The sequence below is a fragment of the Maylandia zebra genome, linkage group LG17 (genome assembly GCF_041146795.1).
Source record: "Maylandia zebra isolate NMK-2024a linkage group LG17, Mzebra_GT3a, whole genome shotgun sequence".
Taxonomy (NCBI): domain Eukaryota; kingdom Metazoa; phylum Chordata; class Actinopteri; order Cichliformes; family Cichlidae; genus Maylandia; species Maylandia zebra.
This window is the reverse complement of record NC_135183.1, coordinates 1011144-1083232: the sequence shown is the minus strand read 5'-3', so window position 1 is coordinate 1083232 and position 72089 is coordinate 1011144. Positions and strand designations below refer to the sequence as shown.

The 72089-nt window shown below is 44.0% G+C and overlaps 2 protein-coding genes and 1 long non-coding RNA gene across 6 annotated transcripts in view; 2 read left to right on the top strand and 1 right to left on the bottom strand.

The window, feature by feature from the left end:
* The first annotated feature begins 15812 nt into the window (after positions 1-15812).
* podxl (podocalyxin-like) lies at positions 15813-32564 on the top strand. The gene is made up of 8 exons (XM_012924570.3): positions 15813-16439; positions 27113-27679; positions 28340-28623; positions 28734-28757; positions 29401-29542; positions 29645-29688; positions 29772-29900; positions 30988-32564. The coding sequence occupies exons 1-8, from the start codon at positions 16397-16399 to the stop codon at positions 31180-31182; spliced, it is 1428 nt and encodes a 475-aa protein (XP_012780024.3). The 5' UTR covers positions 15813-16396; the 3' UTR covers positions 31183-32564.
* A 41-nt stretch (positions 32565-32605) lies between these two features.
* mkln1 (muskelin 1, intracellular mediator containing kelch motifs) lies at positions 32606-61729 on the bottom strand. Of its 2 annotated transcripts, none has more exons than XM_004570855.4 (19): positions 61709-61729; positions 61353-61432; positions 60260-60329; positions 55781-55923; positions 55163-55251; positions 54972-55081; positions 52126-52318; positions 51953-52030; positions 51614-51679; positions 46759-46871; positions 46441-46653; positions 44107-44328; positions 43891-44020; positions 41372-41519; positions 40528-40642; positions 39769-39908; positions 39037-39139; positions 37721-37775; positions 32606-36827 (listed from the first exon to the last, which is right to left on the bottom strand). In XM_004570855.4, exons 1-19 carry the CDS (start codon positions 61712-61714, stop codon positions 36706-36708), a joined length of 2196 nt encoding a protein of 731 aa, XP_004570912.2. In that variant the 5' UTR covers positions 61715-61729; the 3' UTR covers positions 32606-36705. The 2 variants fall into 2 exon arrangements, with proteins under 2 accessions (XP_004570912.2, XP_004570911.2); XM_004570854.4 differs by having other exon boundaries at positions 51914-52030; positions 61709-61727.
* A 5765-nt stretch (positions 61730-67494) lies between these two features.
* Positions 67495-72089, top strand: part of LOC101481724 (uncharacterized) — a 59574-nt gene continuing 54979 nt past the window's right edge. For 2 of the 3 annotated variants that reach the window (XR_013093988.1, XR_191746.5), the window contains exon 1: positions 67495-67851. This is a non-coding gene — a long non-coding RNA (uncharacterized LOC101481724). Of the gene's footprint in view, positions 68865-72089 lie in introns of all 3 variants that reach the window. The other variant, XR_013093989.1, reaches the window with a different exon arrangement.

The window sequence follows — 72089 nt, the reverse complement described above, 5'->3', positions numbered from 1 at the left end:
ACACTTGGTGGTGTCACTCAGAGATGTGCCCATTTAGCAGCATCTGCAGATAAGTTCTATCTCACACTGAAGCATCTGTCCACAAGCTGGACCCCTGCTGTCGCTCATTCCTCCGAGGCTCCGCAGACTGATAGCGTCCTCTCAGACCTTGCATCTGGAGAATGTTCATTCAGGACAAACACACACACACATTCTCCATCCTTCCACTCCTTTTTTAGCTTATCCTACGTCAGCTCCTTCCTCCCTTTAACCCTCGACCCCTTGTCCTGCCCATCTATTCTGCAAGCAAAGATGTTTGCACGGTTTGTAGCTTAAAAGATCATCAAAGCTTTTCACAAATCACAGGAAGGACACATTTACCCGGAGCAGAACCCCCTGACACTAAATCTTTTCCAAAAAATCTTTTTCACACACACGCGGTTAATGTTAGGCATGCAGCTCCACTTGGTACCACGCTTCTGATAACAAGGTGTGGGGTGTTCTGCCTTGCATCATTACTCTCATACCTCCTCCCACACGAGACATCCTGTGCAGAGCAAAGAAACAAATAATGGAGAACATCTTCCTGATGAAAGCTTTGCAGTGCACACATCATCCCTCACCCTAATGAAAAATCTCTGAAGATGAAACTTAAGCAGATTGTAAAATGCTTACTGAGAGTCAAAACCTGCAGGAAGGACAGATAAACAAAGTAATTATGTTTAAACTCATTTTCAAAGACTGCTGTGCTCCTGAGAGATTCACTAAGCATTACTTGAAAGAGACCAGTTTGTGACAGAGATACTGCAGTTAGGAAAGTGTTAATATCATCAGACTGAAACAGCTCATAGATTCGTCACCACCTCACCCACACCGATGCAGGTCTATCAGCATTTACAGTTTTTTCTGATTGCTTAAGCACATTTTTTGTAACTATTGGCTAATTTTGCAAAACTCTTCACACAAATAAGAAAACCTGTCACCCAATAATCAAAACATTGTAGTTCTCTTGCAAAAGCAAACACAGCTAGATTAACTCTTCACACCTTCGTAAAAATGGTGTTTCCGTATCAAACAGTACACACAAGCCATCATCTACTAAGCACACAATGCGCCAACTGCACACTGATGGTATGAATACAAAACACATCTGGCTTTTGCTTTCTCTGTGCACAAGGTAGGCTATGTCAGTTTGAGCTCATACTTCTGTCATAGATCCATAAGCATAGAGGGATCCAAACTTCAAGTACTGGTGTTTATTCAAACACAAGTGTTTATTTCCAAGTATAGGATTATTTGCAATCGCCATAATGACTCTATGGGTTACTTGGTCTGCAGTGAACATGCTTCCTCTGCCCCAGCATCTGGTCATCTAGCAATTCTGTAAAGTAACAATTTCAGTATTTTTACATCAATGGCATTGGTGTGTTTCTCATTGGCATATGGCAGTGCTACAGATCTTTGTGCGAAGTGACTGTACTCACCGATTCTCATTTCAAGATGTCCTTATGGTGCTTGCTACAGTGTAGCGGCTCGAGTTAGGCTGGACCCGTTGGCCAGCTACCCTCAGGGTCATTCCACGGTTGATTACATGGTCCACTATTGTAGCTCTGATGTCATCAGCAATTCTATTTCTTACTCTTCTTACCCTTCCTCTCCGCCCTCCTCATCTTCCTCTTCCTCCTCCTCGTCTTCCTCTTGCTCCTCCTTGTCCTTGTCGTCCTCTTCATCCTACTTCTTCACCTCCACATCCTCTTCCTCGGCCTCCTCTACTTCTCACTCTTCCTGCTCCCTCCATTGTACTCCGCACACACAGCTTACCTGTATTATAGTGCTTAGGCTGATTGCAAAGTGAACTAATTATCTAAAAAAGTTTTCACATGTGAAAGTGTGCCAGACAGTTGGCAGATTAGTGTTAATGATAGCCATACATGTGTATACTTTTGCTAGGAGTGTGTTGGAAATTTGGTAATTGAGTGTTGTGCAGTGAATTGTGCCTACAGTTTTGCAAAGTGTGTGTTACAAAATTGCAAACTGAGTGCAAAGCAGTTTTTGTGCTTTTAGTTTTGCAAACTCAGTGAGTGGTTTTGCTATAAGTCTGAATAGTTTTAGAGATTGTGCTACAGGAATCACAGTTAGGGTTTAAGCAATCAGAAAAAACTGTAATCATTGAAAGCATGAGGTACTGGCTGTGTACATTCCAGCCAGCGTATGTCTCATCTGTAAACACGAATGCACTGACTGGTTCTTAGATCCTGCTTTTCTGCTGTCTGCACTCAAAGTGCTCACACTCTAGGTGCTAAGGCCTGTTTTTAATCAAAGAAAACAACTGAGAACTTGAAAATAATTACAGAATTAATAATTAATGATTTAGTGAATTAAAAATAAATATGATTTTTGCCATTGCCAGTATGATTGCATGGGATGCAGACCCCATCTCAGTGGTGTCCAATGTCCTTTGCACTGTGCTGCTCTTCATAATCACATAGATTCCTCTTTGACCTGGCTTATGGAGAATGTTCCTTTAGGACACAGACAAAGACAGAAACCTGAAAATGATACGTCAGCTGACCTTTGGCTTGACGTGGGATGTAAACTTCCCTTTCCTGGTTTGGACTTATGTGTGACCCAGTCGTCCATCATAACCAGGCCAGTGTGCCAGCTTTGTCACGTTTGTGAGTCCTGAAGGCCAAACTCTCCACAGGCTGGTAGAAAGTCAGTGAGTCCTAGAAGACTCTACAGAGTCAAAGGCTGCAGAAATACCAGACACAACATTTTGGTTTCTTTTGAATTTCTGTTTGTTTGGGTTTTTCAATCAGTTTTGATCCAAACTGAAAAATAAATACATCAATAAATAAATAACCTGGAAATCTGTCCCCTGAGTTCTTGTAGTTCTTGTCCCTTCACTGTATTCACTTTATTACACAGAATATGTTCTTTTAAAACAGGAAGTTGCAGAAACTCGGAGTCCAGGGAGGCCACCATCTGCAGCACGCATTTCTTAAGGTTACACAGTATTTCTGTATGTTTCAGGCCAAAATATGTAAAAATAAAATATGTAACATCACCACAAGCCCAACACAGTTTTTAATGCTTTGTGATAGACCGGTGACCTGTCCTGTACCCACCTCTCACTCTATGACAGCAGAGATAAGCTCCAGAGACACACACACATTCACACACACAGCCAGTTTGGATGTGTGTGTTTAGACTGTGGTTTGAAGCAGACATCACTCACTTATAAAGAAGTCCAAAGATGTCTGTTACATGGATGGATCTCATCATGGCATACAGTATGGTCTCTTTATAATATCAACTATAAGATTATAAACTTACCATGAAAAAGAACAGCTGTTTGAATCCTGCTCTATTCATGTAAGAGTACCCGCAGTCCAAGGACACGCAGGTACACACAGTGTTGGGCAAGTTACTTGAAAAAAGTAATTAGTAACTAATTACTGTTTACATCGCCAAAAAAGTGATCCCATTACTTATTTTCAAAAGTAATTAGTTTCTTAGTTACACAGATTTGAAGTTTCATTTTTTGCTGTAGTAAGAAGTTTTCTTCCCACGCAGAGTGTGGATGCTAATGTTTTTGTCTAAAATTCAAAGTAATGTTAGTACTTCCAAGCTTTAAACGCTGCATGGTCATACTCTCTCCTGTGCTCCATATTATCCATTGTTGGTCTGCACGCGTCTGTTGCTGCCACGGACGTCGCACACTCGTGTCATGAGACACTCTCACAAACAAAATCACAACGGTTTAGTAACACAGTGTGCTTACAAGAAAGCAACAGTAATCTAATTACTTATTTGCAATAGTAATCCCTTAAATTACTCATTACCTGACAAAAGTAATCAGATTACAGTAATGCATTACTTCTCTCGCCCCAACCAATCACAGCAGATGGCCCCGCCCCTCCCTGAGCCTGGTTCTGCTGGAGGTTTCTTCCTGTTAAAAGGGAGTTTTTCCTTCCCACTGTCGCCAAAGTGCTTGTTCACAAGGGGTCATATGATTGTTGGTTTCTTCTCTGTATCTATTATTGTAGGATCTACTGTACATTATAAAGCGCCTTGAGGCGACTGTTGTTGTGATTTGGCGCTGTGTAAATAAATTGAATTGAAATTACTTGTAACGTGTTACTGCCCAGCTCTGGGTGCAGACATATTGCTTAAAGAAAGTTTTTTATTTCACTCCAAAAGTAAAAGAGAACTGTGACCTAAACAGAATGTGAAAGCCTGCGTAACAAAACAAGAACAAATCAGCAGCATGTATCAGAGGAGCTGGTCACTGGGACCATAAGCAAACCCATTTACCCTCTATTTCAACCAGCCTCAACCCCAGTGTCCACTCTTTCTGACACAGGAAGGAAACCGTGTCCTCATCACTTGATGATCATTGCCAGATCTTTTTGTCAGTGGCACGGCTGTGAATAGGACAATCCACCAAAGTGAAGGGGGCAGGGTGATTTGCTATCCTCTGTGGTTGGGAAAGAAACGTTTCATCATCACCAGAGCATCTGGATCGTCTCACTCTAGGAGTCCAGGAATGGTTTTTGCTTTGATTTTGTCATTGACTTTATTTATTTTAGGTAAAACTATGGATGGAAAATGTTACATAAAACAATTATCAGGAAAAATAAACTGGCTGTGAGGGGGTCGCTGCACTTTTCCAAGCCTGTGAAAGTGTTTCGTTTTGCCTACTTGCGTAATCAGGTGCTTCTGTGATTAATTTCCTTTTCCTCATATTTTTTACTGATTAAAATTTAGCTCACACACCTTATCTGCTCAAGAAAAAGCAATGAGAAACATGTCCAGAGAGCATTGGTAAACAATCAATCTGCTCAAAGGTGATGCAAAGAATGCCTTAAATCACGGGGAGGATTAGCATCTTATCTCCCTGTGAATGGTACCATGTCTCAAGAGAATGTCAGAAAGCTACATGATAGCCCTGGAGAGAAGCAGGGAGCAGCACCGAGGTGGGAGGTTTGAGCCTGGTGAGGGGGACACCAGGGGGGCAAAAGGGGATGTGTGAGAGGGATGCTATGCAAGATGCAGGGGAGTGTGTATGTGTGTGAGGGGAGTGGATGGTAGGGTGGGGGTATGAATCAGACTGTGAGTGTTTAAAGGAGACCCAGAAGGTGCTGAGGAGGTTACTGGTGGGGAGTTGTGGGGAGGAGAGCAAGGGGAGTGTAAGGAAAAATGTACGCTCACATTCCTGGAATGCCCACCTCATTGTAGCAGGCTAATGAGGCAAGGGAGGGAGCGAATGGTGCTGCTCCAAGCCCGGAGACAGGACAAAACGTGGAGAGTGGCGGACGGCACAGGGCGTCTGAGCTCACGGCGAAGGAATTCCAAACACCGGACATGAGAGCGCGGGCTCCATGCCAGCATCTCTCACCCTGGGATTTAGCAAAGCTGGGCTGCTCTGCAAAATCACACATCATCACAAGCAAACAAACACATTTGATTCACAAGTGTTTCTTTTTCTCTTAGCAGAGCAGCAGAACATCCAGAGGCTGTCTGCACACTGAAGGAGGCAGGGATGGTGGAGACAGAGGGCTTTCACTGACTCCCTGAGTGGAAATGCCACTGGAGAAAGTTAACACGGTGCACTAAAATGGGAATAACATCCCAGGAAAGTCTGATGTTTAATGGATTGTTAATAGGTAGCTCCTGTTCAACTCATACTGGGAGAGTTGATGCATCCTTAGGCGTGTTTCATCTTTTTAACCACATTGTTACATCAGCAAAGGGCTGACTCTGAATGAGACGCCACCGTGGACACCAGTCCATCACAACCCTCCAAGTCCATAAAACAGCTGAAATAGGATAACTGAGCTGTGACACATCAGTCACAAACAAGACAGGAACAGACATAGAGAGCTCAGAAACTGATCACATCATCCATTCATGATCAGGTTGTAATTAAAGCTTAAAATGGGAATATTTAGATCAAGACCACAGTTTATATAACTGGAGACTTTCTCTGCTCGTGTCCATCTGTTACGTAATAGCCTTAATTCAGCCCAGCAGATGAAAAGAGTCAGTTTTGTTCAAACTTTTATGGCAATATGTGTTAATATCTCAGTAAATATCACAGTTCCAGTGAAGTTTAATGTCTGTCGTAGCGTAACAGAAACAACATGGTACCCTCAATGCTTTATCTGGTTTTTGCAGTTCTCACACATCAGCAACAGTGTGGGCCTCCTCGGTTTTAAATGGGTTATGATCAGCAGTCTGCAGAGAACTGAAGTGAACATCAAAGTGGATAAAGAACATCCTTTCAACTTTTAGATCACAGCAGGGAGAGTAGTGACAAGAGAAAATATCTCCACCACAGTCAGGAAGCTGTGTGACACATCCTTCCCTTTCCCCCAACCACAATCACTCAGTTTACTGAAGCATGAATGAGCCTCTCTGAGGCCACACAGAGGTGATGCACAGCGATGTGGACCTATGTGGAATTCCACATGCTGTGCAGAGGCTAAAGCTAACATCAAGCATGACTGCCAGCTGTATGCTGGCCAGTGCTCATCTGATGGCAGACAGTGGAAATACAACTGTTTTCTATTCTATTCTATTTTAAGTCGACTGCAGCATGAAGGGATGCAGGGGGGTGAGGGAAAGTGTAGGTTTTACTATATTCTGGCTAAATTAGACAGACATACCCCTCACATACAAGCAGTTACCTTAAATTAGTAACTGAGTTACATTACTAGTTACTTCTATCAAAGGTAACTCAGTTACTTCAAGTTACCCATTACTTTCAAAGTAACTAGTTACTAGGGAAAGTAACTTTGGTTTTACTCAGAATTCGTCAATGCGTTGCTTCTGTAACTGGATACCCAGCCAGACTGCCAGTCTTCTAGCTTGCTTACTTGCCACAAGTGCACTGTGCCACCTACCAATAGAAAGGAAAAAATAATGTGCATATTTCCACGAGAGAAATCCCACGCCTGGACCGTCGTTGACCGCCGCCATGATTCTAGCCTACGTCACAGCGTCATGTGCGCCTTTTACATCCAACACAAAAACTGCAGTCGTGGTGCTTTCGATTGTACTCAGAACTCAGAAATTCTGCCTTCTGAATAGGAAGATGTAGGCAACACCAGACTGCAGATGAGCTGCATACAGGGCTGGACTGGGACAGAAAATCAGCCCGGGCATTTTTACTAGAGACCGGCCCACCATTATAGGAAAAATCATAAAGCCTTTGAATGAAAATAAACACTGTTGTGACAGTGATGTTCACTGTTCTGATGGTATATATGCATCAATCTATCAATCGTTTGTTGTAAGATTCAGATAATTATTTTTTAAAAGCGAGACATTTTAAATGAGAATAAGAAAGAATTTCTTTGTGCCCCCCTCTCCCTGTTAATGTCCTACCTGCCCCCCTGGCAACACTTTGCTAGACCCGCCCCTGCACAGTTACCAGCTGTCAGCTACATAAAAAAAGGATCCTGGTGTTATTTATCTCTCAGAAACAGTTCATAACTTCAACTCATTCGTGTCACCTAAAAGGTAAACCTGTTTCTCCATCACCTGTTCAGCTCTGATGATTCAGTAAGGACATCTCCTGGTTTCATCTTCATGTTTCCCTCTCACCACATATCCAAACCATCATGACCAGCAGCTTTACAGCTGTGGCTCCAGCAAACATCAGCTGATAGTAGAAATTAATATTAAATAAATTCTAACAACAGCTGATCAAACGCCCCGCTGTTGTTTAACGCGACAACGGCTGGTTTCTTCTTTCTGGCGCAAAGTGAGCGATAAACAAACAAGAGAGACGATCAGCTGATCATTGATCAGTTTCATGATTGAAGTAGAAACAGGAGAGGGAGGGGAGAGAATGAGAGAAGAAGAAGCAGCTGTGCAGCAAAGACACAGAATAACTCCAGCTTTGTGTCTTTTCCATTGTAGCTGTCAGCACAATGAAAATAAACTCCACCTAAACTTGGTTTATATCTGACCCAGATACCTGAAGTTCAGTTCACCTGACACTCAGACCGGCGGCCGCCTTGGATCTCTCCTCCTCCTCCTGCCTCCCCTTTCCCTCATCCACCTGCTGGCCATACCATATCACCCTATTAGAGCACTTCGCTCTCGCTCTGCAGGCCTACTTGTTGTTCCTAGAGTATTTAAAAGTAGAATGGGAGGCAGAGCCTTCAGTTTTCAGGCCCCTCTTCTGTGGAACCAGCTTCCAGTTTGGATTCAGGAGACAGACACTATCTCTACTTTCAAGATTAGGCTTCAAACTTTCCTTTTTGCTAAAGCATATAGTTAGGGCTGGACCAGGTGACCCTGAATCCTCCCTTAGTTATGCTGCAATAGGTGTAGGACGCCGGGGATTCCCATGATGCACTGGGTGTTTCTTCTTCACTCACTATGTATTAACAGACCTCTCTGCACTGACTCATACCTGTTATTAACCTCTGTCTCTCTTCCACAGCATGTCTTCATCCTGTCTTCCTTCTCTCACCCCAACCAATCACAGCAGATGGCCCCGCCCCTCCCTGAGCCTGGTTCTGCTGGAGGTTTCTTCCTGTTAAAAGGGAGTTTTTCCTCCCCACTGTCGCCAAAGTGCTGCTCATAGGGGGTCACTGTTGCATCCTTTCTACATGCTTGATATCCTGTCGTTGGTAGATATAAACTGGATGTACATGATGGCCTTTGTCCCATAGAAGAGGGTGGAGTTCATTTTCTAAACCACAGATGACAGACTCAAATCTAAAAAAAGAAAACTGTCATATGATCTACTCACACTAACTGAGATCTACTGGTTGATCACAGTCGGTGTACGGGGAACCTCTGCTGCAGTAATTCAATCCCCCATCATACTGTGTGAACACCCTGGAAGAAACTCTACCAGCATGGAAACGTTTCATCGTAGGAGATCAGTCAGAGCAACTTTGTATCAACTAACAGGGACTTTTCACCCTGAGGGCACAACTCAGCCCAGAGTGTAGCGGAGGCATCACACTGTCTTGTGTCATTGTAGCGTCTTCACCTGACATTATAAGGTGCCTGCTGTTGTGATTTAGTGCTATATACATACAGGGATCGGAGGGTCAGGGGTTGAGGTTTCCCTCATTGACAGCTCTCTGTGTCTTTGGGTAAATATTCATGAAGAAACAGGCTAACAGCAGGATACACCACAGCTCACAGGAGTGATAGCAACACACACGTACTCACACAGTTGCAATCCTGGCATCATTTAGTGTAATTTTCACTGTCTTGGAGTCCGAGCGTGACTCCTGATTGGTGACTATGTCTCTGATGCTCAGGCTTTTCATTAATGACTTCTAAATGTTCCATGGTAGGAAACACCCTTGAGAACCTCCACACCCCTGATCTTATCTCTCCTGTCTACGTTTCCTTTTACAGACGCTTCCCATCAACAGGCGGCAGAGCCTGAAGGTTTACTTTGACTTCATTTTTATGTGCAAATCATTTTTCAGTTACAAAATGATTAACAATAATGAATGCGACAAATATGAGAAGTTAAAAATAAAGACAAAGGACACGAAGAACTATTTAAAATGTGAACGAGTAAGAAAAGAGAAGAAAAACAGCAACATACTTATATTCGTGAGTGATAAAGGCACTAGCATTTATAGAAAGCCAAATAATAAAACGATGTGTCAGGAAGAGATTTTAAAAAACGGTTACAAGATTTGCATCTGAGGTCGTCAGCCAGGAGACTCCAGAGCTGCTGAGCTCAGACTGAAAAGGCAACAAGAACATGCCAATATCCCAGAACATAGGCAGCATGTCACAGGTAGAGGCGGGGCCAGACTGTGTAAGGACAGGTGTAATGGGGATTACTAGGTGACATTACTATAACTGATGCCTGAGCGAGCTGTAATAGTAATCAGCTGAATAATGGGGTGGCTGCTGCTCAGGAGGTAGAGAGGAGGTCATCTAAGAATCAGATGGTTGGTAGTTTGATTCTTGGCTCTCCAGTCTGTGTGCCCCAAATAACTCTGTTCATTTTAATGTTAGATAGGAAGATGAATGAATGTGCTCCCTGTGTACTATACTGCGCTCAAGTAGAGTAAAAAAGTGCTACATTAGAACCAAAGTGTTTGCCACGAGTGGCCAAAGGTTTGTCTAAAATGTTGGATAAAAATCAGTTTGGAGTTTGGAGCTTGCATGTTTAAAACAGAAGGGAAAACCAGGTGATGGGGAGTCATTTATGATAATCAGTAAATCAGAACCAACAAACTGAAAAAGAGCTTTAAAAACTTGGTGGGGAAACAGTCGGGTGGGCAGATGAAAGTATGAGAGCATGCCACAGTGTGCAGTGGAGCTGTGCATACGTCAATAATTTGATCATATTCAGGCTTGTCCACTCAAGATTGAACAGGATGCAGTTGTGGGGTATGTTGGATTATAATATTATTTTATGCCAGGTTAGACCCCTAATTAAAGATTGTGAATTATTATGTAGTTTTAGTTTGCATTATTCTCCTGAATTAGAAGGTGATAACTATTGCATTAGTTAAACTGATTTGCATTACATTAGACTGCTGATTTATTGTGAATGAATGATATTGTTTTATGATGCATTATACTGCTGAGTTATAAGAAATACTGTTCGCAGAAAGTCATCGCCTTATTTGTCTGATTAGAAGAGAACAGAGCATTCTGGAGTTTTCTGCCCCATCTCAGCAGGAGCAGATAAACAGGGAGCCAAGGTCGTAGCTCAGGCGCTGTGTGAGAGAAAGCATGTGAATATTTAGGCTTTTTATGATAAGGTGGGGGCCACTAGAGGCTATAAGAGGTTGATCAATGCTCCACCATTTTGAGATCTGATGCTGTCTGCGTACGGTGTCCATCTCCCACGCGTGTGATCATTAAAATCATCGTTTGACTCAACCCGGCCGGACCAGTGTTGTTATTGTGGTTTTTCTCTTGTCTCCATCCCCAATATTTGAATCCGTAACAGGTACCAATCACACTTTGTTAAAATAAAAAGTATTTTGAAATTGTGACAGGTTGTGAAAGAAAAGTGTTTCTTTCTTCCTCGAGTTTCAGGTCATGAGCAAACATCACAATCTTAAAAGCAGACAGGAAGCATTGACTTTGTTCTTTTTCCGTTTTGTCTCATTTTGTAAATGTCTTAATTCCTCATTTAACCAAAAGAGAGCATTGGATTTTAATATTCTGGAGCTGACTGGGGCTGCAGAGCACAGAACACATCGTGTTTACTGCTCAACACATTGTGGGAAATCAAAGATTAACATGCCGAGGTGCTTCACATGTGGAACCAGAGTGAAGGACTCGATCTGTGATCAGAACATTCTTACATTAAATGAAAGCCATCTTTTGGAAACTGCAGATTAAAGAACATAAAAGAGACAATTTACACTTCCACATAAAACCGACACATTCAGAATGGAATAAGTCATCATACACACCCGAGTGCACTGTCACAGCAGTTAGTCTCACTTAAAGAAGTGAAGTTTATACTGTAGTAGTTTCCTTTTGCATTCACAGAAGGTTCTGGATAAGATCCAGTGCCATTCAAGTCAGATTTGGACTCTTATGAATGGAGGCATAGTAAAAGTGTACTGCAAGCAATTCCTGGAACCTTTGTAAATATTCGTCATCGTGGCTACTTCGACTCCGGGGTTCCAGTAGGGCAAGAATCCAACAAGCTGCCAGAGTTGAATCCAAACGTCAAACACAGCACCAGCAGGACCAGTGTGACCCTTTCTAGAGTCGGTGCTATTGGAGGATAACACGGATAACACCAAGGGACCAAATAAATATTCTTTAAAAACTTCCGCTTGAACAAAAACAACTAAAACGTGTTTAAAGATCCACAGTGGGAGAGAATGGCAGTGATAATCAGGGTCTGGTGCTTTTGATTGAATGCTGAATAAGAATAAAGGCAAGCAGTTGGCTGATCAGTGTTTGCAGTTTTTAAAGTCTGTTTTCTATATCACAGTTAACTATATATATATATATATATATATATATGCAGTAATGCAGCGTCTGCATTACTGCAGCTGCAGCCCCAATCCGTCTGTCGATCTCCGGCTCCCTTCTCCCATCACTCGCGAACAAGACCCCGAGATACTTGAACTCCTCCACTTGGGACAGGGTCTCGTCCCTGACCCGGAGTGGGCACTCCACCCTTTTCCGGCTGAGAACCATGGCCTCAGATTTGGAGGTGCTGATCCTCATTCCCGCTGCTTCACACTCGGCTGCGAACCGCTCCAGTGCGAGCTGGAGGCCTTCACCCGATGAAGCCAACAGAACCACATCATCTGCAAAAAGCAGAGATGAGATTCTGAGGCCACCCAAGTGAACACTAGCATCCCCAGGCTTCTACCTTTCTACCTATAAAACCTGAGAGCAGTCAAATGGTGGAAGTGGAAGCTAAATTGGCTAGTCATTCATATGTATATTAGGTCGTTACCTGGGAATTCTGGAGGGAGGGGAGTGGGGGTGAGTGATTGAGGGCGTGGGGGAGCTGCTAAAAGCTGTGAACTTCCTTTTGTGTTTCATCTTGATGCATTCTCAATCATCCAGGGAAATAAATCTCCAAAAGTCACCAACTTGGAGTGTTTCAGTTTGCCATCTTAGGGAGAAATCAACACACATGGGTGTATGTCCTTTGTTGCTGAGATTTATTGATAAAAACAGTACAAAAAACCAACCATTTGTACACATATTTACAAATGGCCTGCTGAGTGGTGCACGGAGCATGTTCATTGGTTCATGGACCTCCCTGAACTAATGGCATTTATTGCAATTGTCATCTTGCGGGGGGTTAACAGGGTTCCATCTCTAAATGACTGCTGGTCAGCAAACCTGGGAAACCCACAGATAATTGGAACTATGGCACAAAACCGCTTCCAAGACATCATGCAACACCTACGCTTTGATGACAAGTCCACCCGCTGTGATCGAGCAAAGACTGACAAGTTCGCTGCAATTTCCAGTGTGTGGGGATCATTTGTCACCAACTGCATCACGTGCTACAACCCTGGTCTACATATCACCGTTGATGAACAGCTTTTCCCATCAAAGACTCGGTGCTGTTTCCTGCAGTATATTGCAAGTAAGCCGGACAAGTTTGGGATCAAGTTTTGGGTGGCTTGCGACCTAAAATCCAAGTACATTTGCAATGTCTTCCCATATCTTGGCAAGGACCCCAATCGTCCCAGTGAGGAGAGACTGTCTGAAAATGTAGTAATGAGGCTGATGGAACCATTCCTAGACAAGGGCAGAAATGTTACCACGGACAATTTTTTCACATCGCTTTCACTGGCACAAAAACTTCTTAGACGGAAAACCACCATCCTCGGCACAGTCAGCAGGATTCGCAGGGAAATTCCTCAATCCACTAGACAGACAGATCGCAATGTATTCACCACTCAGGTATGTTGCAGGTCTTTTGTGGTTCTATGTTTATGTGTTTCATTGTGTGTAAAAGTGCTATGGAAATAACAATTTATCTTATTTCTTAGGTGTTTTCAACCTCTGCTGCCACGCTGACGGCGTATGCGGCCAAACGGAAGAAGACAGTCTATATTCTTAGCAGCATGCACAGCGTGGTTCAGACTGATAACACCACCAAAAGGAAGCCAAACACTGTCACCCTTTACAACAAAACAAAGTGTGGCGTGGATGTGATGGACCAGATGGTTCGGGAGTACACTGTCCGCAAAGGAACACGGCGCTGGCCAGTCGCCGTGTTTTATAACATGATTGACATGGCAGCACTGAATGCACATGTGCTGTATCAAGCATGCACCGGGACGAAGGAAAGACGGGTGGACTTCCTGGTGGAGCTTGCAACAGAGTTGGCTCACTCTCATGTAGCTGCGAAGAAGGCAAGAAAAGATCAGTTGCTTCGGGCAGAACCCTCCACACCGAGCCCTGGAAAAAGGGCCACGTGTCAGGTCAAACACAAATGCAAGAAAAATCAGGCCACTGTGCGATGTGTTCACTGCTACAGGTACACATGTGGTAAATGCAGACGACAGATACCGTGGCAGTGCCAGGATTGTGATTGCTGAAAATGTTGAAATGTACTCACTCACTTTTTATCATTATTTGTAAATATGTGTACAAATGGTTGGTTTTTTGTACTGTTTTCATCAATAAATGTCAGCAACAAAGGACATACAAAGGACATGTGTTGATTTCTCCCTAAGATGGCAAACTGAAACACTCCACTCCCCCACCCCCTCAATCACTCACCCCCACTCCCCTCCCTCCAGAATTCCTAGGTAACGACCTAATATACATATGAATGACTCCAGCATTTGACTGACTGCTCTCCGGCTTTTAAAGGTAGAAACGCAAAATGATGACTCCGCGGGGGTCTAAGGTAGAAAACCAAAATGACTGCTCTCCGGGGGTCTAAGTGTGAAAGCCCTCCGCCACTTGGCTGCGCCTAGAAATCCTGTCCATAAAAATTATGAACAGAACCGGTGACAAAGGGACTACTGCGACATATTGCCGGCTATGCGAACCAAGTTCTTGCAACGGTTGTATAGGGATCGAATGGCCCGTAGCAATGGGCCAGACACCCCAAACTCCCGCAACACCTCCCACAGGACACCCCGAGCGACACGGTCGAATGCCTTCTCCAAGTCCACAAAACACATGTAGACTGGTTGGGCAAACTCCCATGCACCCTCAAGTATCCTGGAGAGGATAAAGAGCTGGTCCAGTGTTCCGCGACCAGGACGAAAACCGCTTTGTTCCTCCTGTATCCGAGGTTCGACTAACGGACGAACTCTCCTTTCCAGCACCCTGGCATAGACTTTCCCAGGGAGGCTGAGGAGTGTGATCCCCCTGTAGTTGGAACACACCCTCCGGTCCCCCTTCTTAAAAATGGGGACCACCACCAGGGGCTCTGCCACCAAGGAGTTGTTTAACTGCCTCAGTGACCTCGCCCCCGGAAATTGGCGGGTCATCCCCCTCATCCCCAGATTCTGCTTCCTCCTCGGAAGACGTGTCAGTGGGATTAAGGAGGTCCTCGAAGTATTCCTTCCACCCCCCGACAATTTTCTCAGTCGAAGTCAGCAGCGCTCCACTAGCACTATACACAGTGCAGGTAGAGCACCGCTTTCCCCTCCTGAGACGCCTGACGGTTTGACAGAATCTCTTCGAGGCAGTCCGAAAGTCTTTTTCCATGGCCTCAGCGAACTCCTCCCACACCCGAGTTTTTGTTTCAGCCACTGCCCGAGCCACATTCTGCTTGGCCTGTCGATACCTGTCAGCTGCCTCTGAAGTCCCACAGGCTAACCAAGCCCGATAGGACTCCTTCTTCAGCCTGGTGGCTCCCTTCACCTCTGGTGTCCACCATTTGGTGCAGCAGCTTCAGCAATGGAGATGCTGAACATGGTCCATTCGGACTCAGTGTCCCCAGCCTCCCTCAGAATGCTGTTGAAGCTCTGCCGGAGGTGTGCGTTGAAGATCTCACGGTCTTAAACTATTCGGATTCTGATATTTCTCTATTAGAATATTTACTTTTCAACAATGTTCAACTGTTGGTATTATTTGGTGTTCAAAACAACTATCAGTTAAGCAAGTTTACGTAGACCTTTAATAAACCAACAAAGACTTTGAGCAGATAAACTGCTCTCTCTCTTTTATTACAGCGAGCCTCAGTAGACACTCCAGTTCGTGGCACTTACACAGGTTTCATTTTTCAGTCCAAGAGGTGGCCAAACCTTGTCTGCTGGGCAATACACACACACACACACACACACACACACACACACACACACACACACACACACACACACACACACACACACAAGAATCCGGGTCCCCTCAGTGAAGCAGGCATTTCCTTTGATCCGGCTGCATGTGTGACTTCACCCCGCGTCCTCCAGTCAATTTTGATCATTTTAACTAATGAATCAAAGTCAGTGGAACACATTGTCTCACTGCTTCCTATGTTATCCAAAGTGTCAGGAGAAGCGGTGAGTTGTGGGACTGGATCTGCCCCTGCTTTCTCATGATAAGGGAGGCAGGGCAGTGCTTCTGGTCTGCAAACAGCTGAACACTTTGCAGAAGAGTGAGAACTGACGATACAGCAGTGGGAGAGAGAGCCTGAGGAACAACGGTGCAGCCAAGGAGACCACAGAAGCACTCTTCCCCCAAATCCCCGACTCTGTGGAGAGAGAGGGGAGAAAGACGCGGTGCACACACACAAAGACATTCTTGGCTTTCAGTTTAAAAGAAGAAGAAGAAAATTACAATACGTGGGGCGCGATCATTTGTTCTGAGATACAAATTCAAGAAGAAAGGCGTGACAGCCGGCTGCAGGACTCAGTTTTACCATTAGCGCAACATCTCCCAATACAAAGTGAGGGATTGTAGCGCAGCGCTGCATGAAGGATAAATCCATCCGGGAGAAGAGAGCATCAGAGACAGGATGAGAGCGACTCTGCGGATCAAGTGGCTGACAGTTTTACTCGGTGAGTAGCCCACGCGTTCACATCAGACAGCTCCACTGGTTTGTTTGTTCAGCCTTTCTGTCAGAATTCGGGCTTTTCTATCGTTTATGTCTCTTTATCTCTTCATTGTGCGTGAAAGAGTGCTGCAGCAACAGGTGCTGGATCCCGGTGGTCTGTGTGACACGTTTTTTAAACTTTTGCTGTCTGTTTGTTCAACCTCCTAAGACCCAAACTCTTTAACGGCATGCATTTTTAATTTCTCTTTGCTACCTGGGCTGATTGGGAACTGACGAATGTAAAAACAAAGAATGATCTTTTTACCTGATTTTGCTCTACAAAGGCCTGATATCAGCGTAGTAGGACATTCATTTGAAATTTCAATAGCACAGGGGCAGTATAACGTCCTCACAAGTGGATATCAGCCCTTGTACATATGTGGACGCCAGGTCCTAGGAGGTTAAGTGCAGTGATGAACCAGTGAGCTTTTAAAGCGTTTAAAACTCCTTTTACTTCTAACAGTCTGGTAAAATTAACAAAGCCATGCTTAAGTTATAGGAAACATAAATTGTAGATGATAACCAAACACAGAAGTCAACTGTAAAGTCGTCTGCATGTGCATATCGTGCTGGACTCTTTTACATACATCACGCCTTAACAGTGATGGAGCACACGAAGTACACAGTGCATTACAACTATGAGCTTAAGATGTGAAATCAGTGGAATAAACTTATTAGCATCAAAGCAGAAACACTAAAACCTAAAGGAATACTGGCTGTTTCATTAGCTTTCCACTCTGTAAGTTAAACCTGGCTGTTTTCTGGGGATTTGAGGTCAGGTCTTAATTACTGACTGCAATCGTCTGTAGGTGGAAGTGTGCAGCATCTCCTCACAAAAGTCTTGTGTAACCTTTAAAATAGAAAACAGCGTTGTCACTTGTAAAATCTAACATTTTATTTACTCATGTTGGCACTGCAGAGTTGTTTCTTTCCCCTCGTCGTGTAAATTCATCCCAAAAAACATGTTCGTGTGTGTGTGTGTGTGTGTGTGTGTGTGTGCGTGTGTGTGTGTGTGCGTGTGTGTGCGTGTGTGTGTGTGTGTGTGTGTGTGTGTGTGTGTGTGTGTGCGTACTGTAGCTACATAAATGCCAGTTCATTTCTAATCTTTCTTCTCATCCCCTCTGATATATTATGTGGTTGTAGAACAACAAACTGTAGCTCATATGTAGGATGCAGGTTATGGTTAGGTAGTAATGCTGCATCACACAAACACTGCAACACTCTAATGTAGAAACTAGAAAAGTGTAAATGGTACATGAGCTCAGGATCAATGAACCGAACAGTGACAGATGAAGGAGTGAGTTTGGACTGACGAACACTTTAAGCCTTTTTTATAGATGCTTTTATTTCAAACTCAGATTCTGTCTCAACATTAATAATAAGAGCTCTTTTCTTCTTTGCTCCGTTTTTCCACCGTTTTTGTCTGAAACTTGCAGTAAAACAGTCACAAACACAGACCAAGTGGCGCACTCGGGCTCAGACCTGAAACATCTGCCTCCACCCCCCACAGTCGAGGACTCACCACTGCTTCGCCCTCCCTCCAAAAACACACAAAGTCCACTCAGAGCTTTGCAGAGAGACAGAAGGAGCCTGAATAATGAAGTGCAACCCCTGACCCCCCTCCAGGGCTGAAAGACCACAAAAGTGTTTTTCTTTAATTACGCACCTGCTGCTTTCTCGCCACTGCAGTAGGTGATTTCAGACGGGAGGCTTTTATTCATTTATTTCTTGTAAGCGTGTGAAAAAGAGTAAGCGACACAGCCCCAAAATTCCACCCGAAGGCTGTCAGCACCTTTTTTTCTAAAGATAAACGCTGGCATGTTTTTGTGCTTGTGAACAGCCACCTGTGTCTATTTGTTTAACACTATGTGCATGTAAGTAAATGCTCCACACATGTGCAAGACCTACTGCTTTTGTCTCTGCTCTATGAGATCACTCTAAAGTGAGCGCTCCTGATGTCTTATTGTTTTTATACATATATGAGATTTCAGTGGTGCTGTGGTTTGCACAGTCCGCTGTAAAACTCAAGCTTGCAGAGCAGCCTGCTGTGGCCACACGTTGCAGGATGGGAGCGTCTCCATGAATATGAATCACTGGCCTTTAAGTGCAGGTCTGGATTCACAGACTGTATTACAGCACACAAACCTTTGCCACTGACAAACACCAAGCATATTATATTTAAAAAAGACCTGAATTAACAATGAAATGAATCAAAACTAAACAAACTCTTTGAACACTAAGTGAAACTAAACTCCAGAATATGAACCACAATGAAAACTCGGCCCAGTGATGTGAAAAAGAAACGTTTTCACAGGAGTCACTAAATGGAATCTAAGAACTGGGAAAAACCCTGAGATTCAGCAGCTTGTAGCAGAGATAACTTGAAGTAATCAGGGTTTTCTTTACAATATTCCTTCATTTCATGGAGCTTTGTGCGTAGTGATTAATGCACAGCTCTCTTGGGGTCCCGCTGCAGCAGGTGGAGGTCTGGACTTTGACTGGGGCGTTGCACCACCTTGATTCTTTTCTTTGTCAGTTGCAGATTTGAATTTAATGCTGGTGAATCATTGTCCTGTTTGTGCCGAGTGTTCGCTGTCCTACGGGACTGATAATAGACATAGTGGAGTCTGCAGGGTGCCCGGGTCCTGTGGCTGCAAAACAAACATCAGCTCTCCACCACCGAGCTTCACAGCGAGCGGGTTTGTTCAAACGCAGCTTTGCCTGTAAAGTAATGCTGCCATGGTCTTTGACCCTTTAACACCAACTGTATCCTGTTTGATGCGTGAGAAGATGTTGAAACCGTTACATCATCAGTGTGATTTCTCCCCTGAAAAATAACTTGCACAATACATTTTATTACTTGAAGATATCAGTGCTTACTCAATAAATAAGATGGAATTTAAGAAGAAGGTATCATTTCTTATCAGTTTGCTCCCGGACTTCCTAACTTCTTCTCACACCATCTGCTTTTCCTTTATCACTTCCTACAAGAGAACAGACAGTCAGGGTTCCAGGTTCAGTCAAACACCAGCGAAGAAGCTGCCTGCCTGGCACACTCGTCTGAGTCTGCAGCAGCCAGTCGATGGGAGAAAACCGAGTAACAATAGAAGGGGGGAAATACCTTATCAACATCCCAGTTCCCAAGGAGGGTGTGGTGACAGGAAATGACCTTGAGCACCGTGTTGCAATCAGGCCTTTTTCTACAGAACTGTTTTTAAGTCATTGTGGTTTCAGTTCAAATGAATGTTAACATAAAGATGAACTGAAACTGGAGTGAAGAAGGTCCTGGGTTTGAATCTGGTCTTTCTGTGTGAAGCACGTTCTCCTTGTATCTGTGTCGTGGGTTCTCTCAGGTCCTCGGGCTTCCTCCCACAGTGCAAAGACACGCACTGAGTGGGGTGCTGTCTCTCTGTGTTAGCCCCGGGACAGCGACCTGTCCTGAGTGGACCTCGCCTCCTGCCCTAAGGCTGCCGTCATAGCGTCCGGCCCATCCACACCCCTCGGTTGGATTATGTAGGGAAATACATGGGTGGGGCTCCACAATGTTGTGCACCCAGTTGCAAACCAGTGGAACCAGTGAATGCTAATTAAGTAGATACGGACAATTTGTTGGTTTGATTTAAACTGACTAACTAGTTAAGTTACGCTCTCTCGTGTTGCTGCATTCAAACGCAGTAATAACTCTGATGTCCATGCACTACAAGAAGAGCGCTTTGCCAACATGCGATCCGTGCTGTGGAAACATGTGAGCTCTCAGGTTTTTTCATTATTGTCATACGGAAGTTGTTCATTAGTGACAGACATATTATTTAGTTTTAAATGAATATATATTGTACATGCCTGTGTTTGCTGGTCCCTGCTCACAAAAAATGGATGCGATGTCATCCCAGTGTCCTCCTGTGTGCTCGGCCCTGTGGTGCAAAACCCACGAAGCCTGAAGCTAAAAGGCTGCTGCTGGTAAATATGTAAAGACAGAAAAAAATGAGATTTTTGTAGATATAAACTTTCATATGCCAAATGTCATAACATTTACACCTCACAAACGCAATAGCTGAGAAACAGCTAAGCAGAGTCTGAAAGCACCTTTACTCTGCAGACGAGCTGATTTTAAAGGCCAGACACTTCTGGCAGCCACGTGCAGGTTTTATCAGGGAGGAACTTTTACTCTCCGTAAAGCCAAGCCATTCATAGCTGTCCATCGCTGCAGCCTTCAGCTTCACCTCCAGAACACACTCCTTCCCTCCATGCTACGCTGGCACCCAGGTGTCCATTAATCATCGCTGTGGCTGGTACCATCAAGGACGTGAGCTTACCTCCTCCTCGTTCTTCGTCTTTCACTCCTTACTGTCTCAGCACGATTCTCGTCTGCCTCATCAGTTTGCGAGCACTCCCCTCACGTCTCAGCTTTCAGAGCAAACACAAAATTGCTGTTGCTCCATTAGCTGGGATCAAACTGTTTGTGATTTACCCTCCTAATAAAATATTTGTTCGTTCAATAAGAAACACCCTCACTTTCTGCTCAACAAGATCAAACGTTTGGTTTTAGCCTAATTTGCTTGCCTGGTTTAAATCATTAACAGTAAATGAAAAAGAAAGAAATAATAATAATGTGCATTATTTTCCAACACCAAGTGTATTTGATAATGGGGTTTTTTTAATTAGTACAACAGCAAAAAGGGATATTTTGGGTCATCAGTACAGGTCGGTGTCATTGATGACATTATAACTGTCACACCTGGACTAAAGGTTTGGCTCCAAACTGGTCTGAGGATAAATAAACATGTATGCATCCTTCAGTCACGTATGTTCTGACCTCAGAGGAGGTTAGGCTTCAGACATGGTTACAGGACAGAAGAAACTGAGTGTACTCGCATGTGACAGGAGGAGCGAGCTGACGCATGTCTAACACTCAACTTTTGCAATGAGAGCACCGACTTGTATAAACACACATACCAGTCTGCTTCCAAGGATAGGGAGTGTGTTGTTTGTGGATAATGTGTGTGTGGTCAGTCGTTACCATGTGGCTGGTGGAATTACTGCTCTTCATCTTATTCCTCTTTCTCACCGTTTCCCTCCCTCCTCCCTTTGGCTCGTCTCTGTCTTTTATTCTCACCGAGTGCTTTTAGATTCACAGCTTCTCGCCTCCTTTCAGTAAAGCAGAGGGACCCTTTGCTTCCTTACCCACGCACCACCAGCAGCCCACCCCAGACCCACAGAGAGCTGAAATACCTCTCTCAATAGGACACAGATGGGGGCCTAGCTGCAGCGGTCTGCAGCGAGGAGGTGGCTCATCCGTGCGCGACCGAACGAGGGGCCTTTGTGTGGACTGTCAACAAGCTAATGGGGTAGCACTGCCTTACCAGCGCTTTGGAGTGACAGCCACATTCATTTATTCCCTTGGCTCAGTTTGGCGTGTTCACATCAGGCTGAGCTTACAGTCAGACTGCTTGGCATGATGGAGCGATAGCTGACGCTCACACAAAAGGCCAGCCTGCTGGTTTCTCTAAGCCCACAGATCAACGTGTACTGAGTTCTGGCTCTCTTCCACTGTGTGGCTTTTGTCCCGCCTTCCTCCCTCACAGCTGGTTGCCCTCCCCGAGCCTGCTTCTGCCAGAGGTTTCTATGTATTTGAAGGGAGTTTGTCCTTCCCACTGTCGCCAAGTGCTGGCTTGAGTGTTTTTCTGTATTATTGTCTGTGCCCTACAACGTAAAGCGCCCTGAAGCGACTGTTGTTTTCATTTGGTGCTATACAAATAAATACAAAGTGAAATCAGTGTTTTCTGAGGAGAAATGTTTTCAGGAATACAAACGTGAACAGCTGCTCAGGAGACACGTTTTCATAAATCATGGGAGCTGTGCCAAAGACGACAGCACATTCAGTGAAAAATGAACACCTGATACAGTCCATAATAACTTCGAATGAAGCTTTTGGTTACTTTAAGAATAGAAAAATGTAATTCCTATCATTAGTACAATAAACACACATTCTGGACCATCCATCCATTTTCTTCAGCTTATCAAATGTGGGATGACAGGGGAGGGCTGGAGCCAATCCCAGCTGCCGTAGGGTGAGAGGCGGAGACGCGCTGGCCACGGTGCCAGGCTAACACGGAGACAACCACCCCCAGACGAGTTTAAACCCCCAGTTTCATCTCCAACAGCTTTCGTCATGAACCTTCTTTTTGCATCATCCTTTATATCACTGCTGGTTGTTTGTCGAGGCCAGAGGCCAAACCGCTGATCTTTAACAGGAGAATGATGGGAGGCCGTCATGGTGGACGAGCCGATGGTGGCTCTGCTGTCACGGCTCTGCTCGGTTACCACGTGTGCATCTGTGGAAACATCGAGATTTATGTCTGGAACCTCGGTGACAAGTTAGAGTGCAGTTTATTAAAAACTGTCTCGATGACATCAGCGAATGTTTGGGTCAGTAAAACAAGCAAATTGATGGAACTGATTTCTCTGATAAATCACTTGGTTAAATAAAGGCACAAAGTTTGCTGTCCTGTTTTGTTACAACACCTTAATCTTTCTCTTTATTTTTAATCCTTAAGATCAGGCTCTAATACTCTGAATCCACCTTTTAAAAACAGCGTGTAGACTGTGGTCCTTACAAGACAGCCAACAAACATGATCACATAGAATATTATACACTACTGGAGATTAAAGACAATAAATAGAATTTAGGGTTAAAAGTCTAGAGCAGTAATACTGATCCATGTAAGACTGCTTTGACCGTTAATGTTTTATCTACAATTTGCCAATAAAGCCATTTCCTGTGTGGTGAGGCGCTTTCATACTGTTTCACTGCTCCATTTCTAAAAGAATGGCTCTAAAAGATCCTCCACCACCCTTTAATGTTAGCTAATACTACTTATTTAATAAATAGTTATTTAACAATTAAATGTTCTCTCAGCCAGGAGTGAGTGGAGCGAGATGAAGCACAGGCGGTGTTTCAGTCATGTGCTCGGATAATGTTCTCAAATTAAAACACCATGAGTAGCAAACGCCGCAGCGAACGGCCGCTGCTGTAAGCGGTCAGCCAAGTCGTTTCCTTTCCTCACTTTACAAATCAAAATGACAGAAAAACCAAGATGATGACTCGGCTGTTGGTTTTTTCTCATGTTGTCAGTTTGAAGTTTTATTTAAACAGAAGTAAAGACGGGCGGAGGTTTCTCTGCAGCTGTCAGTCATGATGCTACACCCAAATTTCACATTAATTACTAAATAAAATATTATTGTGGTAAAAACGACGCTTTGAGCCCAAAGCAGCACAGATGACCTGCTGACGGTTGGAGGAGCTTTATTGCTTTAACCCAGCAAGGTGTCGGTAACATCCCAAACTAGCCGGTTCTCAGGCAACACCTCGGGGAATAATGTGCTTCAGACTTCCCATTTCCTGGAACAGACTGAGGAAGAAGGAGCTTTTCACCCCACTGCATGCGACCATTACATGTTTGTATCCGAGTACAGATGTTCTGGTGTTTCCTAAACTGATGCTAAATGAATATTGGCTTTAAAAACCAACACACGCTCAGCAGACAGAAACACGTCTGCAGCCGCCCTGATCGCGCTCTTCCTTTGCAGTAGCACTGGTGTGTCGGTTCAGGTACCTGGGTTTCCTGTAACCCAAATTTATTTATATACTGATGTTGATCCAATTCACAAAGTCCCAAATCACTGAGCTGTTTTGCCTCACTGAAGGGAGCCAGAAAGAAGAGCCAGGGAAAGGACAGCAGGTCATTTCCCACACAGGCTGCTGTCTGACGCCCAGTGATGTCTGACAGATCTCTGAAGCATAGAGTCAGCTGGCTGATGGAAGTCATGGCAAAATTCAGATCAGAAAGGTCAGACAGCTTCAGACGACGGAAGATGTTCAGAGGAAACAGCAACAGATCGAGATGATATTTTAAAATTCAGAGCTCGACAAGTGTCCAAGCACAGGAAAGGACGTCTGTTACTGAGAGCTGTTCAAATGAAAGATTGTGACAGCTTGTAACATTTTATTTATATAAATACAAAATTTGGCATTTAATACAAACAATGTATTTACAGCTTCACTGTATGCGCTGTAAAGTCTACAGTCCTGAGGATGGGCCGTCTATGTTCTCTCAAAAAGAAACGTCAGGCTTCACGACACAATAGCTTTCAGTCCATTTTAAACAAGCTTTGCTCCACAACAGACGGTGGCCTTTCTTATCAATATTAGCACATGGCTTCTTTTGTGGCTGGTCTGTCAAACTGTGCAACGATTTCCATGACAGTCGTGTTTTTATGTCTCCTGGAGATCACTGCTGTCCCACAATCATCTGTGGCCTTGTCTCGTGAATCTTTAGATGACATCATGTGCTGTAGATGACGAGATATTCACAGTTTTACATAGTTCCACAATTTGTAGATGCAGTTTCGTTTAGGTTGAGTGAGCATCTTTCCGTCTCCCTCTCCACGATGCCAGGAAACCCAATCAGGTCATCCTGCTTCTTTTTCAAGCTCTACATACTTTCTCTCATCTTGTTGCTCCGTCTCAACTTTTTAGAGGCGTGTGGCTGCCATCAAATTCAAAATGAGTTAGTATTTATCATGAAAGGACAGAAAATGTCCCACTTTAAATACCTGTTTATGTACTATATTTAATAAAATATGATGAATAAAATGAGCAGATCGTTTCACATAGTGAGCGAGCGTTTGGGATTCGTGGCGTGAGCTCTTTGTGTGGATGTTTAAATGTGATTAACAGGTAGTGTGTGTGGTGAGGAATGTGTGGCTGAGGTAAACAGAGGCTTGGTGCAGATAACAGCAGGACTAGCTGCTGCCGTCACATGTTAAGAAGCAGATACATCAGTGACAGGATCACCGGGGTCAAGACCAACAAGACAGCACATCTGGGGGAGGGGGCGCGTGGATTATGAAGACGCGAACAGTGCAGACAGGCCTCACCTCTGACTGCACTCGTGTAACAGTGGTTCAGCTGATTGATATTTTTGTATTTGTGGATCAATTTCTGCCACACAAAGTAAGAAAACATACGAGCATCTATTAGGAGAGCCTCTAAACTCTGAAATGCAGTGAAGAAAAAGCAGGTTATCTGCTGTCAGGAGACTTAGCTGCAGATAACGCTGACACTCTTAGTCTCTGAGTAGCAGTGTTAAGGCAGCGGGCTGACAGGAGACAGGCCAGGCTCGGCTCTGCCAGCCTCCGTCTGCCCGAGAGGATGCAGCAGATTCACGGGGTAAACTGACCGCTCACATCTGCTTGATGTTATAACACAAAATTATATGTTGAGCAATATTTCAGAATGAACCAAAGAAACTGATCATTAACGTGATGATGCGTTTGTCTGGGAAACAGGCCGTGCACTGTATGTAACGGCACTTTACTGGTTTGTCTGTTTATGCACCAGTTTGGATTCAATCATTAGGTATTATTCATCTCTGGCTCTTTTCCAGAGTCCGTCCTTTGTCCTGTCCCTCCTCTAACCCACAAGTTGAGCCTGGTTCTGCTTTCTTCCTGTTGAAAGGGAGTTTATCCTTCCCACCGTCGCCCGGCTCACTGGAGTCATCTGATTGATGGGTTTTCAGGATTGTCTTTATCTTACGATACAAAGCACCTGGTTGTTTTTACTAAACTGACATTGAAGCTGAATTGTAGGCCATAAGAAGCTTGAAGCACAGATGCAATATTGCAATATGAAAGAAATGTATTGCTCACTTTCTATACAGTGACGATGCTAAAGAGGAGTCAGCTGACTGAAAGCTGGATGTGAGCGTACAAACGCCACAACCTTTCTGCTCAAACATTAAATAATGAACACGATGTGCAAACTAAACTACAAGTTAGCCCCTCGTTTCATGTCTTATCTACTCAGGACAGTTTGGTCATTGTCTCTCATTTAGCATGTGTGTGTGTTTGCATGTATCAGCAGAGATCTATGGTGAAACTCCAGCGACTGAGCATGGAGCGAAGCTGCCATGAGGTCATACGAGGGTGTATAAGGCCATTGTTTTCTTGGTGCTGAGGAGCGTTCGCAGAGGGCACTCCAAACAGGCTGTGGTCAAGGGTGTGGTGCCTCCAAGTTTATTGTGCACAGCATCCTGTCCTCGTCCCTATAAATAGGCCAAGAGAAAAAGATAGCTTACAGTTGTCAGCACAGCAGGAAATCCAGGAGTAGCTGCTTCGAGCTGAGGAGAGCGGCTCCACTCACTGTGAACAACAACAGCACAGAGAAAGAAATGTTCGATTCGAGCTTTTTCATGATGCGTACTTTCCTTTTGCTTTACAGTTTCTCGTTTGTTGCCAGCAGCAGCAGATAATGTTCATTAAATTACAAGCAGACCACGTGGTCAGTAGCAAAGAGCAGGCAGACCGCGAGCTCAGGAAGTGGTCCAAACATTTGTCTTCAGAGTAGGCGGAGACTAAAATAGACATACAGGTAAACAGTGAGTGCTTATTTGATCTGCATTTTCTGGATACTCCAATATATTAGGCTGCAGTTCTCTACTGTATGCACTAATATGACTGTACTGCCCCCAAGTGACTATTACAAATGCAGGTCTATAAGATGCTGTCTTTGATGGGTTTGATGCAGAGCCTCATGCAGCTGTGCTGTGAAGGTAACCGCTCGTGTCTTTTCCTCCTCAGGCTTTCTGTGTCACAGCGTCTATGCAGATACTGCTGCAGAGACAGCCACTGGGACACCTGCTGATGTCACAAGTGTTGCTGCCACAGATGGGGATGAACCTACAAAGACTACAGCCACAACTGTGTCAGCAGCAACAGCAACAGCAACAGCGGGAGTCACTACCAGTCAGAATAACATCGACAAACAGAGCACAGCAGTGCAGACAACACAGACTATCCCAACTCAGAGCACACCAACTCTCAAAGCAGAAACAACAGGAACAAGCCCCACAGCAGCTCTCACTTCTCCCACCAAAGAGGCTACGACTGCGATCACCACTTCGACCTTGGCTGCTACACCCACGCCAGCCCCATCAGAAACAGTCACTAGCCCCAGCACCCAATCAGTGCTGAGCACTAAGCCTTCCACAGTAACGGCATCAACATATTCTCTGTCCAGTAAAATCACTGCACCATATGTGTCATCAGCAAACGAGGATCAACGCGAGAGCACAAACAGCCCCACAGTACCAACATCCAGCGCTCCAGCTTTGACCACTGTAGCCGCGGCACAGACGCTTCCCACAGGTAAGGACTTTTGTCCCCTGGATGTGAATCTGAAAATGAAATATTTAAAGTGAGAAGACACCACAACAAATACTTAAACCTGACCGAACTAGTATAAATAAGACTGTGAGAGCGTGGCGTTCAAACTGCGCTCCAATGACATGAAAACTTGGATGTGAACAGCTGTGAAAAAGGGTAAAAGGTCTCGTTTCCAGGTGGAAGCACGGCGTGCGCAGGTTTAGGTACCATGTGAATGATTTTAACGTCGTGTATTTTACAGGGAAGAAGACGCAGTTTGCACTTTACGTACTTTTAAGTACTTCATAATTCCTTAGTAATTTTGGGGAAAGCAGTATTTCTGTCTTTCATGGTATGCATTTTTGATTATTATTCGAGTGTTCCTACTTTAAGTATTTGTTGCCTCATGTGACGGAGACCACACACACTCCTGACCCTGTTAAACTTGGTATTGTACAAGCGTTGGTCCATCTGCTCAGTTCTTCAAGTAGCTGGAAAGTTAAAGGAGGTGGTGTTGACTGTGGTGTATTTTGTTCTTTTAATACTTCCTCCAAACCTTAAAATGTGACGTGGCTGTCACTGATTGGCTGGCTCAGAGGGATCTGCATCACTACGACGACGCTTCCTTATTCTTGTTGTTCTTGTTGTTATTTCTGGTCCAAGTTTCCACCGAAATCCCTGAATCTACAATAGTACCTGGAGAGGCCAGAGCGAACACTCAGCTTACAAACCCAGGGGACTCCAGCACCTCCTCCATCACCTCCTCCATCACCTCCTCCATCACCTCCTCCAGCACCTCCTCCAGCACCTCCTCCATCACCTCCTCCAGCACCTCCTCCAGCACCTCCTTCAGTGTGAAAAAAGGAGTTAATACAGCAACTACAGATTCAGCCATGCAAGCCACCACGGCCACTATCAAGACTCCAACATCCACCCAGAAGTTTGTTGTAAGCACTGAAGTGGCGCACATACAGCTTCTCTGTTGTTATCATTATTACTTGCATCTAATAGAAGTGTCGGTGCCTTTGAATGAGATGCTTGTTGTTTTTCTCTGCAGTATTTCCACAAAGGCAACGAGGAGGTAAGATTTTGTTTTGCTCTGATCTATTTGAAGCCTGCAGACTGAATGCCGTTACCTGTATCTATGCAGGGCAGAGTTTATTAGTAAAATCACGAATCACTGAGGGATCTGTGGATGCACAGTCACATGCTGCATTTCCTGTGCTTACACTCGTACTGTTCTAGGTGTTACTGAAACTTTTTACCTTTGAGCCTCGAAACTTTACAAGATTCAACAGCTGATGACCATTTGTGTTCAGACAGGCGCTGGGTGGATCTGTTAGGCGTGCGAGCTTTGTCTGAGTGGAGCAGTGAAGCCTGCTATTAAAACAAAACAACCATTTCAGTCACTGGGTGGAAAAAGTGTCTTAGTGGGAACCCTTCCTGCCTTTCTCTAGTTTCCTTTGTTCCCACAACTCTTTTTGAAGCAGCTTTGACCCTCTGAGTCCCTCAGTTGTGCCCTTTAATAGTACACCAGAAATAAGCAACACATCACAACACAGGAAAATACGGCCTTGGCTGTGGCCTCTGACCTTCCTGTCCTCCCACTGGCAGCACGGCAGCGTAGAAGAGCGCTTTCTGGTTCATGAAACAAAAAAGGACTTGTGCTGCGTGCATCAATGTTTTTGTTTAACAGCATTTACAGACGTGTCATTTTTACGCAGACCAAAGAAAAAGATGGCGAGAAAAATTTCAGAAAAGTGTGCAAGAGGCTGATGGAGAGCATGGACAACGGATCCTGCACCGTGAACTGGCTCGTCCAAAACGGATCAGTGAAAATCGAATCTGTGGAGATAAATGGCAAAGGTAAAAGAATATCCTAGTCCGTTCAGAAAGGGGACATTCACTGAGTTTATAATTCAGATTATTTTTCTCTGGAAATCAATCAATGTGATCCTGATCTTTCAGTGAACGAAAGCCTTGCGCAGCAGTATTATGACGAGCTCGCCCAGGTGAGGATTCGGCTCTTTAGATCAGCCTCGGGACCCTCGGCCTCTACAGCAACTACTTATTCCTCTGTTTGTTCCTCTCCTAGAAAGAACAGATAAAGACCGATAACAAAACCCTGATCGCTATCCTGGCCTCCTGCGGAGCCCTTCTTATCATGATCGTCATCCTCGGTGCCTGCGCCTCCCACCACCGTAAGCCTTACAATGAGAACCAGGTAAGAAGAGACATCCAATCCCACTATCCCCAGTATGCTTCCATTATAGTCTGAGTTTCCAGAACTAGTGAACGTATTAGCTGCTCGCTTTGCTTCTTCATTTATAATCTGACCTCTTTCAAAGAGGAATAGAGATGATGAAACAGGAAAAGAGATGTTCCAGATGCTTCACATTTCAAGGCTACATCAGCCAATCATATGTGCTTATTAGGTGCTTATAAAATCTTTGATGAGTGTTGGCCTGGGTTGTTCCAGACATGGTATTATTCGTTATATCTTCTAAGCTAACCGGTGATAGACAAACGATGACACATCGATTCATGTTTAACTTTTTATTCTGTGTCCCTGCAGGTTTGGTTCATGCTTTAATGCCACTAATTGGGATTTGATTCCCATCCTTTTCAGCTTATTTAGTACTTTTTAACACATGTTGGAGCTAAAGAGCAGAGAGGTTAGAATTCTGGGCTTTTTGTTTCCCCTGATTTTTCACCCCTCTCAAATCTTTTTTGTTTTTTTTTTCCTTTTTTAAAATTTTGCATCGATGTGGTGGGACTATCGTTTCAGCAGAAACCAATTTTACTTTTAGCCACTGAACTACCAAATACCTGACAGGAGCTCCAGCAGCGGTGACCTACGGGGGTGCCTGACACTTTCAGAACTGTGTCAGGATCAAAACTCGGTGTTTAATTGGTTTTCTGAATATTCTGTGGAGAAAACTTTTAGCAAACGTTCTAGGACATATGACCGTGTGGGGACGATGACTGGGCAGGAGCAAAGGCCTCCTTTTTATCTGTTTTGATTCTGGCCTCTTCTTCTAGCCAAAATTCCTTCTGTGCCGAAATACTTTTCCAAAAGGAAAGTGTCGTATCGTGCAGTGCTTTCATTTAAAGCTGTGGTAGCCTGAATCCCTGATTCATCCACGGATAGTTGTTGGATTTGTGGACTTTGGAGTATGTTTAGAAGTTAAACAACAGTCGTGTGAGAGCAGTTAGATTCCACTCAGATTTATGAATTTTTTTAAGACTGGGTCTGTGTAACAGGAAGTAACAGTGGGCATGTTTTTACTTTGCCCTCTCAATCTCCACAGCAACACCTAACAGAAGAGCTGCACACTGTGGAAAACGGTTACCATGACAACCCCACGCTGGAAGTGATGGAAGTGCAGCCCGAGATGCTGGAGAAGAAGATGGTGCTGAACGGAGAGTTCAACGACAGCTGGATGGTACCTTTGGACCACCTGTCGAAAGAGGACCACCCCGAAGAGGAGGACACCCACCTGTAAGGACGGGTGGGAGAGGGGCGGGTCACAGGGCGCGCAACGCCACAACAAATCGAGCTATACCCACGCATCTTAAACTCTTGTCTCTCATGCCCTTGTAGCCAGGCAACACTTCCTCCAGAGCAGGTGACGGCGTGGCGTGTAGAAGCTGCTCGGTTCGATGTAGCAAACTTCATGAAACATGTTTGAAAAATGCACCAAATCAATCACTGTTGTGTTTATGCTGCACTTTTCCATGCACGTGACTTCCTGTGGAGCACAACCTTTTCATATTGGTTTTTACACATATTTCTGTGCCTGTTCGCTATTGTACTAACAAAGAGGTTGCACACTGTGACCTGTTTTTGAGTGTTTTCTTGCATCTGACGAAGGAGCGGCAATATTACAAACCAATCACTTTGCATTCGCTCTTGAGGAACAGAGGTCATCTGCGTTGACCACTCTAGAGTTACTAACATAGAAATGTGATCAGGGGGCACTTTAAAGCCCCCAGTGATTTAAAGATAGAGGCTGTGCACTAACCCTACAGAAGGAAGGACACGGCCAGAGATGCTGCTTACACTGGGCGGACAAAGGACCGGTTTGAATCCAAAGTGCCTCATATTGACTCTGTTGTGTATGGAAAGCCAGAGACGACAAATTCTTGTCCTTTAAAGTCATTCTGATGCAAACAGGCGTCATTTCTGTTCATCTGAAATCCTGTATTCGGGTTTGCATAGGAGAGCCATGAAGTTGTTTCTAGGGCCAACAAGGCAAAGCCCACATCTTTTTATGTTAGTGTGTTTTAAGTTGTTACCCTGAAATCTAATTTCATGGTGACCTGCTCATGTTGGACTCTACCATGTCAATTGTGGCTGTTGTACAATAAACACAAGCTATAATCATGCCAAACTACTTTTTAACTACTTTGTTAGTTGCATTATTAGTAAGCAGACGTGCGCCCATTCTCAGTCAGCTGAGCCACGCTGTAAATAGTTGCACGCTCTTTGTTGGTGAGGCTGGACGGAGTCGGGCTAAACCCTCACAGCAGAACCCCAGCTTAACACTTTTATTTTGAAATTCTCATCAGTCCAATAATTTCAATTAATATACATTTACTTTCACTTCAACCTATATTATGTGCAAGTGACTCAATCACACTGGGCTCTCCAGTCCAGCCAGTATGTTTGCTTGACTGCTGTGAGTGTTTGCGTCTGCCACTGTTATCATAGTTGTGTATAGTTTCTCACGTACGTTACTGTACCAGGATTTTATGTATTTATGGTTTGTTTGCTGCAGAAGGCAAACAGCAGGGGTCTGACACACTGGAAGCTGTAAAGCACGGATGGTCTCGACTGTTATTCTGTTGTACCTGTTCAGGTTTGAAAATAAATCTTTTTCCCACTTTGGAGACTTTCCTTTAAAATGAACCACACAAAGATGGCAGTTAGGAAAACTTGAACAAAATACAATCTTTATTCATTATATACAGTACATACAATGCAATACTGCAAGGCTTTCTACACATTCACTGTAATCCAGAGTAGTGCTCACTGATCATAGAGTACCAGCTTTAAAACTCCTGAGTCCCACCCAAAGAAAGACAAAGAAAAGTCGTATTTGGCATTGTGTGTTCTTACAAAGGTGCTTTGAATTAGTCTTGAACACAAAACTAACGCTACAGCCAGTGTGGTGAGCCCTGCATGTTATCAAAATGTCATCATTTTCTTACTTCTTCACATTTCTCCTCGTCCGAAACAGATTAGCAGACAAAAAGAACATTTATTAGTGTAAACTGTTACACTTCCTCAGTATGTAAATTTAGGCCACTTCTGCTGATCCCTGCTACCTGTCTGAGATTAGTCACACATGAACATAGAACAGAGCATCTCCATCCTGGGAAGGCTCCATAGAAGGAATAAAGGGTGAACAGTGAGGAGTCTTGGCTGAAATAACTGGATACAAATTCCACATTGAGACCTGTAGGTGGTGTGTTGATGTCAGAAACTGAAAGGATCACCTCTGTGAGGTCATTAACGTGACCACACACACAGTAGGCCATTTGTTACAAACCACACATCGTTAAAGAACAGCTGACACAAAGTGTGGAGGGAAGCAGCTTGGCTGGTCTGTCCAAACGCTCAAAGACGAAATCTTTGTCTCTTTTGTTTAATCTGTAAAACCAAACATCAACTTTCAGCCTGAAGCACCAAGTCAATGAAGAACTGCCAATAAAATGTAGTCGTTTGGAGGCCGTCTCCACACACTCGCCATCGTTCATCTCTACAGCATTGAAAACCTCTGGTCTTTATGGACACTTCCTCCTCCATGACAGCATAGCTCGTCCCAGGTGTAGACTGGTGAGGCTGAGTTAGGGGCTTAGCTGTCCTGACACCACCCAAACATTTCCAAACTCATCTCTGTGTGGTGGTGCAGTGGCTACGCTCCTATGGACAAACACTTGCTATGTGCTCAGATTAAGATTATTCATTTACTGCGCCTTGTTGAAGTGTCCTACCATTATGGTTGCCAGGCAACCAGAAAACTATGCTGACTATGTTAACAGTTACAAAGCTGGTAACAGTGTTGCAAGTGAAGCTTCCTGTTAGAGTGTATCACTCTATCAACACATGTCAAATGTAGTGCACAGATATAGTGTGGTATCCTCTGAGGCAAAGATAGTAACATCGTCATAGCAGCAGGAAGTCAATGGAAGCAGTTACATGCAGCTCACGTTATCATCACGCTGTTTGGAGGTCGAGTGTGCTAGAATTTCACTCACTGCTCTCATTTTACGAATGAATTTGATTTGTTCATATTTTAAAACACATTTTGGAGCTACAAAAGAATCGAGCAGGCGATGACAAATCCAGGTCTTTGTACGTTTGAAGCACAAAGGAAGCAAGAACACTGCCGTGGATTTGTGATGCATCAGCGGACTAACAGCTCTCCAACACTAAGCCCCACAGCTCAGGAAATTCAATTATGGAAGTTTATTAAAAAAATAAAAACAAACAGAAACGTTCTTAAGGTTCTTTAATTTCAAAATAAGAGCATTATCTATAATTCATGTGTCCAATGAATGAGATTGAATCAGTTGGCATCTTTGATTCAAACTATGAGGGAAAGAGTGTGAAACGTAAATTTGGCCTGCGTTACACGACTGTAAAAGAATCCACTCTTTCGTTAAACTGTGCCGAACGTTCTTTGAATCTCCCAGGAAGAAGTCTGTTCAAGTACAGCATACGCTCGACGGACGGTGCTCAAGAGTCCCAGCAGCTGTGTGACTGCGTCTGTAGTGTTCTACTGCATCACAGCTATCAGAAACAAAGCACTGGAAGAAATATAAGCGAAAAGGTTTCCTGTGAAATGCAATTAGTGAGAGTCTGACTCAGTCAGGGAAGACGGCAAACAGGAAGCGAATGGAGAGTAAGCACCTGCATGAAACACGGATCCCTCAGAGGTGACAGAGAAACTGCAGCTGCCACAGCTTCAGTCCATTTCAACACTGCTACACATATCCAGCTACTCGGACCTTCGACATCCTCCAAAAGCATTTTATCCAAACTTCCCAGCTCAATGTTTTCCTTCCGTATGTGAGGTTACAATCAGGTCTGTGTGTTACACATGGTTGGCAAGAAAGTCTCAGGCATATAATAAAAATAAGCCGAAGCAGCTGAGGATCAAATTTTACAAACTGCAAATGTCTCCATGATCTGAAGATGCGCCTGTTCGTGGACCAAGGAGTCCTCAGCGAGGCTAATCGCACAATGAGAAGCTTCAGGATCTCCTTCTGTGTTTGTGTGATCAGGAGGTACAGCAGCCGATGAAGGAAGGTTGTGTGTGTTCACGACAACAAAGGTGGGAAAGGTGACCCCAGCACATTATTTTGCCACCTGACCAATCAGCATGCTTTTATGTCACAGACTCTGCTGAACCTAAAGAACAGGGTGGGATCGTTTCTAGCTGTAACTGCAGCACATCCAGGTCAACCACAGGAACTCAGTCAACAGAAGATTAATTAGCGATACCGGTTTGTGCTTCTTTTTTTAAGCTGCTCTCCATTTCCTTGGGCCGAGCCAGCAGCTCGTTGGTTACACGATGAGATTAGTCATGAAGATCATGACTGTAGCCCAGTTGAGTTATTATTAGTGCTGTGAGCGTTGATCCAGTTGAAATCACGTTAACGCCATAACCGCTTTGAAGCGGCAAATCTCCGTTAGCGAGTTAACGCGGCTCGCTCGTTGGGCTGCACGCCACCAACGGGTTAGTGCTGTCCAGCCCCACGCACGGGCGAGCCACGCTAACTCGGAGATTTGCCGCGTTAATTCAGGTATGACGTTAACGTCATTTTAATGAGATTAACGCTCACAGCACTAATTATTATCAGTACAGAAAAGTTGATAACCCAGACTTTAATATTCAACACAGATTATAAGCTGGAAGTTCCATGATCGTATATGTGACTGACTGATAATCAGACCAGAGCTTCATGCACTTCATCCTCCCATTGAAGGAACATGCTGCCAAACTGAAAACACCTTTAGCTGCTCTGCAAAGATCACGGTGGATACCTGCACCAGCACCTCACTCACGTCTCGTTTAAACTGTCCTTAGTAAGTAACTGCTAAATGTGGAGCCACAGAGTGACTGGACCCTGATGTTTTTTTGTTTTTGACATTTGTTGATAAGGATGGGGAGAAAGAGCATGACCTGACACAAGCCCAGGACACGTGGAGCAAATTCCTATATGTATATTTACATATTCTGTACATCCACTCAGAATTCAACGACAGGCCAATCATTTCACTGTTATCAGCCAGTTTTACAGGGATAGCAACCAAAACCTATATACCTATATATTTAATATATATATATTAAACTTTATCTCATAGAATCATTCCTCTATTGTTCCTACGATGCTTAAAACTGCTGACTTTTTCCAGCCTGTGCAGCCGTCACGCTCATAAATAGGGGCAGGTGCTGCAGGAAAGCCAGCTTACCAACTCATTAAAATGACGCTGACATGTGGTTTTATAGGAGAAACAACAAAAAACAACACAATCTTAATTTTTTAACAACTGGCCTCAGATGTAAACATGTGAATGGACATGTGTGGTTGATTCTGAAAGCACAGATCGAAGAAGAGTCAGCAAACAAATGTGCAAATTATTTTTGTTTAGCTTCAACAACAAAAAACAAACAAAAACAAAAGTGATGCGCTGGGCTTGGCTCCTGCAGTCTCCATCAGCAAGACAAAAGGAAAAAAAGCACACGTGTACACACACACGCACACACACACCCTCAGGCTGTTGTAGAAATTTCACGTATTCAACAAGGACAGCAGTGTGTGTGTGTTTGCTGCCCTCATCGTCATGGTAACGCAGCCCGTGATAGCAGCAGATCAGTGGGGTGGAGGTGGGTGAAGTGTGATCCCACCAGCAGGGGGCGTTCCAGAATAGAAAAATAACTGGTCTCTGTCTCCACACGGTGTGTGCGGCTGGGCGTTCAGTCAGAGCAGTGTGGCGAGCGGCAGGCTGGGAGGGGCTAGAGCGTGATAAGGTCTACCAAGTTGCCCTTAGGTGGAGTCATGCTGTCTGGGAAGAAGTTGACGAGCGTATCGAAGAGCTGTGTCCGCTGAGCGTACGTCTGGTCTATGTCTGAGAAACCTGAGGGGGAGAAAGAAAACGCAGGTGAGCAGAGACGCATGTACAGAGCAGAGCGCCATGCTTTCTGCTCCTCAGGCCGGGTCTAGAAGATGCTGACTGGAAACCATCTGTGTAGACTCAATGCACAGAATCAGGCCTCAGCACACAACCTCTCAAAGTAATCATGTAGACACATATATGGCTTTACATCAGCCCTCTTTTGTTTATGTGATGTAGTTTGTGAAACACAGACAGGAAGCAATAAAATATCATTTCAGCACCTTCTTGATGACGTTTGTCACAAGCTGGTTTTAGTCAGTGTGCAGTGAAGACAGGCTGTACAGATATCTGGTAATCCTGCACCTTCATCAACCTGAACAAAAGTGCTGCCTGAAGTGAAATACTGAGGTTTTGCAGACACATGACTGGTGACCATGTGACATTAACTTGTCCAGCATTTGGGACATGTGACAATCAATGAATCATTCTCCAGAGACACGGGAATAACGAGGGGAAAAGAAAGATTATTATCCAACAGACTGAGTGGCTGCTGGAGGTGGATGGCAGTCGCTGGTAAAGCTTCAGTCTCACTGTAAACCAGTCAGTGACCCATGGTCCCATCCCATGGTAACCACCCGTCTCTAGGGAAAAATGCCTAACCCCTACTGGTTGGCAGAGTCTTTTCTACAAACACTGGCACTCTGCGCAGGAGTGGAACTGTGAAACGAAGACCATTTGCCTTCAAAGTAAAAGTTGTGCCTCAGCGTTGCAACCAACTTGTTTCATTAAGTGCAACTTTTACTCTGAAAACCTCTCCACTTGCAGTTTCTGTCACACTTTTATAAAGACTATAAACCTGATGGTTCCCATGTGTGCAGAGCGTGAGCTTTTATGAACTCTGAACAGGTTCTTACCAAGAGGGATGAAGTCAGAGCTGGACTTGAAGAGCGCCGAGGGCAGCAGCTGGAACTGAAGCACACAGAACAAACGTCTGAGTCACTTTAACGTTCAACAGCAACGAACAAACAAACGCACTGATCAGAGTCCTGCTGCAGCAGGTGCTGCGCCGGTCTGAATGCAGATGAGGGCAGGATACACCTGAGCTCACGTCTGTCTACACAGACTCAACCTACCAACTGCAGCAGAGGCTTAACGCCTGCATTACTCACAAACCAGCAAGTGTTTAAAGCAGTGCTGTCAATAGATCGTGATTAATCGCGATTAATCGCAATTACTTGATCAATAGCCTGGCTGTAATTACATTTTTTCAACTTTATATTTAAGCTTGTAACTGACATTTATGCAGTTACAAGATACTAATAGGGAAGTATACACTAATATATATATTAGTGCTGTCAAACTATTAAAATGTTTATGCAGACTGATCACAGGGGAACTGTGGATTAATTTGGATTAATGATTAAACATCATTTATTTTTATTCTATATTAATCACGTTTCATTTTGCATGAGCAAACAGACTCGAGAAAAAAGGGCAAACATCGCACTTAACATGTTGAACATTCATGTAAAAACTCTGTAAACATGTATCCTCTCTCTGTCTGTCTTGGGGAGGCTTCACGTGCTTGAACGAGGAACCAAAGCTGTGTAAAGGTTCTCAGTGATGTTAACAGGTCTGCAGTTTGTTCCGCGTGGCGTCAGTCGATGTGTCCGAGGTCGACTTCCTGAGGCCCCGATGCTCCGCGAGTGTCCAAGCTGGGTGAGGCGTTAGCCAAAGTGCTAGCAGCATCCTGGCTAACGTGTGCTTCGAGTCAATGTGATATTTTAAGCTGGAAGCGCTTCGGTGAAAACAGAATTCCTTCTTGCACAACGTGCAAAATACCTTATGTGGGTCGACTGTTCCCTCTTATTTCTTAATGCTAAATTTCCCACGGAGAGGGCCGAAGCGCGTTTATCATCTTCCACATCGAGTTGATTGGTGCAGCTGGCCGTCACTACACACCAGCTGCCCCGTGCGCATGTGCGCAGCTGACTCTACTTGGACAAACTGCCCGAAATGCCTTTATAGAAACATTGCAGGGATTCTGAGTCGCTCTGCACTCCAGGTGTGTTAAAAATTGTAATCCTGTTGCCCGTGATGGCAGATTAATATTAACACGTTAATTTTGACAGCACTACTTAATATTCTCAGTTTTATTATATGCACATATATGAATGCATTAAAAGACTGGATTGTATACAAACGTAGACGTTTAAGGGAAATCTTGTACCTCTTTGGTCTCATCCGGGTCTGTGTGGTCTACAGTGAGAGACAGGTCGTTCTGGAGATACTTCAGTGCACTCAGTGGCTCTGACTGGGCCTTTTCTTCAAACCTGTGAAACCAACACACAGTGATGGCATGAATACCAACAGAGGAGGCTGCAGTTACAGCTACTGGCAACTTGATGGCAACAGAAGCAAAGCAACTAAGTGCATGCTAGATTCCCAAAGGTGCTAGACAGGAAGTACTCATCCCTTCTCACACAGATCTGCACCTCTGCATTGCTACTGCTACAGTTACACTTACTCTTTTTAACTTTATGTATGCAAATCATGTCACCACAGTCACAAAAGCTGCCCCAATTTATAACTTTATAACTATAAATGAAGCAATTTAAAAAAAAATCATATTTATTGTTAGTTTATCACAGCGGGAAGAAAAAACAACTCTTTAACAAGAAGAAGCCCCCAGGAGTGCTGGGCTCATGAAGAGGCAGCTCTCTGCTGCAGCCGGCTGGGAGTGAGAAACAGCTTATATGTGAAGTAAGAAATAATATGAAAGTAGAAGAATCTCAATAATAAAATCATTTAGATCGTGAGAGAAATCCAGAAGATTCCACGTTAAACTTGATAAACGGTTCACTTTAGAGGTGGAATACTTACTGAGCATTACTGCTCCAAGGTAAAGGGTTCAGGGTATAGACTACACTGCTGGCTGCTGGTAGCTTTTAAAGGCACAGACCTGTATTTTCTGATGAGGTATCTGCAGTGGCGGAGCAGGTATTCCTTGGAGGGCCGACACAGTTTGAGGGACCAAAAGTCATCCAGGCGCATCTTAGGAGAACAAGACTTCCCAGGGTTTCCCCCAAACAAGTAATGCACCTGCACACACACAAACAAGGATAAGATACATTTATCATTCACTCTTTAGTATGTTTTAGATATGTGCACAAGATAAATCTGCCTGTTGGTGTCTGCCGTATGAATAAAACACACCGCTCTCATCTGAATTTAGCTTCTAAAATACGTGTTGATCTGATCGAGCTGTAGGCCCGATGCAAACGAACCAGGCCTGTACTAGGCTTCGTTCCACTCCACTGTTAATCCACACTTCCTTCACATTTACCTGCTGTCTGTTTACACAGGAAGTCTCACTTTTACAATACAGTTTGAAGCACTTAAAATAAAAAAAGGTCAGACTTGTTGTTAGGTTAACATCGGTCAGAATGTCAAAGGGAAAAATGCTGGACTTCAGTCAAGCTGCGCAAATCTAAATTCTGCAAGTGACATAGTTGTTTGTTCATAGTGATTCTCCTTCTTTATTAAGGAAAAGGGGACGACCTACAAACAGTTTAAAGCATCATTAACTGAATTTTTGTTTTTTCACTGTAAACATTTCAACTTTGCAAGCACTGAAATTCTACGCAAGCGCTTCGTGTTGCCAGATGTGTGAACGGGCAGTGGGAGCTGGGCTGTGTTTGTGTAATACAGTGTACATTACTTTGTGCATCTCATCGTAGACCAGCTGGTGAGCAAAGCGTGGACATGGCTCCTCCTCCTGCAGAGCCTTGCTTGGGTTTTCTTTCACTGCCTGATCGTTCTTATACACACAAGACCTGAGCAGGAGCACACACACAACTTACATCAGCGGTAAAGATACACAACACTTCCTGAAGCCCTCGGGAACAACTGTTTGTTACAGCACAAACACACATTTGTGAGAAGCATTACTGACAATACTGCATTTCCAAGTCCTTCCAGTCACATTAACCCACAACTCCAACCTAAACCTGAATCATAAAGCCAAGTGTGAAACCTCAAACAACCATTTGATCGAGTTAAGAAAAATGTTTACGCCCCAACGTTTAAAAGTTGGCTGTCTCAAAGAAATGGGAGCCGCTCACACGATGCTGCAGGTGTCTCACTGAAGGATTTCACTGGACACAGAGTACAAGAACATTTACTGAACTCAATGTTCAGGAACACGGAGGCCTGCAGCCTGTTCTCACACACACACACACACACACACACGCGCACACACACACGCGCGCACACACACTCACACACACACACACACACACACACACACCCCCCCCTCTCAGGGATTACCAGCGCTGTGTGTGGAGAGGTCGTGAAATACTCTGCAGTGCTGACATTTGTATAGAAATGTTGAGTGCGAAGCGCATGCGAGTAGCGTTTGCATGCATGCTCTGCTGTGTGTTGTGGTGAACATCTTGGCTACAAAGAGCTGGTGTGTGAAAGTACTTCCTGTGAGTGTTGTTGTGGTTATGATCAGAGGAAGTTTTTAGTAGGACGAAGCGAGTGTTTATCTCTCCGTCTCCTACCAGTTGTTGCGGGCGATGTCGTAGATCCAGAAGGAGTTGCGCACATTTTCCTCGCGTTTGTCCTTGTCTTTACTGAGGCCGGACAGGACATGGATCTCGTTGAGTTCAGGGTCGATGGTGGCTCTCTGGGTGAAGCCCGTCATCGGCACTGCATACACAAGCGGAGCAAACAGACGGTCAAAGACAAACACATTTACCTGCAGGTCTGATTTAGCTAAATCAGGTCAGGGTTTCAAGCTGATAATAGCAAAACTTCTGTCTCCACAAAATGAAAGAAAGCGGCAGCGTTAGGGGCCATCAAAGAAAACTACTCGATAACATAGCAACGAGCACCATGGCAACAAGGACTGACACAGAAAGAAACAATGAACAGCATGCAAATGCAGCTCGGTGTGATCAGACATCCCAACACACACGGTTGATCTTCTACGATTACAGCGGGCTAAGGGATCGAGCCAGGTTAAAACAGCACGGGGGCGGGGTCTCTGCAGATCAATGATTAGAGCGAAGCACAGGAGGAACTGTGCACGGTTATGATATGAAATCCTAACGAGGAGCTCGAGTCTGCCTGCAGGCCTGAAGCACACATCGTTTACATCTTCATACTGCGCCATTTCATAAAATCAGGAATTCAATTAAAACCACAAATGCGGAGTTCTGGGTCAGCTATAACAAAACGTTCACACGTTATGACGCTGGCAGGTCAATCTAATGCAGCGCAAATGTCCAGTAGAAACAGTAGCCACAGCTCAGCTCACAGCAGCAACATGGAATCGTGACTCCACTGTCAGCACGACTGCTTTTCCCTCCCTGAATCGTCCACACGATGGGCAGAGCATGAAATAAGCTGCTGACAGCTCAGCACTCAGCTGACTCAGGATGAGATGCTGTGGTGCTGATTTCATTTCTGGAAAATTACCATTTAAATGTGTGAAATTCAACTGATCGACTCAACAAATGTGTGTTTAATGAATTATTAATGATATTTCCGACAGAGCAACAGACTGTAAAGCTTTGTGAGGGGAGCCAATACTGGGTCAATGAGTAGTAATAATATAAGTTATTTATACCTTTGTTCCTTAAATTTTTAAACACATATCTGTACTTTGTACTCCTTAAACAGGCTCGTATACTTTGGCTTTTGACTGGACTTCTTTCAGGTCACTGGGCCTTATGAAAGGCAGGTGTGTTCAGGTACGAATCAGCAGCAGATGTCACACAAACACAGATGAAGAGTCGCAGTCAGGGGTCGGCCGGTTTGGAGTTTTGGCACAACACTGGAAGAAGTGCAGATGTGCAGATGTTGTGACTGCAGTTCAGCATCTAGTTGGCGATACCGAAGAGGAGCGTGCATGAAGGGAGTGACGTTTTCTGTTTGTCAGGTCATCGTAAATGCAAAGTTTCTATCAGCTCAACAAACATCAGCAAACACACAAACCAACACGACCTGCCTGCACCGCCCTCAAAAAAACCCCCAACCAAACAAACAAAAAACCTCCAACAACTTCAAGAACCGAATGTGTTAGCTTCACCCTGCAAACTACATCTGTTATAGTCGACAGTTACCAGTCAGCACAACAGGACAAGCTGGCGTTTCAGTGCTGAGCTCACATCAACATGAGACGTGTTTGGCTTCATAATCAAATCCTTTCGGTTCTTTCCTGCTCACATTTTTCATCAAATCATACAGATTTGATGATAGCTCCAGCAGGGTAAGACAGAGGTAAGTGGTGGGTAGACAAGGTCTATTTATACTGGCTTTGAGGTGAAGCTGAGACTGTAGCAGACATTTTAGTCGATCTGGCAGGAAGTGTCTGAAGAGTGGAGGAGCTCCTTAACCAGACAATCGTCATCTCTGTTCTGATAGCTCACAGAATCTATTAGCCTCGATCATTTTATCATATTGTTAATGTAGCTGAGTCAAACAGAGCCCAGAAGACTACGAGGCAGCTACCACAAACGTGCAAATGAATATCTACCACGAGAGGAGTGCTCTCAAACAAAGCTGTAGGTTTTTAGTATGAATTTAACAATACGTTTCAGAACTGAAGCTAGCGAGCTAGTTTAATAAAAGGGTGATATTTGTTTCCAGGGATGTGTTCAGTAGCGCCTCGTTTTCAGGGTCGGGACAAACCTTTAATATACGCTTAAAGTAGAGCACTGCCCTGAATACAGGATCTGTGATTCCTCTAATAGAAAACAGCGAATTCTCCTTTTCCAACGGTTCCTCGGCTCAACTTGGTTTTCAGGGTTTCTCAGTATAATACCTGGTACCAGCTACGCTGTTCAAGTGAACCGAGTCGAGCTGACACTCGGTGACTGATGAGGGACACCACTAAAATCTAAATCACCACTTTTGAAACCCGGCAGTGTAAAAAACTGATGAGGTCTGAAAATACGCTACGATGATTACAGGCCACCTGTATTTGTTGTTACTGATAGCTTAATCTGTGTCGTCTCTCCCTGTGTGCAGCTCTATAAACCAGTGGACCTCATCATCCAATATGAGATGTTCTTACCCATCCCAGAGTCTTTCTTGGTGCCATCAGATATGATTTCTACGTGATCTCCATCCACATCGTAACTGAAGAAATCATTGAGGTACGTCTTTGACCTCTGACCACCAAACACGTAGAGGCAGCGGTTCCTCTGGCGAAGAAACAGAAATAATGGCCGACATTAAAGTCAGTCGCTGACGGGATTGTCCTCAGAAATAGATCCAATGACGCACTCACAGTGTGGAAGAGCATGCAGTGCCCGATACGGGACTGAACATCCTCTGGGCCAGCGTTGCACGAGTCCTCCCGCAGGAGGCTCCACGTCCCCAGTTGGCAGTGGTAGGCGTACAGGCCGCTGAACTGCGGCTCCGACGTCCGGCTGTCATCCACGCTTCCATTACACGTCAGGATCCGACCGCCAAACGTGTAGATCATGTGCTTCTCAGAGTCCATGCACATCTGCAGGAAGAGCAGTTTGTCACTGTTAATAAAAATGCATCTCTGAGCTGAAACTAATTTACTTTGATTTAAATGCTTCAGATTAAATCAAAGCTTCCTTCATTACATTTTCTCCATTTGTTTTTTTCAGTTGAAGCTTTTTAACTGCCTTGTGTTTTCTTGGACACGACTCAGCTTTAAAATCATTCTGCCTAACAAATGTCCAAAGTGGGGATGTGTGCGACTACACGACTACTCGATTGCTCGTTGCTGTTCTTACGAGTCGTTTAACTAACTGTTGAAATTTAAATTTGATGCCCAATGCTGGTCAATTATTGTCCTAAATGTTATGCAGACATCTGCCACCAGATGGCGCATCGTTGTTTAAAAAAACTAATCCGTTAATAGGCTGATATTTTTGTTAACACCATCAGAATGAGATGGGCTCTCTATTAGTGCTACTCCTCCACATCAGGAGGAGACAGCTAAGGCTGTCAACTCCTGGGTAAGGCGTTCAGGCCCAGCACATCCTACTGGGAGGAGACGCTGGAGAGATTACACCTATCGACTGGCCTAGGCGATGTTTCCCAGGAGGAGGAGGGCCCAGAGGGAAGTCTGGGCTTCCTGCTGCACCCAAGATCCAACTTCAAAATAAGTGGGAGCAAATTGATGGATTCAGATCTATATTTGGTATATTTTAATAATAAGTTAAGCTCTTCTGTAGTAACACACTTTCATATCATATTTTAGTAGAACATGTGCTGTTGATAATGCAGGATGTGAGGTGCTGCGCTGTGAAGCAGCAAGAATGTGGAAAATGGTTTAAAATGCTCTTGGTTTTCAAGTTTAACTTGATGCCTGAACGTTTCTTGGTCGCCAGCAACAGCCCTGGTCCAAAGTGACAAACATCTGCCTTAGTTTCACCCCAACCCTAAGGTGACATCTTAGAGCTGCTTTTGGATGTTGTTAAAAATAGTTAAGCTGCAGCATCTAAACGCTGCCTCTCAAAGAGTGAGGAGAGCACAGCACAGACAAGTCTCCACTGTTGCTGTGAGGTCACGTGTGCGTCACAGCTTTGTCGATCAAACAAACATGAACGCCAGCAGCAGCTACAGAGTATGACCACAAAGAGCTGCTCGTGTTTTTCAGCTTGGGCTTAGCCAGGACTCAAGTTGACTTCTGCTGGAGCTAAAAGTGGCAGCAAGACTAAGCCCTTTCAAACCAACGCAGCAGTGAAATGAAACCAATGTATATTTAACATTAGCTGTGCCACTTTCCTTTATCTGACATACACAAGGAAACTACACAAGGTGCACCTACCCTTTCCCCCTGTGGTCTTTATTTATGTGCAGGTTTGATGAAAACATTTTTGAATCCTTTTGTCTCATACGCAAGGAAACGATGCACCGAATACAAGAGTTGTATTTATTTATACGTCACGGGGTGAACACCTAGTGCAAACATACTTTTACTCCACGTACATGAAGGTTGGAAATGTTTAAAAATGTGTGAACAAAAATTAAAGACATTTAGAGCTAAAACTAAAGATTTGCAATTACTAATCAGCTAAGGTAAGGCTTCTCCTTGAGCTGTTAAACTTAAGCCAGGTTCAGACTACACACAGCCCCTCCATCTCACCTCCTGTTGGTTCAGGAGTGGAGGCCCCTGTTGTGTCCGACAGTGTTCGGACACAATGGACAAACACGAGGAAGATGCAGTGAGTACACGTATTTAAAGAACTGGAGTCAACTAAGCAACTGACGGGGGTGAGTGGAGCTGAGTGTCAGGTCTGATGTGTGACAGAAGGTTAGCAGCAAGAGTCAAAGGGAAGGTGCCCAAGATGATGGTGAGACCTGTTATGATGTTTGCTTTGGAGATGGAGGCACTAACAAAAAGCAGCTGGAGGTGACACAGTTGAAGATTTTTGTTTTTGGAAGTGACAGGAAGGAACAGGACTGATAATGATTAACTCAGAGGGACAGGTCAGGTCGAGTTATCTGCAGACAGAGGAGGAGGAGGACGGCTTAAAGGTTTAGGACATCTACAGAGGAAGAACGGTGAATGGACGGGACAAAGGATGTTGAATATGGAGGGAAAGTGGAGTGTAAGAGATCGTTTTGCCTTTGCAGCTACCTGGTGGTCAAACACCAACTTTGGCCCTCCGTCGGCCGACGTATCCTCGCTTAGTAGCGTCCAGGTGTTGGCGTCTATGTCATAGCGGTAAAAATCGCTCTTCAGCGACTTGCTGTTCCTGACACTGGAGTCCAGGTAGCGGCCCAGCGTGTAGATCTGTCGCCGCTGTGAGTCGATGCACATCTTGTGGCATGAGCGAGCACTCGGACCACTCTGTTACACAGGAGACATGCTTACACGTATGTCTAACATGCACAGACAGTGATTTTTCTTTTCTAGTCAAAAACAATCAGAAGACACTGGTGAGTGTTTGATCACCTCTTTCTCTGTGTCTCTGGAGATGCAGGCCCACTGGTTCTCCTGCACACTGTAGGCCCAGAAGTCTGCCAAATCCTGCGTCCCATCCCAGCCTCCAAACAGGTACACCGTCTCTGTGGGTTAGAAATGACCAGCACTGAGCCTTTTGTAACCATGCTCCTGCAAACAAGGTTGTTGTTTTTCCCTTAACCTCCTACGACCTGAACTCTTTCAGCATTTTGAACGTGTCTTTGCTATTTGGGCTGATTGGGACATAAAGAATGTAAAAACAAAGCATCACCAGATTTTTACCTAATTTTTGTTTCTGAGAAAAATGAGATCCACATATGAGGACATTTGTTTCAAATTTTGATAGAACAGTGGCAGCATGATGTCCTTGTAAGTGGATATCAGGCCCTTGTAGAGAGAAATTAAGTATTTTGGTCTAGACGTCCCAAAATGTGACGTCCACATATGTGGATGGTCCTAGGAGGTTAAATAAGCATCTGTTTTCTTATTGTACATGAAATCAGAAAAGATTATGTTGCAGTTCACAGCACCCACCATCACAAGTCTCTGTTCAGAACTACGTTTTATCAATAACACATGGTGGTGGGGGTTCAAACGGTGGTCTACTCTGCACAGCGGACTCTTCGGTCAGACGGGGTCAGCATGCAAACATGCAAAATTGAGATGATTTATGCTTTCGCTTACAGGGGAAAGCTAAAGCTACATTTTCCATGATTTGACAAGCAAGCCAAGAGATGGCGCGTTGCAATGTAGCATGACTCTTTAAAGCGCTCTCTCTGTTGTGAAACTTTGTTTGGGTCAAATTCAGGCCAGTGTAGCTCAGGCAGATGGGAGATGTAGGAAGCTGCGAGAATGAGTTGTAAAGACACAAAGTATTATGAGTCACTGGAAACGACCAACAATCGGTTGATTTGTGTAAAGGATTAGCAGGAATTTGGGATTTAAAGTGCTTTCAGATCACATTCCCCCTTTGAAGTGACACACTGTGTGGAGGTAAATATGACGCTCGTGAAGCAACAGCTTTGTTAAAAAGCCCGTTTTGTGCCAGAAGGGCGATTAAGCAAAAACATAACAAAAGGTGACGGGAAAGAAAAGGAATATATGAGCAGGGTGTTTATAAAACACTGGTTTCACCATGAGATCATGATGTGCTTGCTTCATACAAAGTGGAAATCCCCTATTCAAGTTCTTTTTAAGCATATCAGCATCTGTGGCAGTATATGATGTATATGACCGAGTGTACATAAGCCTGGAAACGGCTGCAAATGAGCACTTGGAATGAGGCAAATATATGTAATTATATCCAATAATTAATAATTCTGCCATAAAGCAACATTTGAAAGTCCATAACAAAAATGTTATTTTGTATCATCATCTAGAGGCCGAGCTAAAACTACAGAGCAAATCAACATTTCTGCAAAAACAGCCTCCGTGCCTTCCTGTCAGTCCATCTTTTTGCTGACTGCAGGTCTTGTCAGATGAAGGCAGCTAGCATGACATGAGTATGATTGGTTTAGTTTGGTTGGCACCATGGCACCGTCATTCACCCCCTACATCGTTCCCTCGCTCACCTGGAGACCGCTGGAAGCACTGTGAGAATCATGTTCTTTGATTTCTCCAGTGCCTTCAACACTATTCTTCCCTCGGTTCTAAAGGACAAGCTGGTGAACTCTGGAGTGGACCATCACCTCACTACCTGGATCCTGGACTACCTCACCGACCGACCACAGTATGTGAGGACTCAGGGCTGTGTGTCGGACAGGGTCGTCTGCAGTACGGGGGGCCCACAGGGAACGGTTCTGGCTCCGTTCCTCTTCACCATCTACACTGCAGACTTCTCCCACAACTCCACCCAGTGCTTCCTGCAGAAGTTCTCTGATGACTCTGCAATAGTCGGCCTCATCACTGATGGGGACGACAAGGAGTACAGAGGACTGACTCAAGACTTTGTGGACTGGTGCCAGCTGAACTACCTCCAGATCAACGCCAGTAAACCCAAGGAACTGGTGGTAGACTTCCGCAGGCACAAGCATTCTCCACTGCAACCACTGAACATCCAAGGTATGGACATTGAGGCTGTGGACAGCTACAGGTACCTTGGTGTTCATCTGAACAATAGACTGGACTGGACTCATAACTCAGACGCCCTCTACAGGAAAGGGCAGAGCAGGCTGTACCTGCTGCGGAGACTCAGGTCGTTTGGAGTGGAGGGCCCACTCCTGAAGACCTTCTATGACTCTGTGGTGGCTTCTGCTATCTTTTATGGTGTGGTCTGCTGGGGCGGCAGCATCTCTGCTGGGGACAGGAAGAGACTGAACAGGGTGATCCGAAGGGCCAGCTCTGTTCTAGGATGCCCTCTGGACCCAGTGGAGGTGGTGAGTGACAGGAGAACGGTGGCTAAGCTGTCATCCCTGTTGGACAACATCTCCCACCCCATGCAGCAGACTGTGACAGCACTGAGCAGCTCCTTCAGTGGGAGACTGCGGCACCCACGGTGTGGGACGGAGAGATTTCGCAGGTCTTTCCTCCCCACTGCTGTCAGACTCCATAATAAAGACTTTAACTGATCAAGCACACACATCCATACATGTGCAATAATACTAAGTGCAATAATCCTTTCTGTCATCGTTGTATTTTTACTCAGTTGTATATAGTATTTGTATTTGTATTCTATTTTTATCTTATTGTATATTTATTTTATTCTACTGTATATAGTATATTATTTTATTCTATTCTGTACAGTTGTGTACTGTATTTATTCTTATTGTATTCTAATTTTTGCCTCATAACTTTTGCACTGTCCACTTCCTGCTGTGACAAAACAAATTTCCCACGTGTGGGACTAATAAAGGTTATCTTATCTTATCTCTTATCTTATCTTATGTTTGCAATGCAAACTTCGACCAGCTGGCGTGGGAGCTGAGAGCTGCTGACATCCTCAGCTCAACATAAGACAAACTGGTTTCCGCTGACATGTTTCAGGTGTTAGTTTGTATTTTGTTAATCACATTATTAACTAGGGCTGTTCGATATAACGATATATATCGGATGACGATATAAAAACATCTATCGTTTCATTTCACGCTATCGTTTGTTTCGTGGTGTTGCAAAATAAACTGTTTACAGTAATATTTGTTCATGGTTCTGATGTCCCTGTAGTGGTTATATTCATTTCTTAAAGTTCTCCCTTTCTCTTATATTTTATATAACCACACTACGGATGGACAAGCGCCTGTTTTTATGCGTTGTCGTTAGCAACAACGACGGTAAAACCATCACGTGTCCGCTTGTTTACGTTCCACATAAACCTTTCACAATAAAGCTCAAGATTCTGTTGAGACTTTTCAAAATAAACGGAATCACGTGAAAGAGCAGATTATTTACGGATGAGAAGTAAAAAAGAGCCGCCAGGTGCTAAAAAATAAACCTTAGACTCAAACGTTAGAACAGGCTTCTCCCCGCAGCACGCCGTGTAATAAATACTCACAAAGAAAACGGCGCCGTTACAACTTATGTCTAAAAATGTATCGTTTCATGCATCGGTTAAAACACTCGACTCAGCTACATGACGCCCAGCAGGAAACACTTCACCTACCTGAGATTCACAGAATTTACAGAAAATGTTACATGTTTGTGATTTATATCGTTATCGGACGACAGATGTCTGATATCGGGAGATGAGATTTTGGTCATATCGCACAGCCCTACTATTAACTGCAGCTTTCCACGTGTCACGCTATAATAACTCCCACCATGTGGCAACTGTCTGAAAGGACTCGAGGTTCATGTGATAGAAATATAATTTTATATGGTATAAGTTTATTGTTAAATTACTGAGTAAAATATATTCATCAACTTTGTAAGTGTACTGTTAAATGTTAAATCTACTGCATTCTTTGTATTTTGCCTCCAAGCAGCCAGACTGTCATTTTTTAAACTGTTGTCTTGTGCAAGCTTTCTAAAAGGTCTTCCAGAGTTTTTCTTTGTGTTTGTATTGTTTCATGTAAATTGTTGTAATGACAACAAAATGTCCAAACCAACAGGCTTTACTGAAACACAATCAGTGCAGCCTCCCACACAACCACAACAAATGCTGCATATCATCCAGAAACCTCAGGAAAACCCTGGATAACCAAGTGTTCTGTTCCTTTGTCCCTCTCATGCCGTAAACATTTACCAGATAAGCTGTGTGTTCAAATAGAGAGCGGTTCATCATAACCAGAATGTACAGTACAAATCCCAACAGCCAGTAAAGGGACTCAGATCAGGGGCTGTGACGCCATAGCTTAACTGGTCCTTCCTTGTGTTTAAATAAATAAAACAAACTGACAAGAAATTCTAAATAAAATAAAATAACACTAATTACGAGAATGTAAACGATATCAGGCACCGGACAGAGAAATCACTGGGAAGTCCTGCACCACGACTCCTGTGGTGGGACACAGAGGTCAGTGTGTGCTGCCTGATGCAGAGCAGAGATGCTGCCTTCTCCCAGCTCATACACGAGCTGCAGACACTGCATCACTCAGTCTCACATACACACACTAACAATGCAGGCTTCTGTTTTTCCTGGCAGCCAGCAGGGAAGTACACTGCCAACAATGTTGTCAGATCCAAGGGTTAAAATAAATTAATTCATTAAAAAGCAGCGGTGCGTCTGTCGAAACAAAAGCCGAGATTAATGTGTTTTTACAAATAGAACGGTTTGGTTGGAAGGAGAACGTTCGAGGTGGGGGAACTGTGGAGGGTTCATTTGATTAAACGGCAGTAGAGCTTTGCGAGCTCAGTGTGCATAGGTGGACGTGAGTCATAGCCAAGTCATAACAGTGCGCTGTGTGAGTCTCACCAGTTTGGACGTCAATGACCATTTGATGTCCTCCCCTCATCCCCGGCCTGTTGTCGTCACCGTCACCTGCAAAGAGAAAAGAGGATGGAAAAGACAAAGATGGAGTGTGAGCGTGGGGGGGACAGACGACGAAGCAGAGAGGTGAGGCGTGGATCAGGCAAAATGGGGTGGAGCGAAGGGATGGGCGGGGCAGCAAACAGACAAGAAAGACAGCGCTGCTTTAGACAGGTGGCAAAGTTGTCAGCATGTATTGAAATGTGTGATAAGCGGGAACATTTCCCACTGGAAAGATGGGCTCACTGTTCATTTCGTCGTGGTTGATTTCTTGGGCGCTTGTACCTTTGTTGCATTTGGGGATGATCTGACTCCACCTGGGCTTGTACTCCTGCTGGCTGATGTACTGGTTAAACAAGCCGTCTAGCAAGAGGACACATGAATCAAATATGAGAAAGAAAACAAGCGTAATCCCATGAGCATTTCTCTCAGTCAGAACAAACACTATGGCTGCATACCTCTCACAGCTTTGTCTATCAGCTCCTCACAGGCATCAAAGTCTCCTTGCAGCACCAGTCGGTCGTGCAGGTGGGTTAGCATGGGGTGCTCCAGAGCTATTCGAGTCTTCTTCTGCAGAGACTCGAAGGCCTCTGTGTAGTTATGCTGTCGGAAGTGCTTCAGGCAAAGGCGGATGGCTTCCTGTTCTCGGTACTATAAGGACATGATGGAGAGCAAACTGATGAGTTCAACTCACTGCACGAATGCTTGGACCACACCCGACTCAGCATCAGGTCTATCAAACACGTGTGAAACCAAATGACACTGAAGGTTGAGTATTACGCCTCAAAGCTTTTTTAAAAAACAAAAACACAACGCAGCGCATGATGCCACCAGTCTAGTATTTTACATTATGCTGCCTTCACACTCAAGCGACGTTCGATTCTTAATCCATACGGTGGTTATGAGCATCGTGTTCCAGAAGCGCATTCGTGAACTCAGACACAGTGATGCTGGACGAGGCCTGGCTCCCAGTCTCCACTCCAATTCATCCTAACGGTGCTTTTTTGGGGTCGAGGTCAGGATCTGTGTAGGCCAGTCAGGTTCTTCCACACCAAACTCCCTTATCCATGTTCCAACAGGACGGCGACATCCCCAACTGTTCCCACAAAGTTGAGAGCATGAAATTGTCTAGAGTGTCTTGATTTGCTGAAGCATTAAGAGTTCCTTTCACTAACGGGCTGAGCCAACAGTCCCACCCCACAGTCCCCCTCCACCAAGCTTCACACTTGGCAAAACGCAGTCAGACAAGTAGCATTCTCCTGGCAACCACCAACCCAGACTCATCCATCAGATTGTCAGATGGAGAAACCTGAATCATCACTCCAGAGAACACGTGTCCGCTGCTCCATAGCGTCTAGGGGTGGGTGCTTTGCACCACCGCACTGGATGCTTTACAGTTGGAGGACTAGATACAGCCGCTCAGCCATGCAAACACCCAACAGGTGTAGCCTGCCAAAACCTGCAGGATACTGTTGTTCAGAGCAGCGGCTACTGTCGTCCTGTGCACGACTAGTTCATATAGTTAGTTAAATGTTTCTGCCATTGTTAAGGGACCGGTGTATCTGTGCATTGGTCCTACACAAAGCGTGTGCACTGAACCATGTTGTGGCCGTGTACTGTCACAAGGAGGCAGCATCAAAAATATATGGAACATCGAGTCTCTGGGAAATTCTTTTTGTGTGTGAAGTCGTTAGTCCTTCAGCCGACTCTGAACAAGACAGAACATCTAAGTTACAGCTTCTTTTAGTGACATGAAACTGAACAAGATATACGTGTGTGCGTGTGTGTGTGTGTGTGTGTGCGTGTGTGTGTGTGTGTGTGTGTGTGTGTGTGTGAGAGAGAGAGAGAGAGAGAGAGAGAATGAACAAACTTTGAACAAACTGCCTGAAATGTGTTAACAGAGACATTTTGGGGATTTTGACTCAGTCTGTGCTCCAGATGGGTTAATTATTAATCGTGTTAGTCGTGATGATGGCACATTAACACTGACAGCATTAAAAAATATATATATAAGTCGCCAATTTTGGATGAAAGGGGTAAACCTAAGGATGTACTCAAAGCGGTGTGCTGCTTGTGCAGATGTAAAGTGCGAGCAAAGTACTCAAACACGACTAACTTGCATGAGCATGTACACGTCCACCATCCGGCAGAGTATGCTAGGCTATCACCAGCGTCTGCAGCTCCATCAAGCATTTGGGCGCACTCTGAGATGTTTAAATAAACAGCTGTATATCGGCTATAATTTGTAAACTAAAGTAAACTGGAAACAGCTGAACTAGTGAAGCAGCAACAAACCACATGCACAGATATTGTTGATGGTTACGGGTCAGGGAAGGAATGGCTTGTGTTAGCACTGTTAATGTTAGTCACTAATCCAAAAGCACCACACATTTCAGCAGTTTGTTAGTTCTCTGTTTGTAGGAACCTCCCTGATCAGAACACGGCTGCTGCTGGTTAACTCGAACAGTAGCAGGTACAGTTATTTTATATTCTTCATGTTGTAGTAAAATATACAAGAAACGATGTGGTCGTAAGAAGCACGGGTATAATGTCCCGGCTCCTTCATATGCAAGTTAATGATTAAGCTAGCAACACATGTACAGCAGAGACCACACGATACCACTTTACAGCAACATTAACTCATGTGAGCAGGTAGGCAGACGATGAGAATTGTCAGCAGTCTGGAGATATTTTAAGACAACAAAAGTAAAGGAGCCTGCCAGCTCGGCTCTGCTACATCGTCAGAGGAGGAGGAGGACTGAGAAAAAGTTCATTTGTCTCATGTAAAATATCTAAAGTCCTAACCAAACGCAAACTGCAACGAGTCTGCTAATGTGTGTGGAAGCAAATGGCGACAACCGACACTGGAGACATCACGGGAAATGTCCAGAGGCAGACAACCAGCAGGAGAAACCAAAAGAAACTGCAGCTCTTTGCCTTTACAGGATTAGAGCATAAATTTAAGCCTAAACTCGAATCAGAAGATAAAAGCAGGTTTTTCTTTGCTTACATTTGAAAGGCATGGCCTAAAATCCACAGAGGCCAAACTATCTTTTGTAATTAAGTAATAAACTACGATATTCATAAATTACATGGAATCCAACACATGAATTTAAGACAGAAGTGAAACTATGTGAATGCAATTAAAGAAACTGTCCCAGAGACAAACTGAGTTTGTGGGTTTCCAAATGTAATCAGCACCTCTGACATCCCAGAAGTTTTCATTCAAGCTGATATTACGCAGGAAGGCAAATCCACTCTTCCACCTCTGCCCCACCCCTCTAACATCCAGGCTGAGGCCTACCTTGCTATACCAGTTAAGGCAGGGCTGCACCACATCTGGGTCTTCAATTCCATGCAGCTCAATGTACCAGATGCTGAAGTTGAAACTCGGACCCCAAGACATCAGAGGCACTGAAGTTAAACAAACAAGTGGTAAGAAGTGTTAACAGCAACAAACACATGACAACACAAAGCGTGCCAAACTGCTCTCACCTATTTTGACAAATCTGCAGGGGAACATCTGCTCGTCGATCTTGTGCTTTAAGGTGAACGTTTCCTTGTTGTAGTCATTCTTAAGGCCACTGGCAGATGGAGAAAGACAATCAACATGACACAGCTGTTTCACTAATCCTACTGGTGAGTTGAGATACCGACTGAATCCATTTGCTGGACAGCCCTCCACCTCTGGCAGCTAACTAGACTTCATGTGTGGCCTTGCAGCTGCAGTTCAGGCTGTTAACAAACATGCAGCCTGCTAATGCAGCTCTTCAGCTGGATGGACTCATTTGCCAGTTGCAGGTTCTCCAGAAACAATTTGCAACAATTGAAGTTGCACATTTACAACTACTACAATCCTCTGTTCTTTGAATTTGTATTTATTGAAGTTCAAATTCAACATAACACCTGAGGCAATTTATTACTTAAGACAATTTTTTAAAAAAATCTGTTCAACCAGTGAATTTCTGTCAACTAGAAGTCGTCTCGACAGCCACAATTGAGAGCACTTCTGATGGCACTGTCATTCTCCTGGTATTGTGTCTACCAATAAAGACACTACAGGACCAGACAAACACAGAAACATGTCTCCCTGAAGCTACAGGGGCATCTCACCTGGACAAAAGCTCGGTCATGTTTTCTTCGCTCATCCCACCAAACACTTTGAACTTCTTCAAGTTGCACACATGAGTCTTCTCATATTTCCCAAAGGTGATGCTCTGAACAATTGCTGGCCTTTCCAATTTTAAGATTAAAAACTGTGGAAAGAGATCAAGACAGGTGAAACAGACTGAAAGCACAGAACAGAGTTATGACGTATTTAGTGCTTGTAGAGAGCTCCAGGAAATTTGCCTGAAATTATGCCTGCCCCGTCGCTGTGAAGGGATTCTCTCCTTATCTAAACGACTACAGCATCAGGTAAGTGGCAGCACAACACACTATGAACTGCATCCACATGTCACTGGTGCTCTAACAAGCCAAGACATCAAATGACAATCCACCCATGGCCACAGCACCGATTAAACAGGAAATGTGAAAACATTTAAATCCACAGAGACCAACATGTTCACATCCGCTGTGAAAGCATCAATATCAATCTGAAATGAAGCATTAATGAATCACACAAACTCCCCACCTTTACGGTAAATAAAAAAGTAGCAACACTGAGTTGACTTTCCATTTTGTGTTTGTAATGAGACAACGTGTGATGAAACAATGGGCTCCTCCCATCACCCTCCCGTGACGACTCACATCCAAGGTTATAATTTACTCACCAGTAATTTGGCACACAGTTTTTTAATTAGTCGATGGAGGTGGGGGTACGCTACTGATTTGAACGTCATGTTTTGGACAATCACACCAGTTTGAATTTAACCCTTTAAGACCTGCCATAGAACCAAGTCCACCAGAGCTTATAGTATATTTTTAAATGCTGTGGGGCCATTTTTGGGAGCATTTCAAGTTGCAACCATTACAGCCCAAATTTTAATAATATGTCTGCATTAAGTGCATAGTAATTACATAAATTGCGAAAAACTACAAAAACTTATCCCTCAAAACTGTAAATACAAAAAAGTTAAGTTACACAAACTAGTTTCCCACCACAGGAAATTTATTTTAAGAGTCTTCATAGTTTTATTTTTGAAATACACCAATTTTTATATACTGCAGGAAAAACGAAAATAAATATTATAATGCAAATTTGCAAAAAAAATAAAATAAAATAAATTCCACAAAATGACGTCACTTCCGGTTTCGGGCAGGTCATGGCGGACATGCGATAGTTCACGCTGATGGACGTAGGAAGTGTTACAAACAGCTGATCGGATCGGCAAAACCTGTTTCTGGAATATTATGTTTTTGTTGCTGCAAGTGCTTTTTATGCAGTTTTTGCAAAGCTATATGTGGAAGGAAACTGTGACCGAGGACAAGCTGATGGCATAAGATGTAAGTACAACTCCTCCGGTTTAATATGCAAAAAAAATTATTGCGCTAGCTTACACGGTTGCAGAGCTACCGGGATTTAAAAATAGTTACGCAAAACGGAGCGTGCTGCTCTGACCGGCTTTAAAGGGTTAAAAACGTATCCCAACGCTGAAGGTTTCCCTGTGGACGGTGAGCTACATGACCTGCTGCTGTCAGTGTGGATTCGTGTGAAAATGCTTCCACTCTGGGATTCGATCATGTGGTTTTCAGAAGCAGCACAAATGAACAATCTTAGTGTTGTTTTCTTTATGAACAGATCCCATCGGCAAGGATGCAATCTCCCAGGGGGAGGACAGAATGCCCCCCAAGCCCCAAAACTGTTTAGTTTATGCTCCACGTTTTATAAAAAATGGAAAGAAATGTTCTGCATCATTTCTCATGGGGAACTGTTACTTTAGATTGACAAATCAATTGTTTAACCAGCAGTTTTCTACCATCCAAACACCGCCTACTCCTACTCTAAATTACAGGCAGATTCCTGCAGTTTTCCTTCATTTAAAGCATAAAGGACATACCTGAGCTGCAGAATTATTAGAATTTGTGAAGCCTGCGTAACACCCAGCTGCTCTACTAGAAACAGAGTATTTTGAGTCTGGGGTGCTCAGTCCTCCAAGTGAGTGGTTAACCATTGTTTTGCAATGTTTCACTTCCTATTGTCAGTCAATGCAAACTTTCAGATTTAACCTCAAAGTCGTGCAACACTATCTATGACGGTGTTGTCAAAGGGAGTCAATGAGTTCAAGAGAGAGGAAGGCAAACTTTTTCTTTCAGAAGTGTGAACGTAAACAGTTGCTGTTGCTGCTCACTGCTAGGTGGAACCTCCTCATACAGCTGCAAGATAAAGTTAGTGAACTCTTTGGAATTGAAGCCTTAAAAACGAAGCCTCCTGCAGTCGTGCTGCTGTTCGAGGACCCGTCACAAACCTGGATAAATGGGAAGGTTGTATTTGGTGTGAAATGGGGATCCGTGCACTGTGGTAACCCCCTGGGAAATAAGAGAGTAGCTAATCTACATCGCCTGTGTAGGCTCTCAGTCATCCAGGCCATAGTTAAAATTAGGGCTGTTCGATTTAAGGAACGACATATATCTAAAGACGATATGAAAACGCCTGTCGTTTCATATTAAGCTATCATTTGTTTTTTTTCATGGTTTTGATGGTCACCGTAGTGGCTACATTGATTCCTTAAAGTTCTCTAACCTTACTCCTAAACGAGGGGCTCCCTCTGTAACATATGGTTTGTTTATGTCTGACACGGACCAGAAAACTGTAAAATTATGCAGGAAAACGAACCCCAACTCAGACTAGGGCTGTGCGATATGACCAAAATCTCATATCCCGATATATATATCGTTATATCAAACAGCCCTACCTCAGACTCAAACACGACAAACCTTTTCATACACCTACGCAAGAATCATGTGAGGGAGTTTACGGATGAGAAGCAACAAAGAGCCGTCAGGTGCTCAAAATAAACCTCAGACTCAAAGGTAGTAAATACAAAGAAAATGGCGGCCGTTACAGTCAAAACACTCGACTCCAGCTACACGACGCCCAGCTGAAAACACTTTACACAAGTCGAGCTGCCTGAGATCCACAGAATTTACAGAAAATGTGAAATTTTGTGATACATATACTGTTGTCGGGGCGATAAATGTCTTTTATCGGGATATGAGATCTTGGTCATAGTGCACAGCCCTAGTTAAAATAGACCCAGACCATGATGCTTCACATGCGAAATTTAGATACTGGCATTCATTCTGCCCAAACAGAATCGTTTTTGCCAAAAATGTCATATTTGTCTCATCTGGTATTAAAACTTTACTATTTGGGGTTTTTTTTTTTGGTTTTTCTTATATCAAGACAATTCCTATTCACTTTTTTATTATCATCTTATTTGTAATCGACAAAATAAACGTCCTTTTTGTTAACATTGATACATTTGTTGGACCTAAAGTAAAAACTGATGACAGAGCTGCATCTCATCTCCTTACTATGAATTACAAACATTCACTTAATGTTTCTTATCTTTGTCCAACCCTTTGAATTATTATTTCAGTTAGTTTGTGTATAACTGACTTTTTTTAAATATCACATTTAGGCACATTCACACTTGCTGAGAAGCTTTTAATCCACTCACTACTCTTACATCAACTTGAGTAACTGAGACCTGACTTAAAACCATGTTACATTCAGGCAGATCAAGGTCAGCCTTGAGATATTCCATGTACTGAGCACTCAAATATAAACAAGCCCAGCAAGACACTGTAAGCGAGGCCAACCCCCCCAAACAACTGAAAGCATAGGTATGCTTTTCACATGACTTTACCATTCAGTTAGAAAACAACACTGTAAATAAACATTAATAGTTCTACTGAATAACATTGGATTCATTTTTATTAAACTGTAAAACACAAACGGCATAAACTGTTGAGAATTCACACCTGCAAGAAAAATAAGTCTAACAGAGTGAATGTATAATGGAATTGTAAAGCGCTTTGGGTGCCTTGAAAAGCGCTATATAAATCCAATCCATCATCATTATTATTATTATTATTATTATTATAACAATAAAGAGGAAAAGCACCAGACATGATGAATGATGGTCTACCAGCAACAGCTGGAGCAAGGTCGAGCCAAAGAATGTAAGTGTTCAAGTGGAGTTACAGAAGTTGATGAAAACCCATCAAGTTAAATGCAAAGGAAGAATTCCCACAAGTGTTACCTGTTTAAAACAAACAAACTTACTTTTTTGGTGAGAAGGTTACAGAAAATGGAGTACTGGTTATTGTATCAGTAATAACACAGACGTGACGCAGAAGTGTGATTGACATGTTTTCAAATGCCCCATCTTAAAATGTCAAAATTTCCCAAAGAGCATTCCCAGTAAAGCAAAGGGTTTCTCAATCCCATTGGCCTCTCTGTGCAGACTGCAGTTTCCTGTTTATGCACCTTCACAAGATGCACCCTCTCTAAAATATTAATGTTAATTAATTAGCCAAGCCAATTACCTATGAACTGTGACGCTATGAACCTACACAAATCACGACTTTCATAGACAACTGCTGTTCCAGGTCAACAAAATTAAAGCTCATCAGAAATGAACCTACCTGTGGAGGATAGTTGCTCTCAGAAGACCACCTGGAGGACTGATCGTTAGGTTTATCCACCAAGATATTCCTAAACAAAATAAAGAGACAAGTATTTACCCACTGTGGAATACCATCCCACCAAGTGAGCAGAAAACGCGGAAAGACAGCAGTGCAAGGTTGAGCCGAATACAGGTCTGTGTGTCCTGGAAGCTTATGACAGTAGATTTATCACATAACAAAACTACTTTCTTGTAGTCACGCTACATTCTGTTAGAAAGCTCATTTAGGTAACTGTTGTTGTTAGCTAACTAGCATTAAGTCAGCTACTGCTGAACTGTTTGCTGAGTGCTGAACCAGCAACAGGCGAAAGCCGCGGAACTATGGGTGACTTCGTTTATATTAGATTAAAACATGGGTGCTGGCGTGAGCGACAAGTAAGTTTTCCTTTCGTTGCAACAGTTTCAGGTAGCCTATAACCAAGCTCATTAGCATAGCTGCTAAAGCAAAGCTCTATGGTTAGATAACAACAGCTAGTTGCCTACTTCAGCTCTGGAGTCCAGTTAGCTAACGTGGACGTTCGTTTTTCACGTATTAAGATACCGAAGTGTACACTACGTAATCAAAGCGTAAAATATTATACAGCTGTGACAACGGAAGTAACAAAGAATAATCTGGGCGTGTTCCAATGCCAAGTTTTCGGGGTTGTCACTCTAGAATAATATAACTATAAGAGAAGAATACACCATTCAGTTGCTTTGTTTACGTTTTGAGATAACGCTCCAATTGATATCCTACACTGAAGTAGGAAACTGTCCCTTAGTTGCCCACACATTTCACAGAAATTACTGAGCGTCATTTCATCACACAGAAAGTACATCGTAAGCTATTGCTTCCAACAAACGTTTAGCGGAAAAACAACATTATCATTATCGGGCGGCTAAATATCCGAAACCAAACGCCCCACACGGTAGCTAGCGCTAGCTTGCTCGCAGACAAGCTAGGCCAGTCGCGCAGGGTGGAAGAAACACAAGTGCGCCGAGATGACAAAAGACCACCTTCCACCGCAAAACCTAATGCATACGCTGGGCCAGAGGATGGGAAAGATACTCACTCAGGTAAATATGTAGACGAGTAAGAGCTCCATTTAAAAACGCTGAAAGTGAGGACTCTGCTCTCGGGAGCGACAGCCATCTTGTTGCAGAAAATAACAGACAGCGAGAGGTTAGCAAGGAGCGAATATTGACAGCTCTTAAAGAGACAGTACACATATTTGTGTTGTTTACGAAGCCTCCTCGGTAGCATGAACACACTGCACGATACAGTTATCACGTCAGCTCTTCATATTCATCGTAACAAAACTCGTATTTTTTTAAATTATCATTTTTTCCGAATATCATTCCAGCTGAAACATGTTAATTTCAATCGATAAAACATAAAAAGCGAATGATAATAAAATAATAACAATACCTCCATCACATTAATGTGGCCACAGGCCAAAGATGATCTTCTACAGCCCCGTTCCTAAATATGTACATCATCCCTAATTACTACACAGCTACACACACACAGCTACTGGAAGTCGAGTTAACCAAAACTCTTTAAACCTGATCCATAAGTAGGGGTTTCGAAATTAATGCATACATATAAATAGAATAAAGACTCCCACAGAAATAATCAGCCGATCATATAGTATCATACAGTTGACTGCAGTGTTTCCTTTTTGAGACAAAGACAGCAGTGTCCCTTTTCAAACAGCGTAGTGTTTTACTATATGTGAAGTCATTCTAGCTTAGAGTGGGTGAGTCATCTGGTGACTAATGCGCTTTATTCCGGTTAGACAAAGCTACTCAGCCTCCTAATTTGCAGCATACACTTTGAAAGAAGATGACTCGACATTTTTTCATCTTGACATTAAGCCAGTATGTAGTTGGTTGTGCGTCTTGCTTTGAGCTAAACGCTATAAATTACCTCCACGAATTAACATACAACTGGTCACAGCTGCCATAACGTCAAACACTGGTTTTCTTGACTGGTTATGTTGGATCACCACAAGCTGCTCTGCTGCAACTGGACATTTTACTGTCAGTTGACTGAAGACACTCAAAAAGGTCACATGGCAGCCAAGTTCTGTAACCGGATGCTTGTTTTTAACAGATATCTGTGCCGACCTGAGAGCAACACTTTGTAAAAATGTAGAAAATAGTCTCTGAGATCAAAGTGATACCATCATAATACTCGCTCTGTACCAACTAATAGATCTATGAATAGTTTGGGCTGGAAAGCGCTGGTCACCTGATAAAGCCGTTTTCTCTTGCTTTAACAGTAGCACCCCCAGGCTTCTACCTTTCTACCTTTAAAACCCGGAGAGCAGCCAAATGGCTGGTAGGCTTTTAGCTAAGCTTTAGCTTCAGCCAAGTGGAAGCTAAATTGGCTAGTCATTCATATGTATATTAGGTTGTTACCTGGGAATTCTGGAGGGAGGGTAGTGGGGGTTTGAGTGGATTGAGGAATTTCCCTGCGAATCTTGCTGACTGTGCCGAGGATGGTGGTTTTCCGTCTAAGAGGTTTTTGCGCAAGTGAAAGTGATGTGAAAAAATTGTCCGTGGTAACATTTCTGCCCTTGTCTAGGAATGGTTCCATCAGCCTCATTACTACATTTTCAGACAGTCTCTCCTCACTGGGACGATTGGGGTCCTTGCCAAGATATGGGAAGACATTGCAAATGTACTTGGATTTTAGGTCGCAAGCCACCCAAAACTTGATCCCAAACTTGTCAGGTTTACTTGCAATATACTGCAGGAAACAGCACCGAGTCTTTGATGGGAAAAGCTGTTCATCAACGGTGATATGTAGACCAGGGTTGTAGCACGTGATGCAGTTGGTGACAAATGATCCCCACACACTGGAAATTGCAGCGAACTTATCAGTCTTTGCTCGATCACAGCGGGTGAACTTGTCATCAAAGCGTAGGTGTTGCATGATGTCTTGGAAGCGGTTTTGTGCCATAGTTCCAATGATCTGTGGGTTTCCCAGGTTTGCTGACCAGCAGTCATTTAGAGATGGAACCCTGTTAACCCCCCGCAAGATGACAATTGCAATAAATGCCATTAGTTCAGGGAGGTCCATGAACCAATGAACATGCTCCGTGCACCACTCAGCAGGCCATTTGTAAATATGTGTACAAATGGTTGGTTTTTTGTACTGTTTTTATCAATGTGTGTTGATTTCTCCCTAAGATTAAGTATCCTGGAGCCTTCACGTCATCCGATGTTTGTCTCCATGCACCTTGGAAGTAGGTGAAGTTGTGCCAGAATAATTTGTTGCTATCGAAGATTTTTTTAAAGCAAAGTCTCAGGCCTGACAGTGACTGTCAGGGGATAACGCGGTGCATGGGACTGTACATATGGAGTGCTTTTCTGCTCTCGCTGAACATCGAACAGCACTTTGCACTACGAGCCACATTCATCCATGGACACAGAAGCTTTTCTAACAGTTACACAAACACTGGAACACTCCACCGGGGATAATGTCAGCATCTTGCCAAGGGCACTTTCAAGACATGGGCTGGAGAATGTCGGGGATTGAACCAGTGACCTTCAAACCAGTTGCTGACCTGTTCCAGTTCCTGCCTATTTAGAAGGAAAGCTGTAGCATTCATATGGGCCTCATTCGGCACATGGTTTTGTAGCAAACAGTTGGTGCAGTGAGTGCTCTCGCCTCTGGCAGCCTAGCTAACCCTTTTGTGGATTAACCAACCCTGCATATATCAGTCAGCTGTATCCTCGTCCCCCTTTGTTCCCCATTCACTTCACACGTTGTTTTATTGTCCATATTAGTTTGAGTTGATATTCAGTTGTTGCAGCATGCACTTCCTATCATGCAATTCAAATTTTTTCAATCTATTTTGTTCTTAAAAAGAAATCGAAGCTCATTTCCAGAGCAACAGTTAAATGGTGACTAAAACAATCAATACAAATTGTTGCGATGATATTATTGTCTTGATACGGCTGTGTGACAGGCAGGATGCAAAACACTCAGAGGAATAAACTAAAAGAGGCTGCTTCATCGCAGTAGCATCATTTTACAAAACCAAAACTAGAAACTAATAACAAAGACAACGGGAAACCTGGAAACTACGGACAGCAATCTCAGGGACGCATGGAAGGAGAAGCACACAGCGTGGAGCGAGGACGAAACACAGGGCTAAAATACTCTGAGGGATAAGCAGGGAATGGGACACCGGAGCAGAGCACAGCTGGGAGGAATCACACATAAGACAAGGGAAAGCAAAACTATACACACCGACATGAGACAGGAAGAATAACAGAGAGACGCAGACTTGATCTGAACAAAGGGAACACAGAGGGACACGACCGGGGAGCAAGATCAATATTAATAATGATAATAATGATGATGATGATGAAAATAAAAAACAAAACACTGAGTCACTGACCCAGGACCGTAACAGTTATATGATGTATTTGAAATCAAACGTTTTAATTAAGTTCATAAAAGTGAAAATTGGCAATGAAAAGCTTTGCTTCAACAGCTGATTGCATGTGGCAGCATCTTTCATGCTTCATCTTTTCTAGATTGGTTACTTAAAATAAACGAACCAACGATTGTGAGTTTCGGCCTGATAGTTTAAAGTTAGCAGTGTGCGCACGGCGATGGACGTCCTGCTAGACTCGCACTGTGGCTTTGCTGCATAAAAGCATCCACGTTTTGCGGGCTGTGTCACTCGTTCAGACGAGCACAGAGGGGGAGCCGAGAGGTGTCTTTTGTTGCTGAGAGTTGTAATCCACTCTAATTCAAACCACAGGGGGTCTGTGAGCGTCAGAGACCCTCAGACTTCTGGTATTTTCACACGGTCCCGACTGCCACCAAGTCCCTCCATCACACATCACACATAGACTTCAAAGAGCCGTATGTACTGAGCCTAATCTACTGTACTCGCTAACCTTGTGGCAGCTGCGATACACGATACCTTTATCAACCTGTGTTTATAATTTAGTCCAATATTCAACAACACCACGGAGCATCACATCTGATACGCGGATGAAGTTCTAGGCTCTCATTGTTGTCCTTAGTATTCACCCATCCACTGACAGCTATCCAGAGTCCAACATTACAGAGGGCAAAGACAACACGCGCACCAAAGCTGAACAGCGAACACGAGATAATAGAGCTAACAACAGTTTTTGTCTTGTTTCAGGTGTTTTCTTCAAGTCAGTGTAAGGCAGTGAGTACTACATTATTGGTTTCTATAGCAATTTAATTAAATCAATCTCTGCAAAAACATGCTTTAAAGACATAAAGATGTACTAAATGAGAAACGGCAGCCCACGGCTACCCGACATGGCCCAGTCTGTCTTTGGAATATTTTTCTCATATCTCAGCAAAAGTGTTAGTTTTTGATGACTCGTCCACGAGTGGACTCCATCCAGGCTTGATGATGGTGTGCAGAGTGATAACAGTGTGTCTTTTAAGCACACTTCCAGCTCTTGGCAAACCCTTACTTCCACTTACTAGAAATGGAAAAGGACGCTCGTCAAGTTTCCTGTGCGTGGATGTAAACTGGGAACACAAGTGAGACGTGGTTTACCACTGTGGAATAACCATATAAAGTGATGGCCCATAATGTGTTACAGCCAACATTAAGCAGACAAAGAGAAACATTAGCACTGTCTCGAGGTTTGTTTCGCATCCAGTATTCATTATCCTGCGGTTCCTCGGCCTTTGCTTTCCAACAACTCTTCAGTGAAATATAGAAATCCTTAAGGAAGTGTTAATGCCTCGCTGCGTGAAGCCGCCAGTGAGTAAATGTCTTTGTTGTACACAGGCTTTGTTAGAGTGTTCCCTGCTGCCTTGGCAAGAAGCAACATAGACTGTATATAAAGGATGGCTGTGGCCACAGTGAAGTCATCCACCAGTTTATGGAACATTGGTTTAGAGCCTTTAGAGCTGGCGCTGACTAGCTACCCAGGTGGATGAGGTGCATCGCTTAATGTGAAACTGAAAGTTCATTTTGTTTTTAAATATAACTTTATTGAATAACTTCAGTTTTTTTAAGCTTTAATGTCGTTCCAGCCGTTCTGGGCACGGCTGCTGTTCAGCTGTAATTAACAAGGAAGAAACGATTTTTTTTGTCTCTTGGTCCTCAGTGGTAGAGTGGGGTGATGGTCACCGTGAGGGGACCCTTTACATTTGACATGGCAGTCTGATCTGTGGTAAAACTAAAAGTATTTTTCAGATCAGCTCTAAAGTCCACGACTTTTAAGTCTTCTGACTACCGTGCTGCTGGCCTCAGCTTCCAAAAACATCCTTGTTTAAATTCACAACATTAGCTTTTTCAGTCAGATGTGTTAATGAGGGATTTAAACCCCTGTATTCAGCCATGCTAACACATTCACAGAGGATATAAAAATAAACAAAATGCAAATGTAATGTAAAATAATCTAAATGTAAAGTCAGTGTAAATAGAGCAAGATTCACACAAAGTGTCCCTCTGTCCACTGTCCTAGACACACAGCTTTACATCCAGTTTCGGTAATCTGCCTCTGATATGAGATCAGGTGTTTTCCCCACAACGTTAGTCACCCTGTGATGATGTCATACTGGCCATGAGCTCATTGGTGGAAAAAAAAGCTAACAAAGAGCATCAGCCTGTTCATTAAGAATAACAAAGGTTACCTTCATCATCATTGTCACGTCTAATAAGGATTCTCTTTACTATCATGATAATCATTTTATTTATCATCATCATCTTTATTATAACCAGTGAGGATTATCTCCATCATCATCATCATCATCATTCTCACATTCATCACCACGACCATCATCGTTATCTTCACCAGCCAAATGTAGTTATCTTCATCGCTGCCATCAGGTTTTCTTTATCATCATCATCATCACAACTTTTACAGGCTCACTGTCATAATCATCATCATCATAACCACAAATGGTTGTCTGACTATAGCAGTTGTCATTGTCGTTACAATAAAACACCACGCTCTATTTTCATCATAGTCTTCATCAGCAGCAGCATCAACTTATCTTCATCATCATTACTGTTACTAGAGATGACCGACATTACTACAATGACCATTAGAGCCAGCGGCAAAATCTTCCAGATAAAAAACAGACAAACCCCCCAAACAAGTTATCAACCAGCCCGAGCGGGTCTGGTTCCTGCTGCCTTGCATCTTATTTCTTAATTCTCCTGGACGCGCTCGCTGTCGTGAGCGCGCCATCACGTGGGAGGTCCCTTTAAGTTTCCATCGACTGAGGCCTGAGCGTGTCACATGGACATGATATAATGAAAAGGCAGGAACAGAGTGAGTGCGCTGGGCTCTTTGCTAAAGCAGAAGGGAGCAGAAATGTACGCAGTCATCTGCCGACAGTGTAGAGGGCCAGGGGGCCGAGCCCAACCGAACGCTGCCGATCTCGACCGGGCTGGGCCGAGCCGGACAGACTGCGCCTCATCGGACGGGACCTCTGTGTTCGCCGTTGCACCTGCCAGCTGTGACGCGCACTTTAAAAGAGGAGGAAAATGTCGCCTGTGCGCGTATTTCGCACAGTCCCGGAGCAAAGGAGGAGCGCCCTTCGGTGTGAGTGAACTTATTTCTAATAGCTCGGCTGGTGTGGGGATCGGCTCCGGGTTGCTGCCGCAGGTGCGTTTTCGCGCTTGAGTTGTGCCTGGTAGCCAGCCTGCTGTACCCTAGTGAGGACCCGCATCTCTGGGCTTTTGGAATAGTGCGTTTGTTGAAGAAAGCGCAATCACCCTGCAGGGGAGTCTTGATCACGGGCCATGTGCGTGTTTGCCAGTGTCCGCATTCCAGGTGGTGTTGCGCACATAGAAATTGAAGTTGAAGTAAACAAGTGGGCATAAGGGTTCGACTCCGGTGCTTTGAGAACGCGTTTTCACGTTGAGCATGTTGGACTGGAAACATCCCGCGCCTCTGTGGCGAACCCGAAGCTCTGAGTCGAGGTGCCAAGAGCAAGTGAAGTTGTCAGTGGTGATTTTGTGCGGCTTTTACAGCGAGATGGATTATTTGTATGTTTCACCGTTTAATGAGGGCTCGCAGTGTTTGACAGTTCTCCAACTTAACATTGAGATGTGCCCAAAAGGATGACATTCTGTAAACTCCGAGTGTTAAACTGGCTGTGCTGGTTTTCTGGCTCCGGTGCTCATTTACGAGAGCGTCGCTTTAAAGCAGCGGTCCTATGTGTTTAATAAAGCCACCCAATTTCCCTGCGGGATGCCTGCGAGGTGCCGTCAGCGCTTCATTGTGTCAATACTGACTGGTGAGGAAAACAAGAAAACACCTGCCTGCTGCTCTGGTTATTGCGCAAACACACACACATTCCCTCTCCCTCAGACACACACACCATCCAGCGTTTTGCTGATTCATAACTGGGCAGTCACATCATTGTGTATATGACACACACAGTTCAAAGAGCGTCCTATTTTGGCCGCCGTCTCACCCAGAAAGGGGAAGTACTTCAATATTTTAATGCGAGAGGCTCTTCCGGAGTCGCTCTCCAAGTGTTCCAAGAAGCAGCTGATACAAAAGGCTGTCCAGATCCGATCAGCAGAGCAGACAAGAAAACCCCTAAAGACGTATGTAAACTCTTTATAATATCACGACTTATTCCAGACTGTAGTGTCTAAAATAATCAGATTCTTCCATTTCTTACTCGTTTGATATAATAATGATACAGAAGAAGTAGCAAGTTATTAAAACTATTTGTTACTGTAGCACCGAAGAAGAGCTGAAATATTTTTATTAGGAAATGAACAAATTAGTCGACTGGCAGGAAACTAAAGACTGATAACACCAGCAGTCTGTATTTGAAGTTGTGGACAGTGTGGCTGGAACAAAAAGTCAGGTTGGCAACGCTGCCTGTGTGTCCACTGTTTCTCTTTGTTTATAGTGAAAAAGAATGAAACAAGTTACAGATGGTGTTTAATTCAAGAATGTAAAAAACAGAATGAGTGCAAAAGAGTTTTTAACTTTTCAAACACTGACTGCAGTAATTATAACAACATGCTTCAGTACAACCCAGAGGAGATAAGGAAAACTCTTTCTTTATGATGTGACAGCGCTAGCCTAATAATTTATTTTGTTAAAAAAAGTCCAATAAGATAAACTTGGTTCTGCTTCAAGGAAGTGAGCTAAAGTGTGCTGTGTTAAAGTCCAGCGTTCTGTCCATCCATCGTCCGTCTGCTGTTTCTGTGGCTTCGTAAGACATTATTTGATTTCCTTCTTTGTTCCTGTCACAATTATCACGTCCGCTGGAGGATGGGTGCAGTATGCTGTTACGATGCATTGCTAGAGGTCGGCGAACAATCAATTTCACTTGCAACGAGCCACTTTCACAAAGCAAACCTTTAAGGCTGTGACAGGATTCCCCGCTTACACCTGTCATTAACGTTTGTATCACAGTGTTGTACTGTGGAGCATGTGGCCTGAGCTTTGCAATCCAGGGCAGACATTACATAACAGTAACACAGTGATTCTGTAGTGCACAGCCAACCAATAACAAAGCTCTGACATCATGTTTCCTCTGTTCAAATTACATCAAGTTCACTAATAATTTGGTAGCGCAGGTCCTGCTCCAGTACAAACTTACGGGACTGCATCAGCTCTGATTCGTGCATCTGCCACTGCATCATTTCTTTCAAGTTCAAATGAAACCAACCAAATTCTGTTTGTTTGACTGGAGGAATGGTCGGCTTCCCGATAAACAGCATCTGCGCCCTGACAAGTATAAGCATTGTAAAACGTGACCTCTGCTGTCCTCCAGTAGTTGTATAGTAATGAAATTTGCAATAATCCCACAGCATTAACCATTAACCGCATTAATCCTGCTGTGTTTGGCCTTATTAGAACACGAGAACAAATCCATCATCCTTTTGAAGCAAACTTTCGCAGCTCTAAGCTGTTATTTCCGTCCTCGAGAGCATTACTTGGCAAAGTGAATTTGAACTGGGATTAGCCGCATGCTGGAAATGGCTGGAGTGTGTCAGTGGTGTTCAGCGGCGATAGCATGGCCTCCCTGTTACTGTGGGTTCCTGTTTATCTGTGACTGTTTTTGTGGGTGCATACACGTGCTGACTGAAGACAGACTTTCCAATCTGCGTCACAGACTGTGCCTGACGTCTGTCAGATGTTTGTGCTCGCCTTGTCTCAACAAATAGCTCTGTTTCATTTGAATACATTGTTTTCATCCTTTCTTCTGCTAGCTTGTGTAAATGGTCAGCGCAGAAGCCGATTTGTTCAACTGCACCGTCCACTGAGTCTCTTTGCTGCCACACAGCAGTCTGTGCTACTTGGATCCCCAGCATCAGAGGCTAATCTGAGAAATGTTTTTTCCCTTTGTTGTGATCTGAAGTAAACGGTGTATGTTTTTTTTTCCTGTGAACAACGAGCTACAGTGTGAGAGCAGCTCACACAGCCAGCTGTAAAAGTTGTGTTTCCGCTGGCTTTATGTGGTCATAATTAGCAGCTCCCATGTGACTCAGTGATGTGTGCGTGTGTGTTTGAGCCTGTATGTAAGAGCATGCCTTTGAGCAGGGGCATGCTTGTGTTTACATGACAGCCGATCAGAAAGGGAAGTGACGCGGGCGGCAGCGGAGGGGTGAGAGCGGCAGACATTATGCTGCTGCAGAGTGGGAGAGAAAGGAGTGAGAGCACGGGGAGCAGGAAAACCACAGACAGATAAAAAGGTGAGACAGGAACAAAGAAGCTAACGAGCGATCGCTTTCTTGGTTACTGCGTGCTCGCTGGCCTGCACTGTGGCTGGATCCATCGTAAACAAATGCAAACATGCAGTAAAAATGAGCCAGTGTCCATGTGGGCTGGGCGAGTGCGCATTTGATTATGAAATGTGTTTACGCTCAGCTCACTACAAAAGTAGTGGCACAGGCTTTTGTTTGTCCAGAGCTGTGCTCGTTCCAGCTCGGAGCCAACCTCCTTAGTCGCTGTTCAAAGTGACCTCATCATCTCGCTGGCCAGCCGCCCTCCCAGACTCGAGCTGACTGCAACTTACTTGTCGGTTAAATGACTTTCATAACAGCTTCAGTAATGGACACTCCTCAAATATTTCCTCAGCAAACGGAGGTCTTCCTAAGGGATGGGAAATGGACATGGGAAGATGGGTTCTCAGATGTATCCCAGGCCCAACGAGCCATCTAACACAACGAGAGACGTGGCAAAGGAATAAGCAAAATCAGGTTACTCTGCAATGAGTTTAGGCTGTGCTGACCTTCCCTGACTGACAGCAGTATTATCGAATCTGGGTCCTTCTGTGGATTCTTCATATCGTACTGTAAATCACCGATCGTGTTCCCAAGAGACTGCAGCATTCATTATAGTCAGACAAACACGAAGGTTGTACTTCAATCACCAAATCTCCACCTGTGTGAGCGGCGTGACAGCAGAGGTAACTGGGTCATCACCATCAGCTGGGTTCTTCCTCTTTTCTTCCTCCTGTAGTCTGCACAGCTGTGCCTGTAAATACATGTCTCTTATATCAGATGCTGACATACATTTAATAGCAAATTAACAGCGTTCATCCCACGAGGAGCACGAGCATGCTTATTAAGTGGCGTTCTGTGATTTTACTTTAAGTAACACATTATAGTCCAACACTGGCAAAGAGAACCGGGTCTATCCTCTGTGGAGCCTGGTTTATGACTGCAGGTCAGCTCCTTTAATTATTAGTCCAGAGAGTTCATATCCAGTGTGGCTGAATGTGCTGAGCAGATGTTTGAGAAACACTTGATTTCCTCTATTAACAACTTGTCCTGCTGTAAAGCTACAATTCTAAAAATTTGGAAATC

Coding starts and splice junctions, on each gene's coding strand:
- mkln1 (XM_004570854.4), bottom strand. Junction 60,330..61,352: donor TCGTCTACATATTTACCTGA/GTGAGTATCTTT, acceptor TATTTTGTTTAG/GAATATCTTGGTGGATAAAC. Junction 46,872..51,613: donor GGTCATTGACGTCCAAACTG/GTGAGACTCACA, acceptor TCTAACCCACAG/AGACGGTGTACCTGTTTGGA.
- podxl (XM_012924570.3), top strand. CDS start 16,397: ATGAGAGCGACTCTGCGGATCAAGTGGCTGACAGTTTTACTCG. Junction 27,680..28,339: donor GGCACAGACGCTTCCCACAG/GTAAGGACTTTT, acceptor TTCTGGTCCAAG/TTTCCACCGAAATCCCTGAA. Junction 29,901..30,987: donor AGCCTTACAATGAGAACCAG/GTAAGAAGAGAC, acceptor CAATCTCCACAG/CAACACCTAACAGAAGAGCT.